The following is a 60,948-nucleotide window of genomic DNA, read 5'->3' on the forward strand; positions in this document are numbered from 1 at the left end:
AAGTTGTGCTAAAAGGTAGGTAGCTCATCAGAGGACTCAACAATTCAACATCAGAAAATCAAGAGAGTGCTGGTTGATGGCTATAAAGTGAAGCATCAATACTCAGATTGTGCTAAAAGTGGATAGCTCATCAATAAACCAGCTAGAGAATAAAGGAGTCAGGAAAGAGAGCATGGTTGATGGCTATAGAGTGAAGCATCAATACTCAGATCGTGCTAAAAGTGGATAGCTCATCAATAAACCAGCTAGAGAATAAAGGAGAGAAAAAGTAAAAGAAGCCCAGTTGAGCAAGCCCAGCCCAACTGAGAACATGTGAGGAAGCTTCAGACTCTGTGTCTCCTTCGCTTCTGAACAGAGAAACACACAAAAAAAAGCTTCTGAAGAATACAACTTCTGAACCAACAAAACGGCTTCTGAAACAACAAAACAGCTTCTGACCAAAACAGCTTCTGAACTACAAAACCGCTTCTGACCAAAACAGCTTCTGAACCAAACAGCTTCTGAACCAAACAGCTTCTGATCCAAACAGCATCTGAACCAAACAGCTTCTGAACACAAAAAACAGCTTCTGAACAGCTTGTGCAAGAAATAACAGAAGCATGAAGCAAATCCAGATTCAAAGAAATCCTTCAAACAACATACATACACGTGCGAAAGCGGATTCAAATCGAATCAAGGACGAGCGGATCGAAAATCAAGACCGAATTGCAATCGATGGAGAATTCGAACAAGACATACGAATCGCACGTGAAATCGAAGTTGAAATTGATCAAGAAATTTCGAAACTGACTGAAAATAAAAAAACGCGAACATGATCGCCATCACAAGAACAAATGTGGACTCAATGAGAAATCGAAAGATTCATAGAACAGAAAGCAAGAAGAAAAAAAAACGGAAAAGGTGAGAACACAAATCCGCGATCAAAACACAATCGCAACCAGAAAACTGAAACAAGAGATTCACAGATGAAATTGATAACGAAAACGAAACCGATCGAGAACGCGAAGAAAGTGAAAACGAATATGAATATGAAATCAAGAAAGTGGATTGGAATTGAATTGTAATCATGAAACCCTAGGATTTGGGGAAAATGATAACAACAAATTCTAACTGATTTGCGAACAAAATCGCTAATGAGAAGACAAGAAACAGAACTGAATCAAGGAAATTTGATGAAATGAAAATCAAGAAGAAAAGGATACAATCCAGAATGACGAAGAAGAAAACAGAGAAAAATTAATTTTCTCGAGAAAGTGAGAAAGGAAAACATAGAATGAGAAAGAAAAGGAAAATGAAACTGTCGTGAGAAAATTAATTTTTCTCAAGAAAATGCAGCGGAAAATCCTTCAAGGAGGATACCAGATTTGCTCTGATACCATGTTGAGAAACATGGCATCCATGAAGGTTGAGAGAAAAAGCTTGTAAAATTATTGTATTGATAATAGTTGAAGAGATGCAAAAAGTTAAAAGAGTTAGTTACAAGGTGTTCTTATATAGTTACAAGGTGTTACTATATTGTAAGACTAACATGTACTAGCTGCACTATATCACTGCCTAAGCTTCCTGAATACAAGGAAGTTAGTTATTCCTCTAACTAACACTTCATTAGCGTTTTATTTCTATGACTTGAGGAGCAAGTAACTGAAGATCTCTTTGTTCTTCTTGTTGCTGATCTCTTATTAATGCTGCTTCCATCTCTGATGTGCTCTTATATTTCAACATCCAATTTGATTTTACAGTCGGTGTTGGAGTTTGGAAGTCATTGCTAACAAAAACCTGAATCTCATTTTATGTTGGATTTTAACGTGGGTAGTCTATCCAACTCCTACTTTCTTAGTTATTTTTTCCAGTGAAGTCCCAATAACAAGTCAGTATGTTTAATTCAAATTTCAGTTATGTTTAAACCTGTAAAATTGTAACATAGTACAAAGCTGTGAAGCGCGGATATGAGATACGATACTGCATCGATACGCTGATATGGAAAAATTTCAAAAATCAAGATACGATACGGCTGGGATACGTTAATAAAAAAAATCTATAATTAAATTTACAATATAATTATAACAAGTTTTTTTAATATGCAAATATATTAACAAACAAAAGAAACCAGTCATAGGCTCGTAGCACATCAAATATAAATAATATTGAATATTAAGAGATTGATGATTAGTCAATTACATAAACAATATATCCCAAAAAGAGCATCATCACTGCTATACTATATCCAAATGGAACATTGTTAATGTTATACTATTTCTATCCCAAAAAAAGCACTATATCCAAAAAAGAACACATTAGTTCTCAAGAGTTAAGTTATTTTAGTTAACATTAATTGGAAAATATCGGGGCAGGTATCGATGCAGGATAATTATCGGATACACTCCTGATACGTATCGAGAAGTATTGGATAATTATTTTAAAAAAAAAAATAAAATTTAAACTTTGGATACTCTCATGATACGTATCGGAAAGTATCGGGCACGTATCGGTGCAGGATACGCAGGAGATACGATACATCATCTATTTTGAAGTATCGGGGCTTCACAGGTACAAAGCAATGATATGAAAAACACTCTCAATTAAATAAATCAGGAAGAAACACTAGAACATGGCATGTAAGTTACATATTGGTCCCTTATTTAAAAAAAGGTCCAGGCATGTAAGTTAACATCTCATTCTTCCCAATTTACCAATTCCCCCGTAAATCAAAATTAAGGTTCATTGAAACCCATATATCCCCAATTTCTTCGACCCAAATTAGAGATTTCAACCAATCTTTTTTCCCATCTGAGCAAACATGTCAAGTTCACGAGTGTTCCTCATCATCATCCTTTCTGAAATCGTTGAACAATGATGCAGAGAGTGGATCCAACACAAATTCACATGGATCTCATACTTTAAAACCATGAATTCGCATGAAAAGGACTGTGGTACCAGCTTAACACCTTAAAGGACCTATATGTACCTTTATTTTAATAAAGGACCAATATAAACCCCGAAACAAAGATAAGTGATAAAAGTTGTTTAAGCCTAATTTATATTACATAAAACTTCACTTTAAGAAAGAAATAAATACAATACATAATAAACAACTCAAATCTCAAACGAACAAACGAACACCACATTCTTTTTTTTTCACTAGAATAGAAGTTCCAAATCATGAACATAATCAGCCTCCTGTTGTAAAAGTCCACTTGGAAGAAATTTCGTTTTACATCACACTAGAAGCCAACCACCTACAGATTAACAACAAAATAACTCTTTAGGGCACAGTACAATAAAACTGTTTTAAAAATACAAATCATATGACAGAAGAAAATTACTGGTACGCAAAATAGAAAATTTATTTCAGGAAGAAAAATAAAGCTTATAACAGAATGATAAAAAAACAAAAAAGATTTCCATAAATATAATTTGTCATTTATATTGAAGAAAGTGTTCACCTTTTCCCCTCCTTGAAATTCAATGGCATATGCTTTCAAACTCCTTAGTCCTTAAAGTTTAGGATAAAACTCTACACAGGGCATATCCCAAACATCAAGAACTTCAAGCTTTTCTAAGTGTCGGATGTTGGACTATTTTATTATTTTATTATATTCCAATATCATTATGTGGGCAAATATCGTAATAATAATTATATTAGCTATTTATCAATTGTGAGCCTTAGCTGATTAGTGATCAAATTAAGTAATAAGGCTATTAGATTTCTAATTGGATAATTAGTTAAATATTTAATTAGTTGATATGGACTCAATGAGTGGATGTCCGGATGGCCCATTAACGGAATAATGGGAAACCCTAATGGCCATCCAATATAAAAGAGGCTATGATCCCCAATATACTATACACGGTGAACTCTCTTTTCTCCCCATCTGAAGGGAACTTGAGGCATAAACGTACTGTTTGAGGAAGAACCAAATCAGCCGCCGCTAACGTTCTTGTTTGTGTCATATCACCTTTCTCTGTTTACCGCTGCCGTTGAGAGGGCTGCCATGAAAGCTTTATGCAGGTATTCCTAATATCTAATTCTTAATATCCTTGATAAATCAAACATGTCGTGGATCCGATCATAATCATGTTCAATGTTTTGTTTGCTTCCGCTATTGATTCTTAATTGTTGAATATGTGTTATGAAATCTATTATTATGACCTAAATTTCCAACATCGGATGCCATCTGGAACCGTGTTGAGGTTGGGGATACTAGATAAGTCGAACATTTTTAGAGAATTCAGCGCTCCTTTGTCGATGACAATTGAATGCAAGTTAGGCGATTCTCTAATATATAGTTCCTTTAGATGTTGTAACCCTCCGTCATGAAAATGTAAGCTTTCACCTTCATAAGCATTGTTGATGATTGAGAGGGACATCAAGTTTTGCAGATTTTCAAGAGACCTTATTGGATCTTCTATTAAACCGGAGCGTCTTAACATCAACTCAACCAGATTTTGAAACTTGGGAATCCATTCTGGAAACTTCGTCAACTTTGCCCGTGTTTTAAGAGTTCGAAGCATAGGAGGGGATGAAACGAAATGAAAATCAATAACATCATGAACATAAACAGAGTAATATCCTATTTTTTTTCCAATGCGTAGTTTCTCCAAGTGTCGCAGCTCATTCAATACGGAAGATAAAGCGCTTCCATGTTCTCTTCTAACACCAACCAAACCCAATTTCCTTAACTGCCTCAACTTTCCCAACTCCTTAATTAACTCTATTCCATCCTCATAATTGCTATCTATTTCCACCTCACTTAGTGTTTGTAGCGATTCCATGCCTCCTATACAACCCTTCAATTGAAACAAAGAGATTTTGTAACCTCGAAAATGCCGCAGCTTTCTGAACATTCTAGTCTCCTTTGGTATATCATATAACCTAACATTAACCCCCCTTAGATCCAAGGTCTCTAGGTTTTGGAGCATGGCAATTGATTTGGAAAGATATACGTATCCGTCCCCCGAAGAATTCTTGCAGCTTAAATATTTCAAGTGGATCAAACTTCTCAAATCTTCATCACCCATAAACCAATTATCATCTTCAAAATGAAGCACCTTCAACCACCTACATTTTGTATAGAACCTCCTCAGAGAGCATCGGTCTAAATTTTCTGTGAAAACCATTAGTGACCGAACACTTGAGTGTTTTTTAGTGCATGCCATAAAATCATTGGAATTGGATGCTATTGATAGGCGTCGAGTAATTTCACTTAAAGATGAATGACCATCTTCACTAATATACTTGCAGAAACTTAAATCCTCACACTTTTCAAGGATCATCATATGTATTAGATCATGAACGCAACAATTTTTTGTTTTTCCATCGATTCTTACTGAAGATACTTGCACCAAACTTCTATGGATCAACTCTGTTAAGTATCCTTCTGCAACTTCTTCCAAAGTATTCCCCCTTTCTTCTTTTACAAACCCTTCAGCTATCCATTACCGAATCAATCTCTTTGAATCAACTTTATAATCTTCTGGATATAATCCAAAATACAATAAACATGATTTAAGATAAAGAGGCAAATCATCATAGCTGAAACCTAATATTTTTTTAATCCCCATCAAATTGGGATCCTTCTTTAGCTCTAAAGTCATATTTTCATTAAAACTCATATTTTCATTAAATCTCCGCCAATCAAATGCATTTTTCAACTTTGTAGATAAAAGACCACCAATGGCTACAATTGCTAGTGGTAAACCCTTGCATTTTCTAGAGATTTCAGAAGATATATCAATTAGATCTTGTGGACAACTTCCATCAAAGTGAAATCGAAATACCTTCTTATTGAACAACTCAAAAGATTGTTCTTCAGTTAAAGGTTGTAGTTCATGCACCTCAATAAAAGATGATTTTTTACAATAAATAGCAACATCCATACTTCTTGTTGTAATCAATATCTTACTCCCATTTTTATTATCAATCACAACATGCTCTATTTCATTCCAAAAATCTATGGTCCATACATCATCAAATACAAAAACATACCTCTTTTGTTGCAAGTGGTTTCTCAACTTAGAAATCAATGACCCTAGATCCATTTCAGAGATATCTTGAGAAGGGTCATCTCCTTTTTGTTGGTAAATCTCCTTCAACATGTATCTCAGCAACCCCTCTATATTGTATGATTGTGCCACTGTGACCCATACACGATATTCGAAGTGTCCCACGACCTCTTTGCTGTCGAAAACCTTTTTGGCAAGAGTAGATTTTCCTTGTCCTCCCATTCCTACCACAGCGATGACAGTGCGCTCTTCTCTTCCATCTACCAACAATCCAATCAATCTATTTTTGGGTTCTTGAAAGCCAACAATTTCAGATTCATCAATATATAAAGCAGCCATTCGAGGGTCATGCCATTTCGCCTTCTGGCTTCCTCTAAAGTGGCTTGATCCTTGTTCAATAGAAGGATGGATTTGGAAGCCATACCTTTCACTTCTTTCCTTGATCCATGCACATATGACTTAATGCCTTGAATCTTGGACGCTATTCGATGGCGAGGGATCATAGTTTTGAGTAAGTGACTAATATTATGGAGTAAAGACATACACCCAAGATCACGAGGTTGTTGTCTCACATGGATCGTATAATCATCAATGATGTCTTCTATGCGAAAGGTTGTTTCCCTAACTTGTTTCACCCATGTTTTGACTCCTTCACAAATCTCATCTTCTTCACCTGCAGCTCTTCTATCAGCATCCTTAAGGAAGGCTTGGATGCTTTCAAGTTCATCTTTAATGTCTGCAAATTCCTTGTGAATACCTTTGAGAAGATTGACTTCTTCTGTCAACAATGGAAGCAGTTGGTCAATAGCAAAAGACACTGCAATTTCCGCCATTCACTACTACAAAATTGGGAAAATATAGCGCCTCATAAGTAGCGCTTTTAACGCTAAAGCGCTATAAATTAAAACACGGAGGTCTTAGCTAGCGCTTTTTTGAAAAAGCACTATCTATCCTTTTAAGTATATATAGCGCTTTGTATTGAAAGCGTCAGTATAGGTTAAATAAAAATAATATATATTTAAATAAAAAAACATGATTAATCGTATATGGCGCTTTTTATGAAAAGCGCTATATAGAAATAAACCTTAAATAGCGCTTATAAGTTAAAAAAAGCACTTCTGTATGCTTGACAAAGATAACGCTTATAGGTTAAAAAAAGCGTCATTTTATAAAGTGATTTAATGTACATTAACTAACAGGTCCCCTGTTCGATCCCCTGCATAGCATATTTCAATTTTATTTTTTTGAATTTTAATGAAAAATGGATTGCAGTAACAAAGCACACCTTTTTTTTTAATATTTTTATCATATATATATTATATATAACAAACTAAATCCAATCTTTTTCAAAAAAAAAATTCAAACTTTTTCCAAAAAACAAATCCAAACTAAAAAAACAAATCAAATATATAACAAACTAAATCCAAACTTTTCCAAAAAAACAAATCCAAACTTTTTCCAAAAAACAAATCCAAACTAAAAAAACAAATCTAAAAAAACAAATCAAAATTTCCAGATCCTACTAAATCCTACTTTTCCATAAATAAATCATATTCTCGCAAAAAAAAAATTAAAATACCCCATACACTCTTAATAATTGAATGGAACTGTAGTAGTCAATAGTGGCCCACACTTAATTATAAATTCATCTTAATGCTAATAAAACAATTTTCCAATCCCAAATTGAAACAAAAGCACACGACAGAGAGAGAAAAAACTCAGTGAAACGTACAAAGCGACAACAAGAACATCTCCTGCTAGCTACTGCATCGATCACCTTGGACACAACACAATACACATGGTTTCAAAGACATAGGTACAAGCTCTTCTCATTTAATCTCTCTTTGGGTTATTGAATTGAATTTTGATATTGAAATTGGAAATCCCTCTTGATCAACCTTGTTTCTAGCTTTAGATAATCCCTCCTTTGATTGGTCTTTCTGGGTTGTTGAATAGAACCTTTATAAGTTATAACCTCTATTAATCACTAAAGTAAGTTATTGTGAAATTTTAGGTTATAATGTTTATGTTTTTTTTTTTGACAAATGTGTTTATGTTATATGTAATGTATTGGTTGTTAAATAGGGGTTTTTATATTAATTCATGTCATGTGCTGTAATGTATTAGCAAACTATGTAACAAACTAAAGGATATTACTCCGAAGTGTATCAGCATATTTATAATAACTAAAATTAAGAATTTAAAGAATTTAGATTTAATCTTTAAAACTAACTAGGAGAATAACACTCCTCCAATGTAACAAACTAGGAGTATATTACTGAGTGTATCACTCTATTTAAACTCTCTTTGTCTCCAACTTCACAAAGACATCCCTAGCATTGAAAATAACTTCTCGTCACAAACAAACCCTAGCAATGGCTGCGTTTCCAACTTCTACTCACAAAGATACCCAAGAAAAGGTTTCGCCTTCCAGAGCTTGCTGCTGTCTCTTTACCTTTGTGTTCGTTTTCGGTCTCATCCCTCTAGTGATTGTATTCTTGGTTAAATTAACTGACACTCAGATAGATAGACCGCGACTCAATTTTTCCCAACCTCCCAAACTTCGAAGTCGATTCAGAGGGTTCACTCAACTCACTAACCATTAGCAACACCCAACTCACAGCCGAGTTCAACATTACCGTCTCCGTTGATAACCCCACAAGCCATTCTCATGTTTGTTACGACGCCGTCTCTGCTGAGATCTTTTACCGAGGTGAAGGTCTTGTTCTAACCAAATCATCTCTTCCATCTTTCACCACCCATAAAAAGAGTGTGATTCATATGACGTTGTCGGTGAACAAGCCTTTTGATTTTGGCGGCGCGGCGACCAGCATTGCTCAAAGCCGCAAAGATGGAACAGTGGAGTTTGGGCTCATTCTGTCATCGTTGATTAAATACAAGAACAATATGTGGCATTCCGGCTGGGAGTCTCTGAAGGTTGTTTGCAATCCACTCAAATTTGGAGTTTCTCCAAATGACTTCAACACAAACACAAGAAACCCTGGGATTTTATTGGAAGGTGTAACCTGCAACAACACTTAGTGAACTATATTCATAATTTCATATGTTATTTGCTTAGTTATATACGAGTATGTGACGTGCTTATCTTTTTTTACTTTAGATCAAAAGTTTGCTTTTCTTGTTTATTCTAATAGATATATTATATCTTTCAATAAACTTAATTAATTAGTAGTAATATTCTATTAAAAGTGTTTATGTCTATGTTAACGTTGTCCTTTGATCCTTCGGTAATGTATTAGTTCATGTCATGTAATGTATTGGTTGTTAAATAGGAGTAATATCCGAAGTGTATATTCATATTTAAATTTATTCTTATCTATTTGTTACATGTGTTACATTTGATTGATACAAACTTATCTTATATTTTGTAGTGTCCTCGCCAAGAAAATGGTATAGATTGTGGGTACTTTGTGATGAGGTTTATGAAAGATATTCTTATTTCAAAACTAAACGAGATTCCAAAGCTGGTATGTTATTTTTATATTAAAATATAATATTTGTATATAATTAAGTTTATTAAGTAACATGTTTTTTTTTTGTTATAATATATGCAGTACATTGATGATTTCAAGTGTGTGACATACTCAAAAGATAAACTAAGAGAAATCCAAGAAGAATGGTGTCAGTTCATGCTCAGCCTAAATTTTATATGATATTTTTATGATAAGGTGAGTTTCATGTTTCTAAATATATTTGCTAGAAGTGGTAGTTGTTTTAATTTATAATCTTGCTTTAATTTGTACTCATGATCAGTAGTACTTTGAATTTATCTTTAATATAATATAGTGTTATTGCTTAATGGTGTTTTCTGGTGTATATTCAGGTGGAGGAGAGTGAACGAAATTTGGTAATGAATGATGATTTGCTTGCTTGTTTTGGATAAAAATGTTGAGAAGACCAAGAAGATAGATGAAGACTGCATATGATACCATAGAAGATTTTGATCTTTATATTAACTATTTAGTTGTAACTCCTAGAAATATCTATGTTACCATATTAGAGGCTATACTTTTCTGATTTTTTGCTATATATACATACATTTTTTATGATATGGTTAAGTTTTATTTGATAAATAATAGTCCCAATTATAATGTGCCAAAATTATATATATTTCCCTTTAATTTTTTGACTTTATACATATTTTACTTTAAATTAATAAAAAACGCTATGTGCAAAGGAAAAAAAATTTGACAAAAAAAATAAAATAAATGCTTCTCCTAGCGCTTTTTTCCTTTATAAAGTGTTATCTAAACATATTGTTACATAGCGCTTTTAAAACAAAAACGCTGTCTTTAAACCTGTCTTAGATGGCGTTTTTTTTTTTAAAAACGCTATCTAAGGAGAACCTTTGCTAGCGCTTTTTGACATAAAGCGCTATATAAACCATGCTTTAGCTAGCGCTTTATACAGGAAAAAAAGCGCTATATTACTTTTACCAGCGCCATTTACAGTAGCGCTTCAAAAGCGCTATCTAAAGCAAAAAAAAAGCGCTATATAAGCCCATTTTTGTAGTAGTGATTTTAGTCAAACTTCTGATTTGTGTTTTTGTGATATGAAAATTGTATTTCTCGAGACCTATATTTATCTAGTTAAAGGAATATTTTTATTTTGCCTTCGTCATTCTGCAATATTGTTTAAGAAAGACGTGTATGCATTGATGTTTAAAGTTGAGACTTTCTATGTATTTTCTTACACTGGAGTTTCATGTGAATCATCATAGTGATTACATTAGAATGACTTGTATGCATATGATGTTTTTCAATGCTATTTTCCATTTTTTATATGGTGATAAATTTGTAGGAAAAGGGTGATGATTTTCGTCTTAGCTTGGCTGGCTGGAATAATTACCATATCAAACTTTAAACTCTGCAGTTGAGGCCGTTGTGATGCATGATTAAGTCTACGTCATATTGGAACTCAACTAACTTTTTTTTTTTTTTTTAAGGAAGAACTCAACTAACTTAGTTATATGTGATTTACAAATAATAACTGGATATTGACCCACTTATTGCGCGAGTACTTCATTTGAAGACAAAAAACGGTACCTCCTCTGTTTTAAAATGAGTGTCGTTTAAGGTTTTTACACATATATTAAGGAATGCGTTAATTAAAAGAAAGAAAGATGTTATTTAACCAAATTATCCTAATCAACTATTGGTTGGTTTGAATTTGAAGAGCTTTTTTTGTTTGAATTTGAAAAACTTTTCTTGATAATATATACATTGTGTTTAGGTTCTTTTACAATGAATACATTGAATGACTTGTTTTGTATTTTTTTATGAGTAATGAAATTCCTCTATAAATATATAACTATTTTAAATGATCTCTAGAATTAATTAATTTTAAAAAAAAAGAAAAAGAAAAAAGACTTACGATAGCACTTTTATAAAAAGGGCTATTAACGACGGTAAAAATAAATGACTAAAGATAGCACTTTTATTGAAAGTGCTATTAATACATGGTCTTTAATAGCATTTTAAAAGTGCTATTATAGGGGGTATACCCTACAATAGCGGGGGCTTTAATAGCACTTTTAAGTGCTATTAAAGGCTAAAAAAAGTGCTATTAATCAACTTTTTTGGCGTAGTGAAAAAAACTATTGGTTTGTTTTTCATTAAAGAAAAAATAATTCTTTGGAAGTAGTGTATATAATATTAATTGAAGGGTACAATTGAAAAGAAAAAGTTATTATTGCATTGGAAACTGAAAGTGACATTCATTTTGAAACAATTTTTTTTACTAAAACGACACTCATTTTAAAACGCAGAATATATTTTAGAGGTATTGAACTTTTTTTTTTTCCGAGAAATAGAAACCATATTAGAGATTGAGCCATCTTAAGTCAATTTCCTATATATTGAAGAATACATAATGGTTTACTTGCACTTTTTTTTCTTAAACCCACAACAATGAAAACCACCTATCATTTATAAATAAGAAAATCATTTGCCAAAGACTTCATGATGATCGTTTGCAATTTTTTTTTTTAAAATTCGGTATCCGCTTCAATGACCGACTAAATAAATAGATTAATTTATCTATTTGTCTACTTGTAGGGACCTTATTTAAAATCAGAGTAAAACTCTATATAAAATAGTTTATCTGATGATAATCGAACATGAAACCATCAAAGGAGCATACTACAATGTCATAAACCAATCAGACAAATTCAAGTGGGTTTGTAATGCCTTATTTGAAAGTGTCTAGAATATTCAAAAGTGCGTTATAACTGATATTGGATACATTAATATTTACAATACAGAAACGACTTTAAGTCGAGAATTTCGATACAAACACCAAGTATTATGCTACATAGAGTTCACTTAGACAACCATATGACACTTATTTACAATAAGTCAACATAACATGTCTTATAATTATACATATGCATCCTTAAGTCCAACTTCAAGTATGTTTGCACGAACACACGGTCATTCCAAAGCTTTTTCCTTACCTTTTCATCGAGTAACCTGTGAACCTGAACAAATAATGAGAGGGATGAGACATAATGCCTCAGTGAGTTCTATCTAGCCCAAGGCTAGTGATAACCTCGGGAAAACCTATAGATCCGTCAAAGTTTCTTCGTATCTTGTTATAGGTCTAACTTCCTATACGTGTCATGGCGGTTAAGGGAAAACTAAACCACTACGCCAAGATTCGCTTTACGCATCAAGGCCTAAACAATACATGATCACGATATGATTCTTAGCCTAGGGAAAACCTAAGATCGTTGCCGGCATAACTTCTTGAGCTTGCCTTGCTTCTAAACTTGTACATAACAAACATCGCATTACATACATAAGCATAACATATGTGTTCAAACATTAAGTTAGAGGTTAGCGTTGAACAATCATTAACATCTGAGTTCATTTTACGGATTATCCTGGGTGGAGTAACCCCGAAAGTTAATCCCTTACTACCGGTAAAATGCCTAGCAAGGGCGTACCAGACTCCTTTAGTGACGTGCGGGTCCCTTATGGCTCACCCCATTCCCCTTGGAGAACCTTTTATATCCAACCTTCGAAGGAATACAAAAGACACGACACCTTTACTTTCTTAATGGCCTTGACCATATATGATTCTTGTCTTAGCTTACATGATTAAACTTCTTGTGAAAAGATATACAATCGTCACATCTTAGCATAACTATCCAAGCATCACTATCTAATTCTCGACAACTATGTCGAGGCTCTATGTTCATTCCCTTACTTTAACATGTATAGTCTTACTACCCGATCATAAAGCCAATACTTCGCTCATATGTCATGCCTTATGTAACGCCCCATTTTTTTTCAGCACCAAAAATTGTGTCTGTTTTTTTTATTTGGAACGAAAGAATAAATAAAACCTTTATATACTCAAGTCATAGACTTTTATTAAAAAATAAAGTGAAGGTTCCTTTTCAAAATGAACGTCAGAGTTATATAGAGCTTTGTTTGGCAACAGAATAATTTACAAGACACAATTACATCCCTAAGCAGAGGGAAAGTTTCCTATCCAAAATTTTATCTAAAATTGACAGGACCACTAAGCTGATCTTACTATAAAAATAAAGAAAGTTGGGTATTGGACCTACATATGACACCATCCTAGAAGCTTTCTCCCTACTGATTATGTTGCTGGTCAAATCCCTAAGACGAAATAGTCAACTCATCTGGGGAGGTGGAATCGTCATCTTCTTCCGTTTATGGAAGAGACTGAAAACTAAATTCTCGAGAAATTTTCTGAAAAATTTATCATGGGTCGCTATCGGGACAAAAACTACAAAATATTCGAGTAGCGATAAAAATTCATCATCGAAGCTATTATTCATTTTTATTTGATCGTAAACTAAAATAAACGAGGTAGCATAATATTATATTATTAACATTTATTTATTTTCAAAATTACGGGTCTTACACTTTACTATACAAGTAAATACTTGATTCTCATTCAAGAAATCATTTTAAAACCTATGCCTTGGAGTCTTGGTTTGAGGGGTTATTGTTTAAAAGATCGCTTAAAGAAAACTGCCCGCGAAAGGCCCGAACCACCCATAGCGAGCAAAACAATGAGATCCCTCACTGTCTGCTCTCCATGGCGAGTAAATCTGTGTGGGAGGCGAGTAGCTACTCGCCTACGCAAGTAGAAGGCGAGCAGAACACTGGTTCTCTGAGTCTAGCTCGCCCTGCGAGCCAGTTGCTCGCCGTGGCGAGTTGTGACAGTCCAGAACTGTCAAAAATGGTGTTTTTAACCCAAAATCCTCAAAACAAAGCATCCCAAGGCATATCTTGACACTAGTGATCATATAGAACCTGAAAATCAGTCATTAAGCAAGTATTCACAAGTATAATGATGCATGACATGAAAGGGGTAACTTTCTCTATGTGTAAACCCTAAAAAATATGTATAGTTTTCTTGCAAGCATAACACACATCCCATGAGTAGTAACTAACTAAGAACTCACCTCAAAAATAACCTGAAGATAGGCTCACAACCTCAAGACTCTAACAACACAACCTAAGGAGCAAAACTCTAGATGAGAGAAAGATGTTTGGTGAAGCTTGCTTCCTACAACTTAGTCAAACCCTAACCTTACTTAATTTCTATCTTGATGGAAGATTGAGAGAAGAGGGAGTGAAGAATCAATTGTTGGTGAAGAGTAGTGGTGACAATTTCTGGAGAGAAGAGAGAGCAAAGAAACCAATGGAAACCCTAGAGAGAGAAAGATAAGAGAATTGTGAAGGATGTTGGTACCAACATGCTTAAGTACCAACTTGGCGTGAAATTCCAAGAATACCCCTTACCTTAACGAGCGCATTTTTATCGTTTTCAGATATTACCTCGATTCCTAATAAACGGGATATTACATTTTACCCCCTTAAAAAAAATTTCGTCCTCGAAATTTAGAATATACCTGAAAACAAATGTGGATACTGGTTCAACATCTCTGATTCAAGTTCCCACGTAGCTTCCCCATCTGGCGAACCCGTCCATACTACCTTCACTATAGGAATCTCTTTGAACCTGAGGGATTTGACGTCACGATCTACTATTCTTTCTGGTTTCGGTTGGAATGTCAAATTCGATCTCAATTCTATGGAATCTAACTCCACTGTTTGGAAAGGATCTGGAATGTACTTCTTCAGTTGAGATACATGAAATACATCATGTAATCCTGACATAGCCAGAGGTAAAGCTAACTGGTAAGCCACTAGTCCGATACGCTTGAGTATCAAAAACGGTCCCACATATCTTGGACACGACTTCTTAGTTCTGAAAACACCCCTTAAACCCAATTTAGGAGTAACCTTTAGAAACACATGATCACCTTCAACAAACTCTAAAGGTCGTCGTCTCTTGTTCGCATAACTTTTCTGACGACTCTGAGCCGTTCTCATCTTTTCCTAGATTGACTTAATTTTCAAAGTGGTCTCTTGAATGATTTCTGGTCCAATAATGCTTTTATCACCGACTTCAGCCCAACACAAAGGAGTTCTACACTTCCTGCCATACAACACTTCATAAGGTGCCATTCCAATACTCGAGTGATAGCTGTTGTTGTAGGAAAATTCTATTAAGGTTGTTTCTTGGAAGTTGCCAGCAACATTTGCATCTTTATTATTTCCTGCAGGGATTTGACTTGATTGTTTCATTCTTTCCAATGAAGCTGCTGTTAGAATTTCTTCTAATATTTTGTGGGCTACAATCAATTGTTGGTTTTGGTTTTAATAAAAACGGACTGATGTTGTGATCCATTTGATGATGCTTAGGCCCTAATAAAAGTGATCAATAAATATTGGGCTTTTGGGCACTTGATCTGATTTGTGTAGAAACATAGTGTAGGCCCAAACACTAGGCCCATGATGGGTGGTGCCTAGGGTTGCACAGTTATAAATAGAGAGGCTAGGTCCCCTTTGCCATCACTCTGACTATTCTGCTCATTAGCGGTTTGCCCCATTGAAAACCCTAAGTCTGTAGCATGTGAAAGGTAAAGGAAGACTCTTGTCTCAAATCTCGGCGAATCCGGTAATCATCGTTTACTAGTAAGTGTGTTCTAATTTCATGTAATAACTCGATCTTGACGATTAAATTGTTTACATGTGGTATCAGAGCCTATTATTATTATATGATTTAGAACCCTAACATTTGATATTTGTAGACTGCATAAGCGTTGTGCTGTAAATCGCAATTTATCTCTATTGAGTTGTTTCAAAACTTGTTTTAAATTTGATTTGGGATTACAATCGCCGTTCCTAGGCCTCTGTTATACCGTATTGTTGTGTTCTTGACAAATCGTTGTTGTCCCAAACTGTATTTTTAAGCTGAATTCATACCCTTTCTCTAATTTTATTTTTGGATTGTTATAAATTAAGAATTCAGCTTTTACGACATCAAACTTTTATTTAATTCAATTTCAAGTTAAAGTTGTTGAAATTGTGTGCCAACTCAGTTTTAGTTTCATTCAAATCATATATGCTAATTTTCTAAATCCATATTTTGTATTCAACTGTACAGAAAACAAAAATTTAGAAAAGCTTTTAACTCCCCGAATATTTTGTTAGTCACCATTGTTCTTTTGAGGGGACTATAATTACACGGTGATTGCCTTTTTAAATTTTGTTTTGTTGAATTTATGAATATATATGTCGCTCATAGACATATTTGTATTCAATTATAGACAAAAAACTTGTGCATCATATACACCGCAGTTAATCAAAGGATGTTTGAATTATCAAACTGGATTTCATTGTAAGACTGTTAGGTGTTGACTCAATATGAATGGGTGCACCTTCTATTCATCTTTTTTTCATGAGTTTCCTTTTCATATGCTCTCGTAGCTTTTGGAATTCTTGTGAACCACTATGTGATATTGATTTTCAATTTCATGCTATGATTTTTTTTTTTTAATTTGGACAGAATTTATCATATTTTGGCATGAATTGATTGAATCATATGCTATTAAAGTGATATCCTTTTGGATATTAATTTATTTTACATTAATATGGATCGGAAAAGATATGTTTCTCATCATACAATTGAATTCAAGTTCTTAAAGTGGATATGGATATCGATTAATTTTGAGTGATTTGTTTCTAAAGATTTAGAATCAAATCTTTTCACTTTGGCTCATTTTTCTCTAATATCGTTGCCATATCTTGGAATTTGATATTCTTTTCAACCTTGGTATTTTTTTTTTGGCTGATATATTTATATATATGGTCTGTACTTCACGGTGAATTTGCATGTTTGTTTATAACGTTCAACTTTGTTCTCAAGAATTTGTTCTTGTTTTAAGCATTCAGTTTGAAGTTTTGAATTGAAAGATTTGTTTGTTAATATTCAATTTGAATCATTGAAATTGTTTCAATTTTCAAAATTATATGGCTGAAAGGGAAATTAAATATTTTCTATTGTTGTATGTGTTTGATCTTTGATTATCTCACAAACAATTTTTAATCAAAATAAAGCTACTTGAACAAGAGTTTTGATTATTTTCTTTGTGGAATTTTGGTAAATTTCATTAATCTATATCAAAGATTGTTTGAGTTAAATAATTGTTTGCTCAATTATTATTATTATTATTATTATTATTTTTATATGTGTCGTAGATGTATTAATATGTGTGAATTTGGTAAATTGATCCAATTTTGTGCGGCTCCTTCTTCTGTTAAGTTTATGGATAGTTTTCTTTATATATGACTATAGTTTCTATTCTATTATTTGAGTGGATTTGAGATTGGTTTATGCATAGATTGAAGTTGCTTTAAAAATATGTTTATCATGATTGAATTACAATTGCATGTGTGGATCCAGAGACAATTTTGAGTAGTCATGTTCAAATTAAGACCTTGTATTTTTGTGCTACTCCTTTTGATGTTGTTTTTGTCACTAAAAATTGATGTTATATTTGTTTCTATTGCCATAAGGTTTGCGATTTTTGAAACAAATTTCACATGTTGTGATTCATTGTGCATGTGCATCTAATGTGAATAAATATTGGCATGATTATTATATGAATATTCCATCATGCATAATTTTATTTTATCTCAAATCCGGAAGAAAACACCATGATTAATATTTTATGGATCAAATTTTGCATTTTCAAAAGATTTTGATTTGATTTTGGTGGATTGATTTGTTTTGAAAATTGAGTAATTTGATTGGAAATAATTTCCAAACATTGTTTTCACATTTTTATTTATGGGAATAAATTTTATTTTGTGAAATATGTAAAATCTTTTTTTTTTGTGAGATATATATTCCCATGGATGAGTTTAAAATATTATTTGTGAAATTCTCTTTTATAGAAGTGAATTATTCTATTAAAGTGTTGTAATTGTGAAATTACTTTAGACTCAATTTTGTCAATATCATTAAATACCAATGTATATGAATTTATTTTGTATAAATTCTATATTGCCTTGTTCTTATTGGTATGCTCGCTTGTGGAATATCATAAAAGTTAATTTTTGAGCAATTCTGAAAGCAATTGAAAACTATTATCCTTGCATTGTATTGATATATTATTGGAGTCTTTCTTTTGTTATACTGGTTTGTTGTTGAATTATGAACCAATTGAGATGACAATATGCCAAATTGTGCGGAACTTTAAGTCATTGAAGCTTAATGACTCTACAAGGAGAATTGATTACACTTTTCGAGGTTAGCCATGATTTAATTAATTTAAATTCTTTTATTGAATTTGATTACACATGTTCCCTTATTTTATAGGGGAAGGGCATATCCTATTGGTGTAATATTAATTGACATGACCATTGTGTGATAGAGAATATAGTTGAATATTTGTTTGAATGTTTTAAAAATCTTGGATTGATAATCCAACTATCATTCTCTATCAAGTGGGAGAATCTTACATGTCATCAATTATCTATAAATGAGAAACAAATATCCTTTGTTGAAAAATACTCTTTTGTTTATTATGGAGACTTACATTGAGGATATTATAGTCTTTTATTAAATATTTTTTTGTGACTCTTTTGTCTTTTATCCTCAATTGTGGTAAAATTCAAGTCTCGTATATTTCCGCTGCGTAGATAATTGATTTAAATCATTACTTGTTAATGAGATTATGAGTTTAGCGGTAATAATACTCTTCCAAAAGGATAACAGATAATGATATCTTGATTTTCTTCTATGTGCTTTTAACGTACTATTCTACCGCATTGTATCAAACAAAATTATGATGAATGCAAATTGAAACGATATTGACCAGTCTAGATGCATTTAAATGATGCATATTTTTTCTGTGTCATATTTTGACAAGAGTAATTGATTCCTATGCAAAAAGAATTTCTTGCGTTGATATAGGTCGTTACCACCAAAGTGGGACCGCCTCTATTGATTGATTGATGAAATTTCCTTTTGTAGTTTGAGGAATATTTTTAATTGTAACATGTAGTTTCCAACCCAAAGGTGGTTATTGCATTTTACAATTAAAAATTTATTTGGGATAAGTTATTGGAGAATGTTTTGAACTAAGGAATTTGCCTGCCCAAAGGTGACAAATTTCTGAATTCAATACATGCTCATTGATTAACTTACCTGAGGTTTTGACTGGGGTTATAACCTTAGTTTGTACATTCTCCCAAAGGTGATTGTACAATTATATTGGCCTCATTGTGATAGCTTGTTTATTTTGAGCTATATCTTGTCAAAAGATATATTTTGATGCATTCATGTTTTGTCTCATATATTTCCTCAATGGATAATTGTTATGCTTTTATTATGCATTCTCATTGATTAACTTATATAAGATGGAGTTATTGGAGTATATGTTGAACCAATGAATTTGTCTGCCCAAAGGTGACAATTTCCCAAGTTCAATGTATCCTCATTGATTAACTCAATTGAGGTTTTGGCTTGGGTTTCGACCTTAGTTTGTGCATTCTGCCCAAAGGTGATTGTACAATTATATTGGCCTCGTTATAATAGCTTGTTTATTTTAAGCTATATCTTGTCTTATGACGTCTTATGACATATTTTAATTCATTCATTTTTTTTCCTTATCAATGAATGATTGTTTTACTTCCATCGAGATCTTAACCGAGTCAAACCGTAAGAAATGGAAGTAAGATCTGGAGTTATCTCTAGGAGAACATGTCTGAACTGAAATAACCTTTTGGTAAGTGGGAGATCACTCACAAGTTAAAGTATCTGACCATAATGGTCTCCATGTGTCAATGAAAAGTTATTGGACGTAAAAATCTGACAATGTTGTAATTTAGGAGTAACTTTGAAGTCAGTGGGAGATGTCAACTTAATTTCAGTTTAATATGATCAAGGAGTAATTGTGAAGTCAGTGGGAGATGTCACCATAATTTAACATTCTAGTTTTTTAACTTGTTTTCTAGTTTTTAACTTGTTTTGAAAAATATCTTTCACGTAACCTTCATTTAGGATGAATCCTATTTGTGTTTTCTTGTTGGAGCAACTTTGTTTTAGTTTTACTCTTGGAGGTAGAAAACTAAGTTTGAGATTAAACTCACATAACCTTGCTTCATCCTTTATTCATCTATATAAATTGTCTCTAGTAGATGGTTCATGACTCCCTGAATCTTTTGTTGATCGTTTATTTAAGTTGTCTTTGACTTCACATAACCTTGCTTCGTCTTTCCTTGTCAAAACTTTTGTTGCTATAAGGTCTAATGTTGAGGAAGACATCCTTTACTTTATGACATAAACACTTGGATTATATTTATTGGGGAAAGGGCTAAGAAATTAATCAAAGTAAATATTCTACCTTTCTTAAAGTTTGATGATCCAGGTACTTGTGTGGATTGCATTAGAAGCAAATTTACTAAAACCAAAGGTTACAACTAGCATTTTTGAACCCTTTGAAATTGTTGAAAATGAAATTAGTGGCTCCCAACTCCTATAATTTATGGCAATGAATTATTTATTACAGTCATTGGCTTCCTAACCTTGACATTAATTGTTCTTTTAACCAAATGACTTAGGGTCATTGTTTTCAAGAGTCATTTTGAATAACATGAATACTGTGAATTCTTTTGACGCATTTGGTTAGTGGGAGTTTGAATTTTATATTATTAATTTTTTGATGATGAATTTTTCTTTCACTTATTTTCTTTGATATATTGATGTGAATTTCCATTCAATTTAATTATTGATGATGAGATGAATTCTTGTATATATCAAATATCAAATGTGAAAAATTATAGCTCACTGTTGAAGGGATCACTATAACGGTGATCGACACTATTTTGGAGCTGAGGCATTACATGTGAAAAATTTGAGCTCAATGTTGACAGGATCTTTATGCCGGCTGTTAACATTATTTTGGAGCTGATGTATTATATGTGAAAATTAGAGCTCAGTGTCGTTAGGATCACTATGCCGGTGATTGACACTATTTTGGAGCTGAGGCAATGTGGTTTTCCGTGGACCGCATAATTTCTCTGGCTTTAAGGCATTTGAGAGAAAACACAAAATTTCTTTGGCTTTAAAGCATTTGAGAGAAATCACATAATTTCTTTGTCTTTAAGCATTTGAGAGAAATCACATACATTCTCTGGCTTTAAGGCATTGAGAGAAATTGAGGACCGACAATGAAAATGATAGTATGGTCGATGATCACGTTGACATATCATTTCTTGCTACACTCTACACAAATGACTAGTCGACGGAATTGGTGATATTTGTAACCATGGAAGGTGTTGTATCAATTAAGGATATAACTACTGCCATGCTTCGATATCATTCAGTTCTTAGTTGGACGGAGTCTTTATTAAGTGTTGCATCATGGGATCATATAGTGGCCACGTTAGGAAGTTTGTTATCAGTCCGAGAGTCGTTTTCAAAAAATTATTTTTAAATTTTTATTTTTATTTTATTTTTAAAATACACAATTGATTTTGCCCAAGTGGGAGAATGTTAGAATTTCTTCTAATATTTTGTGGGCTACAATCAATTGTTGGTTTTGGTTTTAATAAAAACGGACTGATGTTGTGATCCATTTGATGATGCTTAGGCCCTAATAAAAGTGATCAATAAATATTGAGCTTTTGGGCACTTGATCTGATTTGTGTAGAAACATAGTGTAGGCCCAAACACTAGGCCCATGATGGGTGGTGCCTAGGGTTGCACGGTTATAAATAGAGAGGCTAGGTCCCCTTTGCCATCACTCTGACTATTCTGCTCATTAGCGGTTTGCCCCATTGAAAACCCTAAGTCCGGAGCATGTGAAAGGTAAAGGAAGACTCTTGTCTCAAATCTCGGCGAATCCGGTAATCATCGTTTACAAGTAAGTGTGTTCTAATTTCATGTAATAACTCGATCTTGACGATTAAATTGTTTACAGCTGCCAGCTCTCTTTGAACTTCATCATCCTCCTCTTTACTCACATCTGAATCTACAGTAGCTGTAACATCAACCAAGATTATGACGGGGAGAAAAACATGTCAAATACAATTTCACCGTCAATAAAGTAAATGGCATAAGATTCTGGTAGAAAAGACTTAAAACCAAATGAAAGACATCATATAGGTGGGCAAGGCCCATCTATTAACAATGATATAGAAGATATCAATTATATGCAGTGTTGATACGTAAAAAGAAGCAAATAAGTCAGCAGGAAAATAAAGAAACCTTCAACGTCGAGCTGATCTTTTACTGAACATAACAGCAGCAAAGAGACGAGTAACAAACCTTTAGTTTTTTTTGGGCTAGATCCTCCTCTACGACACTTGTGAGACAAGGTATTCTGGTGATCCTTAGGACCAGCCTCAAAGAATGTTAGCAGACCCTAAACAAAGCAGAAGGCTCGTCAAATCAGCAAGATTTAGGTATGAATAATGTTTCAGTTTCCCAAGAAAATACATCATAGTAAGCTGTGAAGTTGCATCACATATCACATACTTCTAATAAAATTCCAGGTTCAACCATTCCGCCCCAGGAGCGCGTCTTTTTACCAGTGATTGGGTCAATAATAAGCACAACAGGAATTGAATCCAGTCCGTAATAAGTGCAGACTTTCTGGCCTTCTGATGTATCATCATATACTTGTATATTCAAAAAACAAACAAATAAATAAAATAAAAAATTGACAAAGGCAAATAGTATAAAATAAATAATATGTTAATATTAGCAACAAAAAATCTGCTTCAAATGTCACAATATATAGCCCAAATGAATTTCACAACTACTCACTTTAAACATTTGAAATACTGAGACTGATTGCACAAACTAAAGCAGTAGAGTGCTATGATTTGGGTGAATGGCATTTTTAAGGTTCCACATTTTATGGGACTATAATGGGAAGTTTCCACAAATTATTGCTTAGTGGAATGAATTGGGAAGGTTTTACTAATTAATTGGTTCAATGAGTGACAAAAAAAATATTTAATTGGTTTCCTCTCCAAATAAAGAAAGAATAATTAATTGGTTTATTTAGGTCATAAAAGAACTGTTTCATGTTAAATGAAGGTAAAAAAACGTATTGAACGTAAAAAATAAAAAGAAAAAGAGTATCTTTTTAGGGTTTTTTAATACAATATTTTTTTTTTTAAAACAGGGTCATTGACCCGAATCGCGAACCGCAAAACTTCAAGGAAGGAAAACGAACAGAATGAGTCGCAAATTCCACCGTGCCTACGATTTTCCGCTTCGATCCTGGCCGTCCCCACCAAATCCGACTCTAGCCATACTCTAGCACACAAAAGGTTGTCAAGATCACAAAATCATACGATCCTTCAAGTTGGGTCGCGATTCTGTGATTGAGCAACTAAAGTGGTGAGGACAAGTCATGATAAGCTACCTACCATTCAAAATATTACTTCAAAAATAAAATAAAATAAAAAATCGACCACAAAAATTGAGGTGAGTTGAGAAACAAACTGACCTGCCAAAATATGAAGTATGTACTAATGATCTGAGAAACAGCATCATTTGCCCATGTATCCCGATTAAGCTTTACAAAAGAAAAAATTGTCACCAATAGTGATAATGTTGAAACAAAATAATTATGAAAGTTCAAAAATGAAGCACCAAGAATAAAATACCATATGTGAGCTGAATTCCTCGGTAGATTGTATGTTCACCAACAACCACTTGTCCTGCATAGAAGCAACAATTTTTGCCTGCACTCAAAAATCAAACCTTGGTCACAATTGCATGTCAGTTACATGTTTCACTATTTCACAATATATATATTATCACCACCGGCCCATCTAGAGTGAACAAATAATTGCATATCAGTTAAAAATTGCATATTCGGAGAAGGTTTGAGTGAAAAACAACAGGGGTGGCCCTGAGGGCGGCAGCTCAGGACAACATTTTTTTAGGGGCACCAAAATTATTATTTTTACTTAGTAGTCAGTACAATATAGATAACATTTCTTTTTAATTTACTTTGATTTATTCTATTGAAAATATATTTTTAAAGAACTTTGATTACAAAAGAATCTTGTGCAAAAAGAAAATACCCTGATAAACACTACTATTAACGTATAGAGAGTAAAAATTTAAGAAAACAATCAAGCTCAAGTTCAAAAGGCTAAAACCCTGCTTGAATTTGAGCTGGATTTTACAGGCTCAAGCTTGAAATCAAATTGAAACCAAGCAATGTATATTTGCCTGGTTAAAAGAACCATTGAACATTAGATGAAAAGGAGGGCAATAGAGAAAAGCAAGTGAGGTGGCACCTTGCTCTGATTCCCAAACCCCATGACGGCTCGTTTCCTGTTCAATTTTACGACTGCACAAACATGAAAAAACACAGTTTCAATAACTAGTTTGTCTGTTGAAAATCACACAAACGTATATACATACACAATGACGTAACTAAGATGAGATAAAAGAATGAGAATAACACCAATATGAAAGATTCAACAGCATGAAAAATCATTTATCAGAGTGAAGATGAAAAAGGTAGGAGTGACGCGAATCTGAAGGAAGTTTCTAGCGATGGCAGCGGTTTGACCTCTAGCGAATAAGAGGAAGGAAGAGACCAATCTTTCTGGATCGGTGGGAGGTAACATTCCCTCGAATTAGGGTTTCAACAACGAGCTATCCACGAGAAGTAGGGCTTCGATAACGATGATGATTTTCTGTTCACACTCTCTCTATCTTTTCAGGAATCTAATATACGGGAAATCTAATACTAATTATTTTTAAATATTTTTAAATATCTCAACAAACTACTCAATATCTACATATCTATATATATATATATATATATAATAGAGTATTAGATTTTTCAACCACAAAAAGCGTCAAAGCCAGTTAACAGGTTTTAGTTCAAGTTTGTGAGTGAAAACCCTAATCTGAAGGCGGTCGGAAATCGAAGGAGGCTCTGGTTGGCTGCGGTTATGGTGCATAAGGAAAATCCTTATGCTCCCTGCATAAATCCAGAAATGGTTTTTGTGAGTTGTACTCCAAAACCATTAGATGTACTTAATGGTTTCCAGCACCCTACATAAAATTATAGTATGTTGTACTCCAAAACCATTTTACTGTGGGAATGGTTTCTGTGAGTTGTACTCCAAAATCATTTCTGGATTTACGCAGGGTGCATAAGGAATTTCCTTATGCACCATAACCACACCCGCTCTGGTCATGACGAAAGGTAATGCTAAATCTAAAAAAGGAGTCAAGATCTGCTCCATTTCTATATATCCATTTTCTGTCCTGTTCTTTTAACAGATGTGTGACACATAGCTTTTAATACTTTCAACGGATCAGATTCGAAGTTAGTTTTTTTAATTTTAATTAATTAAAATAATTGAAAAAACAGAACAGAAAGTCTCGTACACTGTTGTTGTCCACTACTACACCACCGTAACTGCTGCCGCCGTGCCACTGCCAGTCAATGCCGCACCACCGTAATTTTATAACAACGAATAACACAGTATCCTTTCAACCATCAATAACACATACACTAATCTCAGCACTTGCAAAAGCTTAATTACATAAATCTTCAGGCATACATGAGGCACAACCGCACAAGCATATCTGTTGAAACAAACAATCTTCAATTTAATCACCACCAAACACACTCTCATCGATTTCAATTGTCTCCGTCAATATACAATTCAGCCCTAACACTGTAAAAAGGGGGAAATTGCGAAGATGATAGCAAGTCGGAGAGGGAAATGGAAAATTGCGGTGGAGCATTGTTGAAAAGCAAAAGAGAGAAGAACGACGGAGTACAGTACTAACGAAGAAGAGGAAGGAGAACAGCAGAGAAGAGTGACGGAGGAGGGCGGAGCGCTCTCGCGTGCACCGTTTCTCTTTCTTTCTTGTTTTTTTTTTTGTTGTGAAAGCAAAATCTGGTTTTGTTTTTAAAATCTGATCCGTTGAAATCTGACCCTGCCACGTGTCACACATCGGTCACGTAAACTGGAAAACTGGAGCACTTATGTACTGGAGCTGATCCAGACTCCTAAAAAAGGTGTGCTTTTCCTCCACTATTGATGTAAAACAACAAAACACTATTGATGTAACTGCTTATTTATATCTTGTTTTGCTTTTCCTCCACAACAGGTGCTATTTCCATCCCTGTGGCTGATGATAGAAAACATGCTAGAGTTGTTGTAGTTGAGGACAAAAAGATAAACCAACTCATGTCTGCTGGGCCTTTTAAGCCGAGTGGTGATGAGAACTTACCTATTTGCTACATGTTAGGTAATTTCTACACTGGCAAAACCAAGCTTCTAGATCGTATTCGAGAAACCAATATTCAACAAGGTGCTGAGGAATATTGCAGTAATACGCTGTTTATTGACCACCAATCATTAAATAACTCCCATTATTGGGGTTCAGCTCTATTATGTTGTGATATTGCAATTTTGGTTGTGAACATTATGCGTGGATTCGAGCCACAAACTAGAGACTTGCTCAATCTATTAAAAACGAGTAACAAAAATTTCATCATCGCCTTGAATAAGGTCAGTATTCCAATTTTATGACTTGCTGCTTCCAAATTCCATTATGTGTTTTTTACCGGTTCCTCAATTTTGTCACACTGTTCTTGCAACTTTGCAGGTGGATATGATTCCTCGCTGGAAAGCATGTCCCAATGCTCCAATTTGTGAAGCAGTGATGAAGCAGAATCGGCATGTTCAAGCTGACTTTCATATAAAGGTCTTTGAGGTAGTAAACACAAGTTTTTTTCTCTTTTTTCTTTCTTTTATTCTAAGTGGTGGCAGATTGTTTTTGTTAATGTTCGCCATGCTAATTTTTCTCTGTTTACTTCTAGATTATTGCTCAGTTCAAGTCTCAGGGGCTAAATACTGAATTGTATTATTTAAACAAAACAATGCGAGAAACATTCAGCATTGTGCCAACAGGTGCAATAAGGTAACTGTGTAGTCATGTAGCATAGTTTTGAAACCTATTCGCTGTTCTTGTTCCTGCATCCACTTAGGATTTGTTTGGTTTAATATGTATGGGAGAGTGGTGGAGAAGACTCCAGAATCAAGGGAGGTTGATCAAATAAAGTTAGTTTGTTGGGTGCTCTTATTTTTGTAGTTTCATTTTTGTTTTCAGTTCTGTAAGCTGCTCCATTTGTTTCTGATGGGGATAATTTAGTAAGAGTAGAGGGTCAATGGCAAATCCTTGTTTTCGGGAAAAACCAATAACTATAGCGTTACATGACATCTTCCTAATTCTTTGTCGGTGTTTTAGTATTGATGTTTTAATATTTGATATTTCAGTGGTGAAGGAATCCCGGACATGTTATTTCTGTTGTCTCAATGGATCCAAAAGACCATGATTGAGAAATTTACGTATAGTGAAGGCGTGCAGGTTAGCCTTATTTTCACATAATATTTATTAGAGGAAAGCACTGAAGCACAAGTCATAAACTCACATAATAAGGAGAATAAAGGAGTTACTTAGCACTCAAGTTAGCTTAAGTGAATTTGTAATTTCATTTCACTTACATTTCATTTGTGTTGCATGTAGTTTGTTACAGATCTCAGCTTCTATATAAGTTGCACTTGTAACCGTTTTTCTCCGATGAATCAATACATTCACTTTCTTCTTCTTAGAGCTTCAAGCTTTATCCATGGTGATTTCCATGGCGGTTTCATTCTTAGATGGTATCAGAGCAAGTGAATCTTGCCCTGCTTCCGCACAATGAAGATAGAACGTTGTCTTGTTCGTCTTTCTCTTTTATTCTTCTTCTGTGATTTTATCAATTCGCGTTTCATTGCATTTTTGATTACTTTGTTCTTTTCAGAGTTTTTCTTCCTTGTGATTCTTCGATCCTGTGATCTTTTTCTTCAGTGCTTTCCTCTAATAATATTTAAGTAGTTGAACTCTTGAATACTTCTTGATCATTTAACAATAGAGACTTAACTGTTATTTAACTGGCGGGTACCAGTGTACTGTTTTGCAAGTCAAGGTTATTGAAGGCTATGGAACTACTATTGATGTTGTTTTAGTTAATGGTGTTCTACATGAAGGTGATCAAATAGTTGTATCTGGATTGCAGGCAAGCATCTTAGATTCTAACTACATCTGTTAATACTTACTTTCTACCTCGGACTAATAAACTTTATAATTTAGGGTCCAATTGTTACCACAATTCGAGCTTTATTGACACCTCATCCGATGAAGGAACTTTGTGTTAAGGTACTGTTATATCTTATGCATTTGATTAATTTATTTTACTATCAAATTTGTTGCTTGATGGCAAACCTATAAAACCTTGGTCCATAACCATCTAGTGGCATGTGAACTAGTGACTCTTTTGCCCTAGGTTGATATTATTTTTATTGATCCTGTAACTTAAGTATTGTTTGGGTAGGAAAAAGGCATTTAGAAACTCGAATCGGTCCAAATGATAAATGTTGGAAACTTAGGAAATGATTATGATATTTGTAACATGAAGGAACACCGAGATATAGCAAGTAAAGTTGTTCACGGTTCATATTAGCATGCCTTCCAGGCGCTAAGTAATGTTGTCTAATTTCAGGGATCATTTATACATCACAAAGAAATCAAAGCTGTGAGGGGCATCAAGATCATTGCCCAGGTACTTAGTGATATCGAGTTGACTTCTTTTATGTCAGATTGTATCCAATAATGTTTTTCTTGATTTGATAAGATTTCTTGTTATCGCAGGGACTTAAACACGCTATTTCTGGCACTAGTTTATTTGTGGTGAAGCCTGACGATGTAACACCCATACCAGACGTATCTAGAAAGTCTGGCACGTGCGTTAATATTAGTACTGGATACATTAAAATATACAACATAAAATTTTACGAATGAATAATAATTACATCAAGTCACGTTCGTATAAATCATAATACAATACAACTCATCCATACATAAAAATACATCCTCGATGTCCATATCGTCCCGCAGCTTTACGAACGAACCCTTGACGTAATATCCATCCGGCTCCGAACATGCATAACATCCTGCTTATCTGAAACAAATAAGGATTGGGATGAGACATAATGTCTCAGTGAGTTCCCCTAAATCCTAGGCTATGGGCAACCTCAAGGGGAAACCTATGGTCACCACGTGTCTACATTACAACCTGACGGTTGATTATACGTGTGTGGGGACTTGCATACTTAGACGGTAGTGCATACTAGAGCCGTCATAATCATAACTTAACTTGTTATAGGCTTCACTTCCTATACGTGTCATGGCGGTTAAGGGGGAAACTAAAACCGCATTGCCAAGAATACACTCTATGTATCGAGGCCTAAACATATCATAATCATGGCACGATGCTAAACCGGACGATTAGGGGAAACCTAAGATCGTCATCGGTATCATGTTCTTTACTTACTCTAATCCATGCCTTGTACTTGTCATGTAGCATCTAATGCTCTTATTCTTAAACATAAACTTGCATGGGTTCACTCTTGCATAACCATGAACATAACATAATCATAATCATATCATACATAAACGTATCTAAGTTCATTCAATTATGTTAGCGTTGAACAAACAATTATTATCTTGATTCATTTTACGGATAGTCCCGGATGGAGTAACCCCGAGATCAATCCCATACATGACCGATGTACATACATCGGACTCCCTCGGTGTCGTGCGGGTCCCTTGCGGCTTAAACCGTTCCCCTTAGGTCGAGAACCTCCCGTATCCCCCTGGCGTGGATAACAAGAGACACGAGCACCTACGTCTTGCTTATTTCAGTGACATGCGGGTCCCTTACGGCTTGAATCGTTCCCCTTAGATCGAGAAACTCTTGTATCCCCCTGACGTGGATAGCAAGAGACATGCCACCTACTTAATAGTCATAGTCCTGTCGTACGTATACATAAACATATTCATACTTGCTTGCTTATTATCTCGGACCCTTGAGTCGATCCGATTATCTGTAAATAAATACTTGTTCATGCTTGTAAGTTCTTAATCATGGTGGAGTGATTAACTAATCAAACCACGACTTAACGTGCTTGCTATCTTAATCTTAATCATGTGCGAAGATAGCATACTTCGCGTCTTAACATTCTAGGGATCTTGCTAACTAGCTAGTTCTCGACAACTATGTCGAGGCTCTAGTTTTTCTTTGCTTAATGAATATTTTGCTACCCGATTCATGACTTGTTTCTCTCGTATGCCATGCCTTACTAACATGCTTGATACTTGCCTCATCTCATAAAAATCATGCTTTCTTTGATCATCATTTAGGACCTTGGTTTGAGGGGGTTACATTCGTAAAAAGACACCACGGAGAAAACCACATCGCGAAACCCCATGCCTGCCTGAAGCAAGCAAAACAATGAGATTTCTCACTGTCTTACTCGCCTAGGCGAGTGATTTCACTGGGGAGGCGAGTGGTAGTTCGCCGTGGCGAGTTGGGGGCGAGCAGGACCCCCCTTTTGGAGTTCTAGCTCGCCGTGGCGAGTAATAACTCGCTGTGGCGAGTTAGGACAGTCCAGAACACTTAAAAATGATATTTTTGACCCAAAAACCTCAAACCAATTGTCTCTATGTGTTTTGGAACATATTTGATCATTGGAAACTTATAAAACATGCATATGGCAAGTATTAACATGTATAGCATGCATGACATAAAAAGGGGCAACTAGACTATTACATAAACCCTAGAATTTCATGTTATTCATACTAAACATACATGGCATAATCATAATCCCAAAGGGTGGGAAAACTAGCTATGGAACTCACCTAAACAAGTTCTTGAAGCATCACAAAGTTCCAAGCACAATCAAGCCAAAACCCTAGTTTTGAACACATGCTTCCTTGACTTAGACCAATCCATCTTATTGCTCTTTCTTGCAACCCTAGCACCATAATTTCTTGATCTTTGAAGAAAACCTTGCTTGAATCCTCTTCCATCTTACCAAGAACCAAACCCTAGCTCTTGATTCCAACTTCTAATTCTTTCCCTCTTAAATTCTTAACCAAGAAGAAACCTTGCCAATCTCAAAACCAAGTTCCAACCCTCACCCTCAAATAACATCTTCAAACCCTAACTTCATGAATCCTTTCTTAAAAGGAGAAGGAGAGATCAACAAAGAACAAACCTCCCTTGACTTGAAAGATCATGAAGGATAATAACTTAGATTAAGCTTGCCATGGGAGGAAGAAATTTTAGAAAGATTTGATGGAGAAAAGAGAGGTTGGGCGTGAGAAAGAAGAGAGAAGGGAGAGCAAAAACCAAATCCAAAACCTAGAGAGAGAAAGGAAAGAAGAGAATGAGATATTTTGGGGGTAAATCCAAATAAATAACATTTCCACATGAAATTACCATTTTACCCTTGCCTTGAACGTGTTAAAAACGACTCTGATACTTCTCCCGTAAAAAGCTGACATGTCATAAAATATTTCCATTAACTTACTTTTCCATAATTTAATTCCTCTAACACGGTCAACGGGTAATATACCGATACTGTCAGGCGGGATATTACATTCTACCCCCCTTAAAAAATTTCGTCCTCGAAATTTAGAGACCATCTACCAATCATCATATCCAAAACTTACCATCTTTGGTCTGAACCATATACTTTCTATTCATACATATCCAAGAAGTTCATCATCGCTTGTTTTTTTTTTTTTTGTCTTGTTTCTCGATCCACATACATAAGCATATAGCTTTCTTGATCTTAATATCACTCATACTTGAAGTTATCTTAATACATCATGATTTGGAACTTTCCTTGTTACACAAAAACTTATTGTCTCGAACTTGTATTTTACCCGCTTAACATAGACCATACACAAAGGTATCTTATCATAAACATGAACACTCAGGATTTGCCTTTTAACTGGAGTCCTACCGGAAACCAGGTTTGCCCTGCAGTGCTTACCTATAACTTTGAATCATCTTTCCATGCATACATAATCTTCTCGGGTAAACATACAATTCATTCATCAGTTTACTTACTATCCTTTGAGACACAAGTCTCTTACTTGCAATGACTCATATAGACAATTTCCACATATCACATATACCTTTCCGAGTCTTAAGAATATTCCGACTTCATCTAATTTATTTACGCCTGAACAAAAGGGTATTTACATAGCTTGACATGAAAATGTGAAATCAATGGCCACTTCATCTGACATTCTAATAACCCATGTTGTTGTTAACATGTTCTTGAAACTTTCTAGCAATTTTACTTGCACATACATCAAACATTCTTAACACATTTCCGTGTATTCCGTAGAACATTGGCTTCATACGAATATTGTTGTTCCATAACATGTGCATACTTCAAGTACCACCTCTTGTTAAATGATAACGATATGTGTCTAGCATTTTTCTTGAAGAAATTTTCTTAAACTTTGGTATTCGGGTTCTTGGAACGAATATATACATGACTAAAAATATTATCATCTCCAAAACTAAATTTGTAATAGCACCACAGAACCACCGGACGAGTTTCTATATTTTGAAAAAGATTTAACAACTTGCCCCAACTTGTCCATAACAAGTTGGTCCTGAAGTTTATACGTCTTAAGTGAATTTACTTACGACGTATTTTATCAGTTTCAAAAATGTATAATTCTATGAGTTTAAATAAAAACATCGTTCCTAAGTTCCTTGATACCAATCTTTCCTTTAAAAGTTATAAATCATGCTTTAACATATCTTAAAAGTATCGTTTTCACTCAACAAGTATTGCAAACAAGAGTATGAATCTCATTGCATAAAACTCAAGAGTCGCATCTTCCTACATGATATCATTCTTAAACTTCGAGGTGGATTCTTACCTTCTTAACTGATATACATACCTCATAAACATATTAATACATAATGTAAACCAAGAAGATCCGTAACCCACTTAACATTAACTTATTCCTCTTATCTAGGGACATTAAACTTGATTCTCCACATCATCTCATTAGGTTATCGCTTGAGCGTTATTACCTTTTCCTGAAACCAGTCATCAATCTTGATGCTTCGATTATTACTTAAGTCACAAAAGATAACCGTCTGAATCTTACATGTTTTCCATATTTCATGATCACCGATTAGCTTCCATGGCGCTACTCTGATCCCCACCGGTTGGCTTAAATTAATACTCTAATCCTAGAGCAATTGAGACTTCAATTCATACTTACCACTTGAATACATACTTCTTGAGATCTTCCATGTTGCAACCAATGTCACAACCTTACTCTTGTCTTGTAAATTCAAATCTCGTGATAACTTATCTTATACTCATAATACTTGACTTGGGGGTAAACCTTACGTTATTGCTGATTGCATTTACCTACGGGGCATACATAACATACTTGAACTTGGTCCCAATCAAACTTGAATTCCTTTAACAAACTCATATAACACTTGAACATATCCTTCTTGAACATCTAATCCTTGTACCTTCGTATCCTCGCATACTATATTTTGCTTAATCATAACAATACTTGCTGGTTGATTCTTCTTTTTAAAGAAAACTTCGTAAATTAGCGCACGGGTCATTGACGTTGATGATTTCCTACTTTATAAATATATTAAATTTAGCCCCGGCCATTACTCTAAATTCATAGAACGGATTGATAACACATACGTGTCATCAAACCTAGACTCTAATAAGTCTAGCCCGCTCTACGAATGTCGTAGCAAACCGGTTCCTAGAAATCTCTTGTGAATTTCCAAAATGTCAACTTCAATCCCCCATACGCGTAATTCTTTTTAAAATCCTTTAAACCTGATAGTTCAATTTCAAAATGAGCCTTAGCAAGTTAATTAAGCAAAACATAGGTTTGAGCGATACGTCATAATTCCACATAATCCATGAACCTTACAATTTCTCATAACTTTGCATCCCTTTAGCTTCTTACTTCATACCTCATACATAAACATCGACGACTTTCCTTCTTAATGCCGAAACTTTTATACTCTTGATTTTGGCTTGTTCTTGACTCTTAATACATTAACCTCCAAAGCTACCTTAAACCGTATCGATTTCGTTGATGGTTGCCCATGTCTTTTCCTTTAAAAATCTTAGGGTATGATATGCATTCGTTACTTGATGTCATAAAAGATTGTCTTTACATAAAAGTTTATTGTGTAGACATCTCACCAATAGTCATTGCAAACCATAGGAATGAAATGGTAGGTTTCATAAAAACGGAAAGTTTCGTCTCAGGCTTGCTATTGGTGAGCTTCTCCAACTCTATTTTTCAGAAACATTCTTTGCATGAAAGTCTTATTCTCAAGTATCCAATGCACATCATTTGTTCCTACCATTTTGAAATATTTTATAACATATGCATGGCAATCCTCACCCTTTTTCGATACAGTTCTTGGCACGTCGGAAATCAATATCTTAATCCTGATAACATAAATCTTTCTCTTGAATCCTTAACTTTATTTACATATTGCTATTCCTGAGAACCTGCTGACTCCATCAACACATGCCGACTTCTCACTACCTTGTTCTGACATTCCAGAATATCATAAACCCATTCCAACAACAACTCTTACCGAATCTTCCGGTCATGATTATATATATACATATATCCAAATTCTTCATTTTCTGGTACATGAAGGATCACTAACATCTCACCCGACATTGTCGGAACGTCCCTTCTTAACATGCCTTACATTCCCGGAGGATTCACACTTGTACCTGATTAGTTCACCGGCCACCTTTTGGCACGATAAAAAAATTCTTCATCACATACTTCGTTCCTCCTGGGTCCTATTCAGCTCTCAGGCATCCATTCTAATCGTTGAATGCTAAATTGAGTTGATCAGGCTCAACTAACATCAACAACTAGAACATTTACCTGGAACCCAATGGTCCCACTTCCATTGTTGTAATTTAATGACCCAAGGCACAGTCTGAATCGACCTGCTCTGATACCAATTGTAACACCCATACCAGACGTATCTAGAAAGTCTGGCACGTGCGTTAATATTAGTACTGGATACATTAAAATATACACCATAAAATTTTACGAATGAATAATAATTACATCAAGTCACGTTCGTATAAATCATAATACAATACAACTCATCCATACATAAAAATACATCCTCGATGTCCATATTGTCCTGCAGCTTTACGAACGAACCCTTGACGTAATATCCATCCGGCTCCGAACATGCATAACATCCTGCTTATCTGAAACAAATAAGGATTGGGATGAGACATAATGTCTCAGTGAGTTCCCCTAAATCCTAGGCTACGGGCAACCTCAAGGGGAAACCTACGGTCACCACGTGTCTACATTACAACCTGACGGTTGATTATACGTGTGTGGGGACTTGCATACTTAGATGGTAGTGCATACTAGAGCCGTCATAATCATAACTTAACTTGTTATAGGCTTCACTTCCTATACGTGTCATGGCGGTTAAGGGGGAAACTAAAACCGCATTGCCAAGAATACACTCTATGTATCGAGGCCTAAACATATCATAATCATGGCACGATGCTAAACCGGACGATTAGGGGAAACCTAAGATCGTCATCGGTATCATGTTCTTTACTTACTCTAATCCATGCCTTGTACTTGTCATGTAGCATCTAATGCTCTTATTCTTAAACATAAACTTGCATGGGTTCACTCTTGCATAACCTTGAACATAACATAATCATAATCATATCATACATAAACGTATCTAAGTTCATTCAATTATGTTAGCGTTGAACAAACAATTATTATCTTGATTCATTTTACGGATAGTCCCGGGTGGAGTAACCCCGAGATCAATCCCATACATGACCGATGTACGTACATCGGACTCCCTCGGTGTCGTGCGGGTCCCTTGCGGCTTAAACCGTTCCCCTTAGGTCGAGAACCTCCCGTATCCCCCTGGCGTGGATAACAAGAGACACGAGCACCTACGTCTTGCTTATTTCAGTGACATGCGGGTCCCTTACGGCTTGAATCGTTCCCCTTAGATCGAGAACCTCTTGTATCCCCCTGACGTGGATAGCAAGAGACATGCCACCTACTTAATAGTCATAGTCTTGTCGTACGTATACATAAACATATTCATACTTGCTTGCTTATTATCTCGGACCCTTGAGTCTATCCGATTATCGGTAAATACATACTTGTTCATGCTTGTAAGTTCTTAATCATGGTGGAGTGATTAACTAACCAAACCACGACTTAACGTGCTTGCTATCTTAATCTTAATCATGTGCGAAGATAGCATACTTCGCGTCTTAACATTCTAGGGATCTTGCTAACTAGCTAGTTCTCAACAACTATGTCGAGGCTCTAGTTTTTCCTTGCTTAATGAATATTTTGCTACCCGATTCATGACTTGTTTCTCTCGTATGCCATGCCTTACTAACATGCTTGATACTTGCCTCATCTCATAAAAATCATGCTTTCTTTGATCATCATTTAGGACCTTGGTTTGAGGGGGTTACATTCGTAAAAAGACACCACGGAGAAAACCGCATCGCGAAACCCCATGCCTGCCTGAAGCAAGCAAAATAGTGAGATTTCTCACTGTCTTACTCGCCTAGGCGAGTGATTTCACTGGGGAGGCGAGTGGTAGCTCGCCGTGGCGAGTTGGGGGCGAGCAGGACCCCCTTTCGGAGTTCTAGCTCGCCGTGGCAAGTAATAACTCGCTGTGGCGAGTTAGGACAATCCAGAACACTTAAAAATGATATTTTTGACCCAAAAACCTCAAACCGATTGTCTCTATGTGTTTTGGAACATATTTGATCATTGGAAACTTATAAAACATGCATATGGCAAGTATTAACATGTATAGCATGCATGACATAAAAAGGGGCAACTAGACTATTACATAAACCCTAGAATTTCATGTTATTCATACTAAACATACATGGCATAATCATAATCCCAAAGGGTAGGAAAACTAGCTATGGAACTCACCTAAACAAGTTCTTGAAGCATCACAAAGTTCCAAGCACAATCAAGCCAAAACCCTAGTTTTGAACACATGCTTCCTTGACTTAGACCAATCCATCTTATTGCTCTTTCTTGCAACCCTAGCACCATAATTTCTTGATCTTTGAAGAAAACCTTGCTTGAATCCTCTTCCATCTTACCAAGAACCAAACCCTAGCTCTTGATTCCAACTTCTAATTCTTTCCCTCTTAAATTCTTAACCAAGAAGAAACCTTGCCAATCTCAAAACCAAGTTCCAACCCTCACCCTCAAATAACATCTTCAAACCCTAACTTCATGAATCCTTTCTTAAAAGGAGAAGGAGAGATCAACAAAGAACAAACCTCCCTTGACTTGAAAGATCATGAAGGATAATAACTTAGATTAAGCTTGCCATGGGAGGAAGAAATTTTAGAAAGATTTGATGGAGAGAAGAGAGGTTGGGCGTGAGAAAGAAGAGAGAAGGGAGAGCAAAAACCAAATCCAAAACCTAGAGAGAGAAAGGAAAGAAGAGAATGAGATATTTTGGGGGTAAATCCAAATAAATAACATTTCCACGTGAAATTACCATTTTACCCTTGCCTTGAACGTGTTAAAAACGACTCTGATACTTCTCCCGTAAAAAGCTGACATGTCATAAAATATTTCCATTAACTTACTTTTCCATAATTTAATTCCTCTAACACGGTCAACGGGTAATATACCGATACTGTCAGGCGGGATATTACAGAAGATGATTTGGAATATGTTAAAAAAGCGGCCTTGGAAGAAGTGGAGTTATTCTTGCGGAGGATCGACAGTAGTGGTGACGGTGTTTGTGTCCAAGCATCTACACCTAGCTCATTGGAAGCATTACTGGAGTTTTTTAAAACTCCAGAAGTGAATATTCCTGTTAGTACTAAAAATATAGGTCTGGTGCATACGAAGGATGTGATGAAGGCAGGTGTAATGCTTGGAAAGAAACAGGAGTATGCTACTGTATTGGCGTTTGATGTCAAAATCACCCTTGAAGCTAGTCAACTTGCAGACGACCTGGGTGTGGCAATTTTTTCCTCCGATGTCATTGATCATCTATTTTGTCAATTTAAGGATTACAAGGATGGCATTAAGGCTTACATGGACTACGTTAAGGAGGAGAAAGAGAGAGAATCTGCTGATGATGCATGGTAGTTAAAATTCCGATTTGAATCCTAAAATCTTGCGATTATTCATCTTAAGTGTTATTATAAAAATCTTTATTATATAATTATGTTAACGTTATTAGGTTTCTTTTTTACGCAAGTGTTATATGCAATATGTGACCTACTATGCTTATGAATTTTAATTTACACAAATTTCAAGTGTGATTTAAGGTTTTTTGTGTCTTATGCTAAGATTGTCTGGTTTACTAAATAACTTCCCCTTTCCAATTTTGCGTGAAATTTTGATTTTAGCTACCTTAGTTGTTCCCATGTGTTATAATGATTCTTACCCAATAGGGAACTTTATACAGTTTTGTTGGAACATGCGTGGAAATTGAGAAGAAAAAAAGAAGATTAAATGTTCCTATTTTGCGTGAAATTTTTATTTTAGCTACCTTAGTTGTTCCCATGTGTTATAATGATTCTTACCCAATAGGGAACTTTATACAGTTTTGTTGGAACATGCGTGGAAATTGAGAAGAAAAAAAAAAGATTAAACATAAATTCTCATATTGGGAAGAACTAGTGCAGTTTGAATTGAAAAAAGTGGAAGTCCCACAACAGATGAAATACATATTCGCAGTGTTTATATAGTGGGGGTGTACCTCCAAGGGACATAATAAAAAATGTATTGATATATATTTTTTTAGGGATGTATTGATATATTTTATTATTTTGAAATGTTAAATTAAATAATTAATTTAATCATTATTAGCAAGTGCTTTCTTAGTCCTCAAGTTTTGCTAAAATATTTTGGTGCACAATCTGAAATATTTTGGTGCACAATCTGAACTATTTTTTGGTATACAATCAATTATATTTTGGTACTTGATCTGAAATATATTTTGGTACTCAATAATATATTTTTGTAGTCAATATGATATATCTTGCAACTCAATTTTAGATATTTTTGTACTAAATATAATATTTGAATTACTTATTCCCAAAGTTTCTCAAATATTATTTATGAATCTTCTCTATACATAGCGAGCTCACATAGTGCATTCTTCACAACGAAAAATATTTTGAAACTTCAAATATTTTTCCTCTCTCTCCCTTTTCGACTTGTGTTGATGAGTCATTCTTCTTTTCTTATACTCCTTCAGTTTTGAGTGGTCTTCGTACCATATCAGAGTGGTTTTATATCATATTGAGGTTGTTATTTCTCGAACAATTATCTTCAATGCAGTAAGTTATCGTACAGTTTGAACTGGGATACTTTTTCCTAGAGGTGGCGCGGTTTAAATTTTACCTTTGCACAAATTTGGGTAGTGTCGCGAAACGTCTTAAAGAGAGCGACTATAACACCCTCCTTTTTATTTAATTATTTTAATTAGTTTTAGAATATATTTATATATTTATATGATGTATATGAGGGATATATGATTTGTTGAGATTAGATGTCTTTTTATAATTTAGTTAATATATTTTGTTGAGTGATATTTTGTTATGTTATATGTTGGTATTTACTAGCATAATATATTTGTTAATTGTTATAGATATATATTTGTTATTTGGTGTATTATTATATATTTAGTAGAGAAATATTATTTATTAGAATATGAGGATTATTAGTGTGAGTGGATTTGGGGTTAGAATAGAAAGAAGAATAAGTTGTTGGGCCTAAATAGATTTGGGAAGAATATTTTAGTATTATAAATAGAGAAGCTTATGTTGGAAAGAGTTTACCTTAAACCGCTTTTTGGAAAAGAGGAGAACAAGAAAGAAGAGAAGAGAAGAGAAAAGTTAAGAGAAGAGGAGAATACCTTAGGAAAGAAGAACGCTGCTGCTGATTTAGGAATTAATCTAAGGTGAGGGTGAGACTATCTTGCATTAATATTAAGTTGTTAAATCATTAGATTACATCTAACAAGTTGAGGAGAGTTTGTGAGAATTTGAGAATTAGGGTTTTGAGAGAGATTTGATGATTAGATGATGAAAACTTGTTGAATTGATGTAGAAATTGTGTACAAACCTTAGATAATCCATAGGATGATTATTGGAAGTAGTTTTGAGGTTAGCACCGTGAGATTAGGTGAAACTTGAAGAAAATCTGCATTCTGCCCAAATTTTGATATTAAAACTGGTATTGATCGGTACAGAATTGGTCTTAGGCGTAAACATGAAAGTTTTAGATAATTTTGTTAGCTTTCTAGTGGCTTTGGTTTGACGTGAAAATGATGTTTGGTCTTTGAGTTATGATGAAAATACTACAAGAGGTCTTAGCGAAATTGTACGGTGACAGCATTCTCTGTTTCATGTTTTTGCGTTTTGTTCATATGTTTCTGTTTTGAATTGATCTTTGTTGTAAACATGAAAGTTGTTGATATTTGTGATATCTTTGCAGTAGCTTTGGTTTGACATGAAAATATGTTGTGGATAATTTATTATGTTTTTACAAAGATACATAGTGAATTATTGTTGATGTTAAAATACGATGTTATATGAAGTTGTTTATGATTGATGAATATGATGTTTTAAGATGTTGTTTATTATCATTTGATATTGTTATATTATGATATGACATGAATTATTTATGTGATCCATATGTTGTCAAGATGTTAAGATGTTAAGACGTTAAGATGATAAGAGTTGTTAAGTCGTCGAGTCGTTATGAAGTCATCAAGTTGTTAAGATGTTATGTTGTCAAGATGTCAAGATGTTAGGATGTCATAGATATTCATGAAGTTGTCTAAGTGGTACGAAAGTTATGTCGTTGCATTAGAGTTGTGTCGTTGCATAGTCAGAGATGGGGGCTTAATGCCCGACAGGTCCTTTATGACCTTAGAGATGGGGGCTCAATGCCCGACATGTCCTTTATGACCTTAGAGATGGGGGCTTAATGCCTGACAGGTCCTTTATGACCTTAGAGAAGAGGGCTTAATGCCTTGGTGGTACCACATGCATAATGAAGATGTCTAAGATGATTTAAGATGATTTGAGAAGTAGAAGTTACATAGTCGAGTCGAAGTTGTTAAGATGTTGAGATGTCAAGTTGTCAAGTTGTTAAGATGTCAAGTTGATAAGTTATTAATGAAGTGCTATGATGAATGAAGACGAATGATTTATGTTAAGATGTTATGTGAGTTATAATTATGTTGATATATGAAGTTGATTACGAATTTGATTATGAAGTTGTTTTCGGTAATGCTATGTTTGATAATGATACTTATGTGAATTACATGATGATGCTTATGATTATATTTGATGTTAGATGTTGATGCTTATGATTATTATTGATGTTAGATGTTATGTGATTTATGATAAGATGTTATGTGATTTATGATAAGGTGTTTGTGACTATTATTTGATGACATGTGATGATGTTTTATGATTAATAATTGAGGTTATTTGATGAAGTATATGACTAATATAAGAAGATTAATGACACTAGTTAAGGAAGTTTAAGTTGTTCGATATGATTAATTAATTATAAGATGTTTAAGTTGTTGAATGTACTTTATATGATTTATATGTTTAATATTATTGTTTGAGAAATCTCACCCCTCTGCTTGGAAATGTTGCTCTTCGTATGGGTAACTTGCAGGTAATCAAGATTAGCTGCAGTCGTGGGTGGCTATCTCTCACAGTGTCTTTAGGTGCTCTGATACGTAACGGGATGAGATTGTGTCTTCTATTTCTATTCCTTACGTATTACTTATGGATTTTTATGAGTAAATGTTGAACAAGACTTATGAGATTTTTATGATGAGGCCTGCGTGCCAAAGATTATTTTTATTGTTGAACTAATTTCCGCTGCGAAGTTTTGAATTACTTATGTTAAATGATTTTGAAGAATAAACTGTTATTCATTCAGTTTATGAATTTTTAAGAAGTGTATCATTCCGTTTAAAGAGTAATTACTCTGATTTTTAATTATGTAATTTTTACGTTGGGAAAACAGGGTGTTACAGCGACCTGATCATGACTAAACCCAATAATCTCTTTGGTAGTGATTTCCCCTTTTTGAAGGTACTTTTTTAATTTGAAAACCACCATGACTACCAAAGAAATTACCGAGTCTGGATAGCTGATGACTTTAATAAGCCGTTTCGGTTTCATGGCAGTCACTTCAAACGTTAGCAACAAAACATGCTATTTTTCTTAACTACGAAAAAGGTTGCCAACATTTTAAAGGAAAATATGCTTGTGATGCCGAAGTGTTTGATTCCAACCAGATTGAATAATAACGGTAACTCTCAAATGGATTCAGATATGTCTAATCTTGCTGAGAAGGAGAAACATGCTGAAAAGGTGAAACAGACTGCTATAGATATAACCCTCTAGAAAGATAATGATTATCTTTGAAAAAACTATATTTTGAATGGACTCAGAGATGATATCTACAGAGTCTACGATACTGCTAAACAGGTTTGGGATGCTCTGCAGAAAAAGTATGATAGTGACGAAGTTGGAGTCAAAAAGTATGTTGTTTGGCGATACATGAACTACAAAATGACTTATGACAAATCCGTGGAAGCACAATCTCATGAAATTAAGAAGATAGCTTACAAAATTGTGGCTGAAGGTATGAAACTAGATGAACAATTTCAAATTGCTGTAATTATTGACAAACTTCCTCTTGCCTGGAAGGACTTCAAGAATATCCTTAGGCATAAGACTAAGGATTTCTCTCTTGAAAGTTTGATTACCCGCCTTTGAATTAAAGAAGATGCGAGGAAACAAGACCTAAAAGAATAGGTGTTTCCTATTTCTAAAAACTACACTAAAAAGACATTTGTAGGTGCTGTTTTAATGCTGTTTTAAAGCATAATGGCCAAAAATTTAAGAATGAGAACCACCATGCGAATAAGAATTCCAATCAGAATAAGAATCGGAATCCCCAAAGGGCCCAATATCAGAAACAAACAAAGAATGACTCTGTTCCGCAATTCAACTGATACAATTGCGGATTATCAGGTCATATGGTACACAAGTGCAGGAACAAATGAAACAAAATTGCTCAGGCTCACCTGACAACTGATGGCTGTTCACAACTATGATAACTAAAGTCAACCTAGTTGGCGGATCTGATGGATGGTGGATGGACACTGGCGCGTCTCGCCATGTCATTGAAATATTGGATGTGGAGGCTCAAGATCCTCCCCCTCGCCCTCGACGTTCCTCCTCTGACTCTTCTTATGGAAAAAAAGGGATTTTTCTCATAGTAACATGGGAAATCCCATGATGGTGTGGACCTCCCTAAGAAGCAGAAGGTTTTCACTTTTGTGTACGATATCGTTATGGGCTGGTACACCGACGTGCTGGACATCCAAGGTCCTCTCCTTCCGCTGAGACCATCATACCTATTGGTCCTAACTACCCTTTCCGATTTTTGAACCTCTTTGTGGGTAATCTTCCTACCACGAAGTAGAATTTTAAGAACTCACTCAGCCGGGAGGATCGTGCCTTCTTCAATAGCCCAGAGCCAGCCGTCAAGCGGAATTTGATTTCTGACGGTGTTATGTCAACAATTCGGATGGCTGGTCTCCTCACCATGTTAGCTTCCAATCATATTGCTGCATTCTAGGACCTAAAGTGGTATGAAGACTATTTGTTTGGTACAATCTATGCAGTTAGTGGAAGACTAAGTTTCCCTGTTATGTCAACATAAATTTTTTTTTAGGATAAAAGCGAAGTGTTGCAATCAAGCCAAACATGGAAGGTGAATAAAAGGATGGTATGGTCCAAACATTGGAATCTCAAAAACATCTTGCGTTCACCTTATGTGGCGCACTCTGTGCTTTCTCTCTTTAACACAAAGGTGTTAATGGCTCACCACTATGTGCTTTCTGTGATCAACAAAATGAATCTATTAATCACCTCTTTATGGAGTGTCACTGAATGAGAAGGGTGTGGTTTGCTTCTCCTCTTAGGGTCAATTTTAGCCATTTCAAGTCCCTATGTCTGCTCTTTCAATGACTAGGCAGAACAAGTGATTGTCAATGGACCGGAGCATTTGATTAAATCAGTCCTAGCCATGAACAGTATCAAGAGATGCCATGACCAGTATGATAATTCGTGGTGCAGCTGATGGGAGTTAGGGACTGTCTGCTGTAACTCGTGATGCTGGCAGAGTAGTTGTTGTGCTGAACTGCTGTAAAAACGTTGCAGACGAGGCTATGGCAATGAAGTTTGGGTTTCAATTTACAAGGGAGAGTGTGTTTAGATTGAGGGTTTAGAAGGGGAAGGAAATGGAGGGTTTAGTTTTCTTTTTTAAACTACAGACTATATAACATGTTTTTCTAAAATAAATCAACTGTGATTGAAGTATTATATTATTGTTTATCATGTTAATATGTTAAATTTTTTTAAGACATTTCGTAGTGTCTTTGATTTAAAAATGAAAATTGAACCCTCCCCTCTTAAACCCTCCATCCAAACACACCATAAGTATCCATGCAAGGATAACATAACATACCCAGTACTGTGCTTAAGTATCTCTGAATAGAGTAGAAATATATGATGCAAATTCTTGTTATGTTTAAACCTATAAAATTGTAACATATTTACAAAGCATTGATACGAAAACGGTACTGTCAATAAAATAAACCAGGTAGCAACTCTAGTACAACAAATTATTAATTACATAAATCTTCATTTTTTTTTTATTCTAAAATAAAAAGGGAAATCAACGGAAATAAGGTCTTGCAATCCTTGAAAGGAAAGCTCTCACAACATATTGCATGCATGATAAATTACAAACAACTTAAATCTCAAAAAAAAAAACAAAGTATCTTGAATCAATAACTTAGAGGTTTCATATTCCCTCAAAAAAAAAACTTAGAGGTTTCATATAAAATTATTAAAGAAACAATTTTGTCATTGGGATCGGAAGTTCCAAAGCACGAAAAAAAAGATGCCACTGTTGTAAAAGTCCACTTGGAGAAATCAATTTCCATCACTGATCACACTAGAAGTTGGATGGTGTATGATTTCTAACTCCATTGTCCTTAAAGTTTGGGATAAAACTCTGCAAGTGGAACATCCCAAACATTGAGAACTTCAAGCTTTTCTAAGTGTTGGATCCCAGAAGGAACCGTCTTGAGGTTGGGGATATCTGATAACTCAAACTTTTTTAGAGATTGCAATGCTCCTTTGTCAATAATGATTGAATTCAAATTTGGCAATTCTTTGATGTATAGCTCCTTTAGATTTTGAAACCCACCATCATGAAAATGTAAAGTTTCACCTTCATAAGCCTCTTCGCTGATTGAGAGGGACAGCAAATTTTGCATATTTTGTAGAGACTTTACTGGATCATCAATTAACTGCGAGCATCTTAATACTAGCTTAACAAGATTTTGAAACTTGGGAATCCATTCAGGAAACTTCCACAACCTTCCACGTAGTTTAAGATTTCGAAGCTTAGGTGCAGATGAAATCAAATGCAAATCAATGTCATCACATTCATATTTATGTTTGAATTTAGCCCCAACACTTAGTTTCTCCAAGTGTGGCATCTCATCCAATAAGGAAGATAAAGCGCTTCCATATTCTCTACGAAGACCAACCAAACCCAATTTCCTTAATTGTCTCAGCTTTCCCAACTCTCTAATAAACTCTGTTCCATCAAAATTTATTCCCACTTCACTCAATGTTTGCAGAGATTCCATACATCCTATAACACCCTTCAACTGAAAAAAACACATATTGTAGCCCATAAGATGCCGTAGCTTCCTAAGCTTGCTAAACTCCCTCGGTATCATATAGAAACAACTATTAGTCCTCAGATCCAAGGTCTCTAGATTATGAAGCTGGCAAATGAATTTGGTAAAATTTGGTTGATACTTTTCTATGAAAGAATTTTTGAAGCTTAGATACTTTAAGTGGATCAAACTTTCCAAATTTTTATGAAGAGTAAGCAATAAAACATCTTGAAAATCAAGCACCTTCAGAGGTCTACGCTTTGTCAAGATTCTACTCACAATGTATTCGTCTAAAAAGACCCTATCATTTCTGAAAAAAAATAGTGAACGAATGTGTGAGTTTTCCATACATCCCATGATATCAGTAGAATCGATTGTTATTGATAGACGTCGAATAATTCCACTTAAACATGAATGACCATCAGCACCAATATGGTCACAGAAACGTAAATCCTCACACTTTTCAAGAATCATCATACGTATTAGATCATGAACACGACAACTTTTATTTTTTCCATCAATTCTAACTGAAGATACCTGCACCAAACTTCTATGGATCAACTCTGTCAAATATCCTTCTGCCACTTCTTCCAGAGTATTCCCTTGTTCTTCTTTCACAAATCCTTCAGCTATCCATTGTCGAATCAGTCTCTTTGATTCAACTTCATAATCTTCTGGATATACTCCAAAATACAACAAACACGACTTAAGATAAAAAGGCAAATCATCATAGCTGAAACCTAAAATTCTTTTTATTCCAGTCAAATTTGAATCTTTCTTTAACTCTGAAGTCATATTTTCACTAAATTTCTGCCATTCAAATGCATTTTTCTCCTTTGTAGATAAAAGACCACCAATGGTCACTATTGCTAGTGGCAATCCCTTGCATTTTCTAACAATTTCTGAAGATGTATCAATTAGCCCTTTTGGACAACATCCATCAAAGTCAAATCTGAATGCCTTCTTATTGAACAACTCACAAGATTGTTCTTTTGTTAAAGGTTGCAGCTCATGTACTTCAATAAAAGAAGATTTCTTACAATGTATGGCAACATCTATATTTCTTGTTGTGATAAATATCTTACTCCCATTTTTATCATCCCTCACAGCATATTCAATGTCATCCCAAAAACTTATGTTCCATACGTCATCAAATACAAAAACGTACCTCTTTTGCTGCAAGTAGTTTCTCAACTCAGAAATCAATGACCCTCGATCCATTTTAGAGATATCTTGAAGAGGATGGTCTCCTTTTTGTTTGTAAAGCTCCTTTAACATGCCTCTCAGCAATCCTTCTATATTGTATGATTGTGACACCGTGATCCACACACGACAATCAAAGTGTCCCACAACTTCTTTGCTGTCAAAGACTTTTTTGGCAAGAGTGGTTTTTCCTTGCCCTCCCATTCCTACCACCGAGATGACAGTTCGCTCTGCTCTTCCCTCTACCAACCAACCAATCAATCTATTTTTGGGTGCTTGAAAACCTACCATTTCAGCTTCATCAACGTATAAGGCAGCCATATGAAGATTGTGCCATTTAGCATTTTGGTTTTCTCTTAACCCGCTTGATCCTTGTTCAATAACAGGTTGGTTTCTGAAGTCATATCTTTTACTTCTTTCTTTGATGTCACGAACAGATGACTTAATTTCTTGAATCTCTGATGCTATTTGATGTCGAGGGGTCATATGTTTGAGCATGCGAGAAATCTTATTGAGTAAAGGTACACATCCAGGATCACGAGGCTTCTGTCCCACACGGATCATGTAATCATCAATGACATCTTCTATGCGAAACCCTACTTCCCGAACCTGTTTCACCCATACTTTGACTCCGTCACCAGTGTTGTCTCCTTCAATTGCAGCTCTTCTATCAGCATCTTTAAGGAAGGCTTGGATGCTTTCCAACTCATCTTTAATGTCTGCAAATTCTTTGTGAACACCTTTGAGTAGTTTGATTTCTTTTGTCAACAATGGAAGCAGTTGTTCAATAGCAAAAGACACTGCTATTTCTGCCATTTTGAGATTTTTTGTTATTCTGTAAGATGAAGACTACTTGTTTAGTGCAATCTATGCAGTTAATGGAAGACTGAGTTTCCCTGTTGTTTAGTAATTTTTTGAGCAAGTTGGTATTCCATCATCGTACTAAAACAAATTAAAAAACGACTTACACATTGGTAGAGGTAATCAAACATTATTTGTATAATTTTTTTCATGTTAAGTGTAGTGAAACAAGAAAAGCTAACCAAGTTGTTATTCACGTGATTTAGGAATTTGGCTTATCTATAAAAGTAACAATTGTAAACAATATTAATTATCTCTAGATCTGTGTTAAATGTAGTGTACCAAAACAAATTATTAAAAAAATAACCCGTGCTTGATGCTTGTCGGGTGTAATAAGTCATCATCTTCCTGCCATTTTGTTAACACTGTCACAACAACCAATGTGATTACATTAAGAACGTGTCATGTTCGAGTTTCCATTCTGTAACACCCATACTAAACTGTCTAGAATATTTAGTATGCGTATTAAACTTAGTACTGGATGCATTAAAAAAAATTACAGCAAGATTTCTTTCGAATGAATAAAATCCTGGATACAATACAAGTTCGTACATATGATAAAACATCATCTGTCAAATACATACATCTGATATATATTTGAATACATAAAATATCAACAACTGGTACGAGCGAGCTCTTGACAATAATTCATTCAACTGCATATCTGTCACCTCTTGGTACAACCAACCTACTAATTTGAAATAAAAAAAAAAAAAAAAAGATTGGGGTGAGACAGAATGTCTCGGTGAGTTCCACTTATCCTAGGCTATAGGCAATCTCGGGGAAACCCTACAATTGTCATATGTGCGTGTGTGTGCTCTACATACCTGAACGATCATGAGATACTAAGATCGTTATCTGAACTATCTAACATATTCCGGAAAACTGGACGATCGGGGGTAGACTAATGTTTTAGCAAGACTTTTTTTATTTTTTTTGAAAGATCTCAAAAAATGTTTTATTTAAAAATACGAGAATACTTTTTATTAAATTAAATAAATGAAAATTCATTTTAAAAAGCACTTTCTCTATCTCATTGCAATATTATTTATTTATTTTTGGCCAAATTGCTATATTTATTTATCTTTATCGAAATATTGTCGATTAAGAGTATGAATGAAACGGTAATTATTTGAATCTTTTGGATTAATCGATCATTAGACCGAATACCAAATTATAAAAATTAAAAAAATGCAACCAGTCATCATGCATTCTTGGACGAATGATTTTCTTATTATAAATGGCAGGTGGTTTTCATTGTTGTGGGTTTCAAGGAAAAAAGTGCAAGTAACCATTATGTATTTTTTATTTTTTTTGGTGAACAACCATTATGTATTCTTCAATGTATAGGAGGAAATTAACTTAAGATAGCTTAATCTCTTTAATATGGTTTCTATTTTTCAATACTTTTTCTTAGGGAATTTTTCAATACATCTTCTCTCAAAAAAGAAAAAAAAAATAATACCTCTAAAATATACTGTTTTTTGTCTTCAAATGAAGTACTCGCGCAATACGTGAGTTAATAATATATCAATCTATATATATATATATATATATATATATATATATATATATATATATATATATATATCACATATCTAAGTTAGTTGAGTCCAATATGATGTAGTGGGGATATCATAAAAGAGGAAAATTGTAACAGTGGCTTGGTAGAAGATTTGTGCTTCCTATGAAGAAGGGGGTTTAAACATAAGATCTCTTATTTGTCTAATTGAAGCCACAAACCTAAAGCTTTGCTGGGATCTCTTGCATTCAGAGGAACACTGGGCAATCATTCTTAAGAGTAGAGTTCTCAGAGGCATAGCTTTTATTAATCAAAATGGAGTTCCAAGTCATTAGAGATAACTCAACTTGGTTAGTAGGGGATGGGAAAAAAATCAACTTCTGGTTTGATTCCTGGTGTGGAGACCCCTGATTTCAAACTCTAAACGCAGATACTTATATGATTGCTCCTTATCCTTCTTCTGTGAATGATTTCATCTCTAACTATCAGTGGAGCATCCCTCAATCCCTTACTCATGTTTTTCCCTCTCTTGAGAAATCTTGATGTCAGACATATATTTTCCACATAAAAAAAAGGGTTAAATATGTTTTTGGTCCTTATCAAGGTTATCAAAATCGGGACTTTACTTCAAGTCGAAAGGGAGTAGCAAAATCGGGACTCGTAAAATCGCAATCAAAATCGAAGGATTTTACTCAAGGACTTTTGTAGAATCGATATAGGACAGCAAAGTCGGGACTCGTAAAATCGCAATAAAAATCGAGGATTCTACGAAAACAAAAATAATGCTAAATATATGTTATATATTGCATATAGTCATAAATGACTAAAGTTCAAAATCCCCAAAATACATATACATAAATGTGGGGGGAACTGAAAGAATGAAATTTTTTTGCCTTTTGGGTATTTATAGAACGGGTCATGGATTCAAATCGGGTCAATTTACGAACCGGGTCAAAAATTGACCCTTATAAAAAAAAATGAACAAAATCCTTCAGAATCCATCAAAATCCTGCGATTTTGAATGAATTTCACGATTTTGTGCGATTTTGTGCGACTTTGATAGGATTTTGCCTGTTTTTCGGACTTGCTATGGATTTGTGCCGTTGAAGCTACGCAAAGTCGCAAAAACCAGGATTTTGGGACTTAAGTCGCGTTTTTGATAACAATGGTCCTTATAAATATGTTAACTTTTCGTTTTAGTCCCTCTAAAATTTTCCTTCAACTTTTAGTCCCTATAAAATTTTCAACCTTCACTTTTGGTCCCTCTTTTAAAGTAAACTCATATGTAGAATTCATATTATTTAATAAAATTTTCCAGAAAAATTCAAAATATTACAAGAATCACTCCAAAAAAAATTCAGAATTTTTTAACAAAACATGAATTTAATATGAATTTTTATATTTTTTATGGTTAAAAATTCATATTTAATTTGTGTTTTGTTAAAAAATTCTAATTTTTTTTAGGAAATTTTTTTAGAATATTTTACACATTTCTGCACAATTTCATTAAAAAATACAAAAATTAAATTAAAAATAGGGACCAAAAATAGTGATTGAAAATTTTATAGGGACTAAAAGTCGAAGGAAAATTTTAGAGGGACTAAAACGAAAAGTTGAAATATTTATAAGGACTAAAAACATATTTAACCCTAAAAAAAATGTTCCTTCGTATGTTCTCATTATATTATAATTTAAATGAAATGCATTGGTTCTAAAAACAAAAGATAATATTGCTGCATTGAGGTAAGTTACTTGAATAAACCATTAACGAAATCATACAAATATCATATGAGTAAGACCGTAATTGGACATAAATTTAATACAATTTCAACCAAATTCAAGTCAAACATGGAGAATGAGTAACTAACACAAATAGTCTATAACAATTAACTTGCCCACCTTCGAAGTTTGCACATCTGACTAACCAAAGAAATCCTTAAAGAAGCTTATCCCTATCATCTCAAGATCAATCTGATAGTTTGGTTTGGAAGCACAATACTACAGGTACGTTATCCCTTAAAGAAGCTTTTGAATTTAAAAGACATCATCTATTAGAGTATAGTGAGAAGATAACTTGGAGAGCAAGCTATCTAGATAACTTGGAGAGCAAGCAAGTTAGTTAGAGTAAGTTACTTGGAGAGCAAGAAAGTATGTTAGGAAACATGGTATCCATGGATGAAAGAGAGAAAAACTTAGAAAGTATTGTATTGATAGTAAAGAGCAATACTACAAATGATTGAATTGACCCACTAATAGGGTGGTTACAACTATATATACTACTATAAGACTAGTACTAGTTGAAGCTAAACTATATCTCTAATAGTCCCCCGCAAGTTGGAAGGTGTTCTCAACACTTCCAACTTCGGATGAACAATACAATAGGATATCAAACAAAGGAAAATACAAGGAGAGATGCCGGAAATACATCGGCCAAGAGAATAGCAACAACCAAATGCTTATCCAACAAGAGGAAACCACAACTCAAGGTTTAACCACTTGGAGGAAGAAGCAACAAAACAACGCTTAACCACCATCCGGTAGAAGCCAACATCCACAAAGCTATAAAAGGCACAACGCTTAACCATCAAAAGTTGTCAATAACTCAAGACAGAAGCACAAGAAACGACGCTTAACCATCCTTGGACAGAAGCACAATGCTTAAACATCCATGATAGAAGCACAACAAGGCTTAACCATCATGGACAGAAGCACAAAACAAGAAGCAAAGCCAACATAGGCTAATAAGAAAGATGAAGAAGAAAGCCATGGACAGAAACTATTACCACAACATGACATGAAAACTCAATGAGCTTCAAACATAATGGATCCTCCAACAATGAAGCATAACCAAAAAACCGAAAGAAACAAATCTGATCTTTGTGTAAAGACAACTTCAGGCTTTAAAGTTCCACATTCACATCAGCAAAGTGAGGTAATATTGGTAGATGACAAACATGTCATGTTGTCAAATCAAGCTACTGTGATGAGTATGTGATGCCCAAATAACCATTCAGAACCAGTTCAAACCAATATCCAAAGGCCAGTTGCAATGAATCAGTCAATTACCAAAAACATTGCATGAGCGATCAAGAGTTACAATGATCCTTAATTGAAGCTTCTTGTCTTCAATCATGGCAGAAACCACGCGATATGGATCCAATAATCAACAATATCACATAATCTTAACAGGTTTAACTTCATTCAGTGACTGATTGTGTTGTCAAACCAGAACAGAATCCCAACAATCGATTCGCAAAGCCAGAATCAACTCAACAACTTGTGAGTATCCAAAGCAATCTAAATCAACAATATCAATCTATCTTCCGGCGAGGACTTTCAACAAACACCTTGGGAGGAACATTCATATGCGATAAAGACGAAAACACCAAAATCTCAAGGTACATAGAAAACAAATATGAATCAGAAGAGAAAATAGAGGAGGTATTTTATAAGAGAATCCAAAACTACTTGAACAAAAACGAAACAAAGCTGAAGACGATCGGATCGAAAAATCAAAACCGAATTAGAATTGGAATCACGAACCCTAAGAATTGGGGAAAAAGTGATAACGAAATTGCGATGAGAAGTAATCGCAAGGATAAGAACATACACAACAAGAAATCAAAATAGTCACAAACAGAAAATCTCGATCGATCAAGAATTCAGATAAGAAATTCTAATTGAACATGAAATAGAATCCGAAAACAAACAGAAAGAAGATGAATCAGTGTATGAAATGAACAAGAAATTGCAAAACCCTAGGATTTGGGGGAAATTGAATCAGAACGACGAAGAAGAAAACCAGAGAAAGGTGAATGAAATTTCTCGAGAAAAAGTGAACGAAAATTCTCGAGAAAGTGAGAAAGGGGGGAAAAACTAGAATGGAAAAGAAAAGGAAAATTGAGAAAATTGGATTTTCTCAAGAAAATGCAGCGGAAAATATCCTTCAAGGTGGATACCAGATTAGCTCTAATACCATGTTAGGAAACATGGTATCCACGGATGAAAGAGAGAAAAGCTTAGAAAGTATTGTATTGATAGTAAAGAGCAATACTACAAATGATTGAATTGACCCACTAATGGGGTGGTTACAACTATATATACTACTTTAAGACTAGTACTACTTGAAGCTAAACTATATCTCTAATATCATCTTCCAAAGCACATCTGGACCAAATCAATTTGGTCTAAAGATATTCCTCCATCAAAATCCCTTCTTGCCTGGAGACTTATGCATGATAAGCTTCCTACTGATGAGAATTTGTCCCTGAGAGGCTCCTATCTTCCTTCCATGTGCTCTCTTTGCATGGCTATGCTTCAGAAATTGGAATCCTCAATGCAAGCTTACTATTGTTGCTGCCCTAATCAACATCCTCAATGATATTTGCTTTGCAAGGAATCAACAAAGGTTTAAATTCAAGAAGATTCATTGGAAGTCTGCAATCTCTACTATCATCTCAAATGTCTCCCTGACTAATAATCTCTCATAAACAGTTGCTTCCTCCTCTATCACTGACTTTATCATCTTGAAGAAGTTTAATGTTTGTATTCATCCTCCAAAGTCTCCCAAGATCATAGAAATTGTCTGGCACCCCCCCTATCTTTCAATGGATCAAATGTAACACAGATGGCCCTGCAACTAATACAACCACATCTTGTGGTGGAATTTTCAGGGACAAAGACTCTAAATTCCTCCTTTGCGATGCAGAAAACACTGGACTGGAAATGCTCATCAAGCTGAATTATCTGGTATAATGAGGGCAATAGAAGTTGCTGCAAATCATCATTCGAACTCTCCTTGGCTAGAATCAAATTCAGCTTTGGTTGTGAATGCCTTCAAAAATCATTCTCTAGTTCCTTGGAACTAAGAAATCGTTGGAATAACTGCATGCATATTGTTAGCAACATGAACTTTTTGGTATCTAATGTGTATAGAGAAGGTAACTGTTGTGCTGATGCTCTGGCCAACATTGTGTTGTAAAATTAGGGAGAAGAATATCTCTACAAATAATAATTAACATATAAATATAAGAATCAATTTATGTTAATAGGAATAATCAAGGGAGATTTCAAGGAAACTTATTTCTGTTAAGATTGTTGTCGAAATAGATCACCGGTCACAACTCTATCAACATCTTTGACAACCAGATCAAACCTACTACCAAATCAACTATCAAGATCTGTGGAATGAACAAATAGTGAGGTAGTCTGAGACGTGTTGATCACACTGTCCTTAAGGATTTTCCGCGTAATTATATGCTAATCCCCCATGATTTAACAGACCCTTCTTGGTTTAACAGACCATTCTTGGTTTAAAACCAAGGATACCAGAATTGTGTGTTACACTCATAGAAGAGATAATTTTTTATAAGTTCTTCATGAGTTTTACAATAAAGAAAAATGGTGTTACTCATATTGAAAGTAAAGGGAACGTAAAACACTAATTGGCAGTTAGCTTATATGAATAAATAGGCACTAACTCCTCAAATATAATAGTAGCTCAAATTCAAAGTATGCCTTCTTAATTTGCTTCGGTTACAAAATAAATACCATGTGCATAAATTACCGATTCAAATGAGAGTAAAAATGCATAGACTTAGTCAAGTCAAAATGACGTGATCTAAAGAATTAGACCAAGTCAAATATTAGTATTAATCATAAATAAAATAATAATTTTCTATTAAAATATTTTTCGATATTTCTCAATTAAAATAATGGGACACAAAATATTTGAAACTTTTGAAATATACTCAAAATTTACAACACATTGGTCCTACCATAGATAATCTCACTATTTGACTAGAGATCCCTGCTTGTATTAGAAGCTTTCTATGTTCAAAACTGGCTAGGTTTGCCTTGTTTTAGGTTTGTTAACTTTTGAAGAGGTTTGTTTTGGCCCCCCTCTTTTTTGCTTTGTATTTGTTCCCTTTTCTTTTGCTAATATATTTTGGATAGTCTTACTCCCACACATTCCACCATATACTCGTTACAAATCAATAATTAGAAATTACATTTCACACCTATATAAACAGATATAGAAATTTTCCTATCCAAACTTTTCAACAAAATTCAATTTTAAAATGAAAAATCTGTCGAAGCTAGGAGGTGCCGAAGAATTTGTAAAGTTCACAACTTTTGATTTTCATAATTTATTTAATTCTAATATATAAAGTCTCGGTGTCCTATGTTTTTGACATTGATCGTGTCAATTTTTCCATGTCATGTCCGGTGTCCATGCATGTAGGAGTTCGTTCTTCATAGACAACACATTAGATTGGAAATGAGAATCACAACGAACAAAGTAAGTAACATAAAAGAAGTAAAATTTACAAACCTTCAGGAAAAAAAAAAAAAAAAGAAACTAGAGAATGATAAAAGTCAGCCGAATGATATGTTCGTATGGAGAGCAAACAAGCGATGATCTTTCTCTGTTAAGTCACCATACAAATTCTTAAATTATAAAAGTGAAGTGTTGCAATCAAACCAATTTCCAAAAATGGAAGGTGTGAATAAAAGGATGGTATCCAAACTTTGTGCTTTTTCTCTTGAACAAAGGTGTTAATTGCTCACCACTGTACTTTCTGTGATCAACAAAATTAATCTATTAAGTATTAATCACCTCTTTATGGAGTGTAACTGGATGAGAAGGGTGTGGCTTGCTTCTCCTCTTGGTTTCAATTTTAGCCATTCAAGTCCCAATGTCTGCTCTTTCAACGCGTGGGATGAAGAGAACAAGTGATTGCGAATGAACCGGAGCATGTGATTAAATCAGTCCTAGGCATGAACAGGAACAAGAGATTGCATGAAGGATATGATATTCCTTGGGCAGCGGATGGGAGTTAAGGACATTTCGCAGTAACTTGTGATGCTGGTGAAGTAGTTGTTGTGTTGAACTGCTGTAAAAACATGATGCGGACGAGGCTATGGCAATGAAGTTTGAACTTCAAGTTACAAAGAAGATTCTCTAAGTATGCATGCAAGGATCACATAACATATCCAGTACTGTGCCTAAGTATCTCTGAATGAAGTAGAAATATATAATGCAAATTCTGGTTATGTTTAAAATTACAAATTAGAAAATAAAAAAAGGGAAATCAACAGAGAAATAAAGTCTTTCATTCCTTAAAAGGAAAGCTCTCACAACATATTGCATACATGATACATCACAATTCACCAACAACTCAAATCTCAAATAAAATAACAAAGTACCTTGAATCAATAACTTATAGAGTTTTCATATACCGTAATTAATTAAAGAAAGACAACACAGTTTTCGTATCACTAGGAACACAAGTGCCGAAGTAGGAATGTAGGATGCCACTGTTGTAAAGGTTCGCTTGGAGAAATGAATTTCCATGATCACATTGGAAGCCAACCACCTAAAGATTAACACAAATTAATACAATACAGATTATTTGAGAATGGATTTCTCAGAATGAAACAATTACAATGAAATGTTTCAAAATAAACGTCGTTTAAGGTTTTTACATACATATTAAAAAATGCAATTGACCAGAAGAAAGTGAACAGACATTTTACCAAGTTATCCTTAAAATATGTAAAGTTGAATATAATGTTTTGAGAGTAGTGTTTAGAGGGTACAATTGGATAAAAATTAAGTAGGATCGCATTGAAAATTGAGTATAACATTCATTTTGAAACAATGTTGTTTTGCTAAAGTGACATATGCTTGAAGAAAATTAAAGTGAGGCAAAATATACAAATTATTTTAGGAAAGAAAATGTATACCTTTTCTCCCACTCCAAGATGGATGACGTATGCTTTCGAACTCCATAGTACTTAAAGTTTAGGATAAAATTCTGCAAGGGGGACATCCCAAACATTGAGAACTTCAAGCTTTTTTAAGTATTGGATGCCAGCAGGAACAGTCTTGAGGTTCGGGATACAAGATAACTCGAACATTTTTAGACAATGCAATGATCCGTTTTCAATAACGATTGAATTCAAATTAGGCAATTCTGTAATGAATAGTTCCTTTAGATTTTGAAATCCTCCATCATGAAAATGTAAACTTTCGCCCTCGTAAGCATTGTTCAAGATTGAGAGAGACAACAAGTTTGACATATTTTCTAAATAGTTTATTGGATCATCAGCTAACCAGGAGTTTACTAACTTCAATTTAACAAGATTTTGAAGCTTAGGAATCCACTTTGGAAACTCATCCAACGTTCCATTCAGTTCAAGAATTCTAAGCATTGGCGGGGGTGATGCCAAATGCGCATCAATCACTTCCGCATAAGAACTACGTCTTGGCATTTTTGACCAGATGTTTAGTTTCTCCAAGTGTCGTGTCTCATTCAATAAGGAAGATATATCACTCCCATGATGTTCCTTAATGCCTGCTAAGCCCAATTTCCTTAACTTCCTTAGCTTTTCGAGCTCTTTAATTAACTCTATTCCATCCTCATCATCTATCCACGCTTTACTCAGCGTTTCTAAACATTCCATGCCTCCTATACCACCCTTCAATTCTAACAAAGACATACCACGTCCTAGAAGATGTCGTAGCCTTCTAAGCTTGCTAATCTCCTTTGGTATCATATAGATACTAGTACCCCTTAAGTCCAAGGTCTCCATGTTTTGCAGCATACCAATTGATTTGACAAATTCAGGCTCTGCAAATTCTACAAAACTTCCCTTATTGAAGCTTAAATACTTCAAGTGGATCAAATTTCCTATATTTTCTTTAATATATAGAAATTTAGAAACGAGATCGATCACCTTCAACCTCTTGTATTCTGTAAAGATTCTCCTTGCAAAGTGTTCATCCAGCCATTGTGATTGATCATTTGTGAATAGAAATAGTGACCGAACATGTGAGTTTTCAGTACATGTCTTAAAATCATTAGAATTTGTTGTTACTGAGAGGCATCGAATAATTTGAAATGGAGATGAATGATCATCTTCACTAATCTGCCTGCAAAAACTTAAATCTTCTGCAACTTCTTCCAAAGTATACCCGCTTTCTTCTTTCACAAATCCTTCAGCTATCCATTGTCAAATCAGTCTCTTCGATTTAACTTCATAATCTTATGGATACATTCCAAAATACAACAAACATAACTTAAGATGAAAATGCAAATCATCGTAGCTGAAACCTAAAATCTTATTTATTCTAGTCAAATGGGGATCCTTCTTGAGCTCTGAAGTCATATTTTTACAAAATCTCTGCCACTCAAATACATTTTTCTCTTTTGTAGACAATAGATCGCCAATGGCAACAATTGCTAGCGGAAAACCATTGCATTTTCTAGCAATTTCAAAAGATATATCAATGAGCTCGTTTGGACAACATCCATCACTGTCAAACCGAAATGTCTTCTTGTTAAACAACTCAAAAGACTGTTCGTTCGTTAAAGGATGCAATTCATGCACTTCAATAAAAGAAGATTTTTTTTACAATATATGGCAACTTCCATATTTCTTGTGTGAACATATGCATTGTAGTTGAGTCATATGTTCATGCATACATGACTGATGGTGGTGGATTTTATATCCAATTGAGGTGATTACGATGTTTTTGATGCATCGAAGGTGACGACCTTGAGGTGTTTTGGTACCACATGCATCTAGATGAGTCTAGAGTCATTGCATAAACTGTTGGTGAATTGAATTGCATTGAGATGTGTTTGGTGATCGATTTGCTAATTGTAATTGTGGACTGAATTGTTAATTGTTAATTGTTGAAAGACAAGGTGAGATTGGGATATGTGTATGATACACTTGTTGATATGAACTTGGAATGATGGTAATGAATGATTGAATGTTATGGATACTTGTGAGTAGATGAATAATTTAGTAAACATTATGCTTAAATGTATCTTTCATTTCCAATGTTCCTACCATTTTCTTATGTGGATTATGATGATGTAATGCTAACCCTCAGTGGTTTACCACCTACCTTTCTGTATGGACGGGTAGATGGAGTGCAGGATGCTTAGTTTGTTGCTTGATGATGCCGAGGAGTGGAGTTCCTCTTTTTATGCAAGTGTCTAGATTAAGGCTGTGATCTAGGGTAGTTCTTGCATGTTGGTTTTATTTTTGGACTATGTATTTGGAGTTGAGATGTTATTTGTTATCTGATAATTGGAGAATACAATTGTATTTTTCTGAGATCCAGAGATGTTTATGAATTATATGTATGTTCCGCTGCTATGTTGTGTAACATGATCTTTATGCATGTATTTTTGTGGTTTGATTCGAAGACGTAGCATCTATTTCTAGAATATGTTTGTATATTCGCGCGTTTTACCGCTTATTAGAAATAGGGTGTTACAAGTTGGTATCAGAGCCGTGGTCAGTCTTGTCCAGACTAGTAGACTAGTGTTTGTTGATACTCCCTATTAGTATGCGAATGACAATGAGTTGCCTTCGGTACTTGTTCTTGTGTTGTTGTGCTGTTGTTCTTGTCTGTTGGTTGGTTTTATGTAGAAGTGAGATGGCGGGTGGTAGAGATGATGCGGTGATTGTTCAGGCTTTAGCTTCGATGGCTCAGGTGTTGGCTCAGGCGAATGAGCAGGCGGCAGTTGGTCATCGTGATCCTGGTGAGGCTGAGGAGCGGAGGTTGGATCGTTTCTTGCGAAACAGTCCGCCGACGTTCAAGGGTAGGTATGACCCGGATGGAGCTCAGAGTTGGGTGCAGGCTATGGAGAGGATCTTTCGTGCTATGGTGACGAGTGAAGACCAGAAGGTCAGGTTGGCTACTCATATGCTTGGTGAGGAGGCTGAGTATTGGTGGACCAATGCTAAGAGGAGGCTTGAGGCTGGTGGAGCTGTGACTTGGGCTAGGTTCAAGACCGAGTTTTTGAGGAAGTACTTTCCTGAGGATTTAAGGACTAAGAAGGAAGTGGAGTTCTTGAACTTGAAGCAAGAGAACCGTTCAGTGGCTGAGTATGCGGCAAAGTTTGAGGAGCTTTCGAGGTTTTGTCCGTACATCAATGCGGAGGATGCTATGATCTCTAAGTGTGTTAAGTTTGAAAGCGGTTTGAGGCCCGACATCAATCAGTACATGTGTATTCAGGAGATCCGTGACTTGGATACTTTGGTGCATAAGTGTCGTATGTTTGATGAAGCTGGAAAGGTCAAGGTGAATCATTACAAGGCAATGAATGAAAAGAAGGGAAATAGTTATGGATTTGGGAAGCCGTACAACAAGGAAAAAGGAAAGAAGAAGGAATCTAGTGGG

At 34.7% G+C, this 60,948-nt stretch overlaps 4 protein-coding genes, 1 long non-coding RNA gene and 1 pseudogene across 6 annotated transcripts; 1 reads left to right on the plus strand and 5 right to left on the minus strand.

Moving 5' to 3' along the window:
- Positions 1 to 3,023: 3,023 nt before the first annotated feature.
- On the minus strand, positions 3,024 to 6,836 carry LOC146938509 (disease resistance protein RPM1-like; annotated as a pseudogene). Its single transcript, XR_015031331.1, has 3 exons — positions 4,171 to 6,836; positions 3,444 to 3,569; positions 3,024 to 3,236 (listed from the first exon to the last, which is right to left on the minus strand). The product of XR_015031331.1 is annotated as a disease resistance protein RPM1-like (transcript).
- A 7,471-nt stretch (positions 6,837 to 14,307) lies between these two features.
- LOC146938510 (uncharacterized) lies at positions 14,308 to 15,404 on the minus strand. The gene is made up of 2 exons (XM_085749640.1): positions 14,921 to 15,404; positions 14,308 to 14,318 (listed from the first exon to the last, which is right to left on the minus strand). The coding sequence occupies exons 1-2, from the start codon at positions 15,402 to 15,404 to the stop codon at positions 14,308 to 14,310; spliced, it is 495 nt and encodes a 164-aa protein (XP_085605766.1).
- Positions 15,405 to 15,410: 6 nt separating this feature from the next.
- On the minus strand, positions 15,411 to 25,601 carry LOC146938511 (plant UBX domain-containing protein 7-like). The gene is made up of 8 exons (XM_085749641.1): positions 25,498 to 25,601; positions 24,619 to 24,739; positions 24,045 to 24,122; positions 23,881 to 23,953; positions 22,903 to 23,045; positions 22,693 to 22,789; positions 22,351 to 22,405; positions 15,411 to 15,678 (listed from the first exon to the last, which is right to left on the minus strand). Exons 1-8 carry the CDS (start codon positions 25,599 to 25,601, stop codon positions 15,411 to 15,413), a joined length of 939 nt encoding a protein of 312 aa, XP_085605767.1.
- Positions 25,600 to 38,804, plus strand: LOC146938512 (eukaryotic translation initiation factor 5B-like). Its single transcript, XM_085749642.1, has 11 exons — positions 25,600 to 25,609; positions 26,527 to 26,930; positions 27,028 to 27,135; positions 27,242 to 27,342; positions 27,699 to 27,789; positions 28,370 to 28,480; positions 28,555 to 28,620; positions 28,964 to 29,023; positions 29,113 to 29,163; positions 38,059 to 38,489; positions 38,768 to 38,804. Exons 1-11 carry the CDS (start codon positions 25,600 to 25,602, stop codon positions 38,802 to 38,804), a joined length of 1,470 nt encoding a protein of 489 aa, XP_085605768.1.
- A 6,284-nt stretch (positions 38,805 to 45,088) lies between these two features.
- On the minus strand, positions 45,089 to 48,278 carry LOC146938513 (disease resistance protein RPM1-like). Its single transcript, XM_085752444.1, has one exon. It carries the CDS (start codon positions 48,173 to 48,175, stop codon positions 45,461 to 45,463), a length of 2,715 nt encoding a protein of 904 aa, XP_085608570.1. The 5' UTR covers positions 48,176 to 48,278; the 3' UTR covers positions 45,089 to 45,460.
- An 8,558-nt stretch (positions 48,279 to 56,836) lies between these two features.
- LOC146938514 (uncharacterized) lies at positions 56,837 to 59,191 on the minus strand. Its single transcript, XR_015031332.1, has 2 exons — positions 57,492 to 59,191; positions 56,837 to 57,121 (listed from the first exon to the last, which is right to left on the minus strand). It is a non-coding gene; the product is annotated as an uncharacterized LOC146938514 (long non-coding RNA).
- Between the last annotated feature and the right edge of the window lie 1,757 nt (positions 59,192 to 60,948).

The sequence above is a fragment of the Medicago sativa genome, chromosome 3 (assembly GCF_051527215.1).
Source record: "Medicago sativa cultivar Bolivia chromosome 3, Bolivia_mono, whole genome shotgun sequence".
In the NCBI taxonomy this organism is placed as follows: domain Eukaryota; kingdom Viridiplantae; phylum Streptophyta; class Magnoliopsida; order Fabales; family Fabaceae; genus Medicago; species Medicago sativa.

Coding starts and splice junctions, on each gene's coding strand:
- LOC146938513 (XM_085752444.1), bottom strand. CDS start 48,175: ATGGCAGAAATAGCAGTGTCTTTTGCTATTGAACAACTGCTTCCATTG.
- LOC146938511 (XM_085749641.1), bottom strand. CDS start 25,601: ATGACCAGAGCGGGTGTGGTTATGGTGCATAAGGAAATTCCTTATGCA. Junction 24,123..24,618: donor TCAATGGTTCTTTTAACCAG/GCAAATATACAT, acceptor TTTTGAGTGCAG/GCAAAAATTGTTGCTTCTAT. Junction 15,679..22,350: donor GATGAAGTTCAAAGAGAGCT/GGCAGCTGTAAA, acceptor AGAAATTCTAAC/AGCAGCTTCATTGGAAAGAA.
- LOC146938510 (XM_085749640.1), bottom strand. CDS start 15,404: ATGAGAACGGCTCAGAGTCGTCAGAAAAGTTATGCGAACAAGAGACGA.
- LOC146938512 (XM_085749642.1), top strand. Junction 28,481..28,554: donor TAGTTGTATCTGGATTGCAG/GCAAGCATCTTA, acceptor TTTATAATTTAG/GGTCCAATTGTTACCACAAT. Junction 29,164..38,058: donor TATTTGTGGTGAAGCCTGAC/GATGTAACACCC, acceptor GATATTACAGAA/GATGATTTGGAATATGTTAA.